Consider the following 62,309-nt stretch of genomic DNA (forward strand, 5'->3'; position numbering starts at 1 on the left):
AATGCTGCTCTTCCAGACACGGCCGTCTGGCTCCTCTGAGTAAGCTCCTCATTTGTGACCAACAGGCTCATCACCTGTCCTAAATCAAAGTGTCTGTGAGGGTTTGGAGGGTTAGATTTAACAGTTGTGAGTTTTAAAATAGCTCTGATTTCTCCTTGTCCCTTCTAGTATTTCCTGGCAGAGAAGAGTGAAAAACATCCAGAGGAAACAAACTGGTTTGTCCCTCCTTTTTTTGTTGTTTGATTTGGTGCCGGGGATCAAACCCAGGTGTTTGTGTTTCTGAGGGCAAGGACTCTAAACCTGAGCCACACCCAGGCCCTCTTTTCCCTGCTTTTTGAGATGGAGTCTCTCGGGGCTGCATTGTCCAGGCTGGCCTCTAACTCCTGAGTTCAAGGAGCCCCCCTCCCCTGAGTCACTGGGACTACAGGTGTGCGCACCCCACCCAGCTCGGTTTCTCCCTCGCTCTGAGCAACTCGCTGACCTGACACAAAGCCACTGAAGCTACAGCGTGCACGGCCAGCTTGCTGGCCTTCCTGCCCGCTCCTTCCTGCCCATCTGCCTTCTTTCCCTTCTTTCTCTCCTCTCTTCCTCCCTTCTTTCCCTCTCTCTTTCCTTCCCTCCCTCCTGTCCTTCCTTCTCTCTCTTTCTGTCTTTTTGCTATATTTTTTAAATTTTTTTAAATTTATTTTTTAATTTTTTTTGTACCAGGGATCGAACTTGGGTCCTTGTGCTTGTGCAGCAGGTGGTGAAACCACTGAGCCAAATCCCCGGGCCTTTTTTGCTATTGACTAAAGCATACCACTGAAGAGAAGGTAAATAATAGGAATAACTAAACCTGAATTTGGCCCTTGGACTACACAAAAGGGCTGAAGCTTGGCAAAATGGGAAAATCTTTGGCACTCTTTGTACCCCTTTTCTTCACCAGGGTTTTTACCTTCATATGAAAACCTGCTTCCGGAATGGTGTTTCTAACTCACACTATAGTGAGGATGACTGATGCAAACTGGTGGGTTGCCTGCCCCAAAAGTATTGCCACCTTCATCATTTTCAAAAGTCAAAGTATCTCACGCATTTTACATTGGATGTTAGACAAGAGACAGAGATGTTCTGAGCCAGGAAGTCCTTCTAAGGGCTGAGGAGTTGCACTTCTCCCAGATACCCAGGGAGGAAAGTAATCAAAACCATTATCTACTTATTTAGTTAGTTCTGGCGATTCTGGAGAGTGCACATGCTAGGCAAACACTCTGTGACCGAGCTCCGTCACCAACCTTGAAATACTATTTTTCATTGACCTTTATTACTTGGAAAAAATAAACATAAAAATGAAGATTCATTTGCAAACAGAGAGGGCCTCCTCCTGGCATTGCCATGGCGAAGCTTTGCCTGAACAGGATGCCGGTCTGCTTGCAGGGTATGGCCCATTGGCTGCACTGAGGCCCTGCGGGAGGTTTCCTGGGGCACAGAAGGTGTATCCTGGGAAACAGGGTCTGCCCACACACAAGTAATGCAAGGCATTGTAAAACATTAAGGCAAAGTGTGTATCCTGCTGGACCCCTAAGGGTCTGAAAGTGCTGGGGACACAGAGATGGGAAAAGGGGTTGACAATGAACCTCTAATCCCAAGAAGGTTGAATCAGGAAGGGTCCAAGATTCAAGAAATAGCCTCTACAGCATGGTGAATGCTCCCCATCCATTGAACAAAGAGAAAGAGCCATTCTATGTGATTGGTCACACATTCTCCCCCCCCCCCATGAAGCCAACACTGTAGGTAAAAAATGGATAAAGGTCTCTGTTTCACACCGAGGGTCCACGATGAGTTGGAGACTCAAATGCATCTCCATACTGCATTCTCTGGACTCTTGACCATGAGACTGGATGGCGGCAGTGAGTGTTGAGGAATGTCACCGGCCAGTGACGGCAACTAGACTTCAGCCACGGTCCCATGGGGTTGGGGGGCAGGGCAGAGGCTGAGCAGGGTGGACCCCAACTGGCACTGCCTGGAAGTGTGTCCTGTGATGAGTATGGCTCAGAATGAGGGCACCAGCAGCCTTGAGTGAAGGATGTGGAGTCTCTGGAAGTGAGGGAGAGGACAGTGACCATGGCGACAGCTCATGCTGTCGGTGCTGATGAATGGCCAGTTCTGGTGACTAATAGGACCGCTTTTATTTGCCAATTTCCTACTAACTTCCAAAGTAATAAGGGCAACCCTGAAATGGCTGGCAGGGTGGAGACTGTCTCACAATTTGCCTTCGGATCTTTGCAACGTGGCTGCTTCTCTTGGGTGGTCCCCCCTGTGACTCTGAGTCCCATCTTCTTCTCAGGTCCCCATAAAGCACCACCGTGTGTTTTCCTACACTGCATGGGTCACACACACAACCATTGCTGCTATTTACAGCATTTTTTTCCATTGAAGGCAGGAAACTATGAGCTTTTCCTTGATTGTTTTACCAAGACATGCCAGAATTCTATGCAGGGGCTCAACACATTTGGGACCAAGGAATCCTTATGACTTCAGAGGCCAGCATCAGCTTCATCTTGAAGGCAACAAAACAAGTTCAGATAGGTTTGTATTTGCTCAAGGTCCAACTCCAGTCAGTTGTTGGAACTGGACCTAAAGACAGTCCCTCCAACCTTGAAGGCTGTTTCATCCCTATTATGTCTTTGGTAACCAATGACTGCCTTGGTGACTAATTTTTTATCTGAGTCTACCTTAAAAAATCCTACTGTGAGGGCCGGGCTGTGGCTCAGTGGTGGTGCACTTGCCTAGATGTGCAAAGCCCTGGTTCCATCCTCATTACTAGAAAATTTTTTTTCAAAGGAAGAAAGAGAGAGCCAGGGATTTAGCTCAGTGGTTCCGGCGCCTGCCTTTTGAGCAAAAGGTCCCAAGTTCGATCCCTGGTATCGAAAAAAAAAAGGAAGAAAGAAAGGAAAAAGAAATCCTGCCAGCACAAAGAATGGCATCATCTGCCTGCTGAGCACCTGTGGTGTTCATATAAGGACATGGCGGCCATCACAGACTCCTCCACGGAGCTCACACGTAGGGTGGCTCCACCGGCCGCTGCTTACCTGTGTGCAAGGACTTCCACGCTGTCCTGCAGGCTGCATCAGCTAATCTAGTCCATCTGTTCATGCTGAAAGGACCTGGGGACAGATAAATAACTCAAAATGAGCTATGTGGCCACAGGGCCACAGGAATTAGGAACACGGGTAGTTCCCTCCTGTGGGAAATGGAATTTGGGGATCTATGGGTTCCCCATGTGGGAAATGGAATTTTGGAAGTCTGGGTTCTCCTTTGTAGAAAATGGAATTTTGAGCTCTACAAGTTTCCTACGGTGAAACAAGTTTCCTATGCGGCCATGAGTTCCCCATGTTGAGAAACAGAATTTCAGGGTCCGTACGTTCCCCACTGGGCACGCCCACCAAGTAGCCTTGTAGGTAATGTGGTTTAGTAGACTGGTGAGCAGCATCTTTCATCTGCCAAGTTTGCCTTGCATAAGCATTTGTTTCATTAATAACTGTCCTCACAGAGTGTCACAGAGTCTTTGGCAAGCGTGCCCTCCTGTGGCTTGGACAGGATGTGTCACTTTGTTATGACTGAGGATGCATTTGTGTTCCTTCCCATGTCGCTTAAAAGATCTGACCTAGCGTACTTGAGGTGAGGACCACGCTTGCAAGTTCTTTACCTCCTTTGGAAGAGAAGCCACACATCTCTGCTTTCAAGAACAGCCCAAGTGGAAAGGAGGTTCCAGGAGGCACTGTCGGTTTCACTCACTAGGCAGAGGCTGTTGGGCAGCTGTGAAGCTGAGAGTTGAACATGCAGCCCAAAAAGGCAGCTTGGCAATTGTGGGACAGGAGAAGGCTCAGTTGAGCACATTTCCTCCTTGTCTCAGGTCCTATTTTCTATTCTACGTGTAGCCGTGGCTGTGCTGGGAGGGAGACCACATAGTGGGTTCACCCTACGTTACCTGGGCCGGGATAAACTGGACTGTCAGGAAAAGAGTCAGTTGTAATCTATTTTGTTAGCAGATTTACATATTCATGTGATATGCAAATATGGGGATGATTGGCCTGTCTTGTTGGGGCAGCTGCTGAACATTGGCTTTCTACCCACAGTCCTGAGTACAGATAAAACATTCATTTCTCAAATTAGGTAATTAACCTACTCCTTAAACGCATACAGAGGAGAACGAGACAAATGTCATCATTTCTAAGCCTTACAGGAACGGAACTCTGTCTCCCTAGGTGCCATCTGTCACTTTGAGCATGGGAGGAGGAGCACCTTTCTCTGCCAGATTTCTTTCCTTCGGGCCATTCCAAGATCCTGGACTTTCCCAGGTACCTCGTTCTCGTCAGGTGAACAGAATAGATACTGAGTTACTGAACCCACACGATTGCTGGACACTGTTCTTCATGTAGCAGTGTTCTCATTTATGCCCCACCATCATTCTGCAGCTGAGCTATTGTGGTTTTAATTTAGGCCATCAGAGTGCAGAGCCTGGGTTCCTCGCCTTTATCGCAGGCTGCCTGTGGTAATCACTTCAGGTGGACCAGATGTTTCCTAACATTTCTTCCTCAGGGCTGAGTCCTTTATTTGAGGTGAGTCTCGACCAAGCCTGAATGCCGATAGAAATGGAGGGCTTCTGGAGAAAGGAGGATAGAGTGGGTGGGCTCTGGGGCCCCAGCCCTCCCTCCACTTCTTCCACCTTGGGAGTCCCCCCATGGGGGCTCCTGGGACCCATTTCTCCCTCATTGGCCTCCCATTTTGGGGCCTTCTCTTCTCTGAAGTAGGTCCCTATTATGAAGTACAACATGTCCTCATTTTTCACAGATCCCATATTTGCTGTTCACCTGCTCACTCAAATTTGTTAGTAGTCCTAATGCCTACTCATGGTGCTTTTGAAGTCATTTGTGAACACCTGCAGGGCAGTGAAACATTTGAGTCAACTGGATGTGCATGCTCCCTGCTGAGGCTGACCAATAAATGGGTGCTTTTTCCCCTATTTAAAGCTATACTTTTTCATTTTTGTTGCTGATTCATTCTTGTTGCTGATTTTTTGGTATGGTATAGGGTATTGAAACCAGGACCTGAGGCCTCTAGGTAAATTCTATCACTGAACCACATCCTAGCCCTATTTATTTATTTAATTTTAAGACAGAGTCTCCCTAAGTCACTAAATTGCCTGGGCTGGGCTTGAGCTGTAGTCCTCCTGCCTCAGCCTCCTGAGTAGCTGGAATTACAGGTGTGTGCTACTCCCTCCCCCAGCCTTTGTTGGAGACTTTACAGTATCAAATGTCGCCAATCAAGTACTTACGATTTAGATCTAGAATGTTCCCCCAAACTCTTACGTGCTCAGAGGCGAGGCTTTTGGAAGGTGGCTGAATTGTGGCAGAGAGGGCTATAGCGGACTTGCTGGTAGGAGGCGGGGCCCGGTAGGAGGTGGGTTACTAAGGGTCCATCTCCCTCGCTGGCTCCTCCCTTCTCTCTGCCTCCTGGCCACCGTGATGTGAGCAGCTTTCCTCAGCCAGACCTTCCACTGTGCTGTTTCTACTTTGGAGCAAATTGCTCAGAAACAAAATAAACTCTCCTTCTTTAAGTTTTGGGTGTTGTGCTCTGGGCTCTTACAGCAAGAAAGTCACTTAGCAGAGCTGAAGTGCTGTCTGCTGTTCCTAGGCATGAGAAGAGAAAGGACCTCTGTTAGGTGAGCCTCGGAAAGGCCTAAATTATAAGGCTATTGGCCGTGAGTTCAACGTTAGTGAGATAAATATATATATGTATATATAAAATGTATGAAATAAGGGGTCGATAAAGAGAAGCACACACACAAAACAAGGTTATGTATTTATTGGTTGAAGAAAGTGTTATGACCCAGCGGCTCATAGGAAGCTGTCACAGTGTGGATCCAGAAGGTCCCCCAGAGACCCATGTGTTAAAGGCTTGGTCGGCAACCCTGGTGCTATTAGGAGCAGATGGAACTTTTTAAAAAGCGGGGCCTTCTGGAAGGAGGTGAGGTCACTGGAAGGGTGGCCTTGAAGGGGATGTTGAGGCCCCTTCTTCTCTCTCACTTTGCTTCCTGGCCATCATGAAGTGAACAGCCTTCGTCTGCCACGTGCCCTCACCATGATGTACTGTGCTACCACAGGCCCAAGTATGGTGGTGAATGACCATGCACTGAAACTCCTGAAGATGTCAGCCAAAATAAAGTTTTTCCCTTCTCCAGCTGACTGTCTCAGGTATTTTGCCACAGTAACAGAAAGCTCACACAGAGCCTAACCTGTATTTCCCTAAGGAGGCTCTTATGCCCCAATGTTTGTGGCAATTTTAGAGAACATAACTACCACAAGTAATGATAATTATCTTATTTTTTTTGAGATCCTCTTATATACCCCAAACTTTCCTAAAATAATATTTAAATCCACCCTAATCCTCATCCCTATAAATTATCATTATGCCCCTCCGGATGGTAAATTTAAGCCCTAAATAATTTGCCAATGCCAATAAGCTAGAAAGAGGTAAATAAAAACAAAAACGAGGCCAAATAGCACGTGGCTCTATTGTTCTTTTTCCTTTTTGCTCACTGCTTTCACTTTGCGAACTAATTCCAGCTTGACATCTTGTAGAGTTTAGCCATATCCACGCCCCCTGTGCCGCTGGATTTCTTTACACTGGCTTCAGCACGGATTTCCCCCAAGTGCTCCCTCCTCCTCACTCAGCGAAGCCTGCTCACCGATGCCATTTCATTTTGTACAAGGTAGCCAGATGCCTGAGTCTCCAGCCATTGCGTCTCTTCTTCCTCTCCCGCTCCCATCTTGCTTCCGGTAGCCATGGCAGTCAAGATTTCCAGATAAAGCAAACATGTCTTCTGTGGAAGAGAGAGGAGAAAACGACAAAAGACAGGGACGCAAGTGGACTTGAAGGAGGGAGAGCACACTCACCGAGCCAGGGAGGGTCCCTGAAGGCGCTGGAGCAAAGGGAGAGTTGGGGTGAGAGCCGCAGAAAGAGATAGCTGAAACCCATCATCGACACCTGCACAATTCTGTGTATTGTTAAAGAGTGTTCATTTCTATGATCTCATTTCCCTATCGTAACCACTCTGAGAAGGTGAAGGGCGCATTCTATTTTCTATCTAATTGATCAGAGAACCGAGGCATGAAATGCTCTAGTGACTCGCCCAAGGCCATGCAGTTTTAATTTGCTCGACATTTGGGTTAGGGTCTTCCTATCACACAGCAAAACTCAGTAATTGTTATCCTAATATTTCAGTTTGTAAGCCAATGTCAAGAAGAGTTCACGAGGACACAGACATATTCTTCTTTTTTAAATACTCGTATACTATGACTGTTGCAATATTTTTACTTAACTGTAGTTTCTTTAGATTTCAATGCTTACGTCAAAGCATTTGATTAAAATATAGCAAAACTAGTATTCCTTTCAAGGGGCTCAAAATATTTCGAGCTATGTGAGTATAGATGAAGGCAGCTTTGCTGCTCCCTCTTCTGGGACTCTTTCTGGGGATATTACTAAAGTCAAGAATTAGATCAGAAGTGAAGAACAGATAGGGATGTTAAAGAGGAGCTTTTGTGTAAAACTGAACTTATTCCCTCCAAGTTTGCAATCTCCATCCTGATGCTAGATCCCCAGGTTTGCATGGTGAGTTCCTCCCGGATATAATGGTCTCCACAATGAGATTTTGATGAAACTGTGATTGACATAGGCAGGTCTGCCTGGCAAAATTTGGTTATAAGTTTAATGATGCACATTAAGCACATTCAATGGCAGCGGCTATAGGCTGGATGAGGGCAGGAGATACAAAAGGAAGATACAATTTATGGTCAGTGAGGGGCTAAGATCCCCCTGATGTGAATCACAGCCACCTCTCTGTACTTGGGGCTCCTACAGCTTCATTTCACATATGCCTCCCACCAATGCGGATTCTCTTTATTGCATGATGCAGATATCTGGGGGAGACTTGGCGGCTCCCCCAGGGGACCAGGGCCTGCCCTGGGCTTTGCACTGGGCTCTTTGCCTCTAAGTGAAGAGCTCCTGTCACTCAGCCACACAGGAGGCCAGGAAATGCCCAAGAGACCATTTAATGCTGGGACACATGCACGTAGGGGTGTGCAGATTTGTGCTTGCATCCTCGAAGTGCAGGGATTCAGAGTGAAGGCAAGGTCCCTGCCGGGCAGCAGGGCGATGATGCTCCTGGAGAAGACAGTGTGAACACTCTAGGTAGTTGAGGAGTTTTCTGAGAGGACAATGACTTTTTAATAGAGAAGTTTACTTGGCTAGTTGACAAAGCAAGCTTTTTTATCTTGGCTAAAAGTAGCTCCTTCTATTATATCCCAGAGCTTCTGGCTGTCCTGGGGGAGACATATGAGCACAACCACAGGCCTGGAATATCCCAAGAGTGCAAGAATAGCCATAACAAGAGCTGACTTCTGCCACTCCAGCCCTTGCAGTTGTTAGGAATGCTTCGCCTCAGAGGCAGGTGGCTTGGAAACCCAGTCAATGTGCAGACAGAAACTCTCACCTCCCGCTCCTGGGCTCAAATCTTTCTTTCACGCTCCAACTCTTACCTCTAAGTCTTTGTCACTAAAACAGATTTCTTGTAGGATTTTCCACCTTCTTGGAGGCCACGGGCCCAGGAGTCCATGATATTCGGAGGCATGGAGAACTTGGACTTGCTGGGGTTCCTCATCATCACGCTAAACTGCAATGTGACCATTGTGGGTGAGTGCTGGGAGAACTGCGAACTCCTGCTTTGCTGTTACAGTTGTTGCTTTGTTTGAATTGAGTCTTACAGGGTCAGAGTGTATCCTCTTTTCAGTTTGCCTGTCTACTCCTAAGGCCAGCGTGTGGCTGGAGGACAGTGAGCTTGGGACAAGCTGTTCTCTAGGAGAACCACGGCTCCGCCATCACTGGACGAAGCCCAGGGTGAGCCTGGTCCCCTCCAGGCTGCCTCGTCACTACCGAGGCCAGTGGGAGAGGGCTTGTGCGAAACCTTCTTGGACTTGTCACCAGGAAAAGAAACAATACAGTCAGAGAGTGAGAAAGTAAGGCCTGGATTATGCCTCCTTCTCATGCATCTGTCTTTGGTTTTGTCCCTGAAACTTAATTTGTAAAGATTAGTAGTTTTTCTTGTGCACTTAACCAAATCCCAATTGTAGTGTAGTTCATAATTTTTATCTTATTTTAGTTTTGCAATGCTGGGGATGGAATCAGGGCCTTGCATATGTAGGCAAGTGCTCAACCACTGAACTAACTACACCTCCAGCCTCCCCTGGTTATTAACAGAATTTATAACAAATATTTCTGCCTTTGAATAGATGAGTCAAACTTCAGAGAGGTGAGTATCAAGGCAAAAGGGATTGAGGAAGGGACTAATAGGTACCTGAGATGTGGTTGGTATTTTTCCTACTCATTATTTTGTAGAGTTTAAACAAAATTGACCTCATCATAAAAGTTCAAGTTGGTGACATTATCATTTAATGATATTCTTTGAACTCAGCTGCCTTCATTTATAATAGGGTTTTGTTTTTCTAATGTTAGGTGATGCTTTCTCTGTCTTGTCACAAAATATATTTACAAGTTATTTTGGCTATGTTTTAAATGTGTTCCAAAGTAGGTGACCCATAAAGTGACAGTGGCTTTGAAATTATTTCGATTTCTTAGGTTCATTCATTCATGTGAAATGGAAGAAAGACAAGCCTTGTTATTTCACAAAATAGGGGAAAAGGAACTCTGAATTATTGAAATTTGTACTTAAAGGAGTTCACTTTCAAGGACAATAGAACAACATTAAACACAAGTCCTGTGACCAAATAGAGACCTTGTGAGTCACTGTCATAAGAAAGGGAGACAGAAACGAGCAGCTTGTATTTTCTCTACACAGGAATATTCTAAAACCTTAAAAAAAAATCTTATTCTCATAAGAAGAGTAAGGTCTTTTTGACATCATTGATTTGCTCAACCAAACTTTCTCTCTGAAAATTTCAATCCAAAAGATACAAACAAATGTCTAAACTAGTGGAGTCAGAGGAAAACGTTTTCAGTATATAATGTTCTTTTTTTATTAGTACATGTTTGTAGTACATAATGATCGCATTTCATCATGGGGAGTTGGTACAATGTTCTTTAAAACTCTGCTCATCTGGAAGCATCTTACAAACAAGTTCAGTGGAGTGACTAGGACATTCTAAGCACTCCTAGGACACTGTTAAATAAATAGCAAATGAACAAGCCAGCTGATACTGTTGCCATGACTAAATACATGCCTACTGATTTCTCTGGTCTCCAGTCTCCACCCAGGAAATATTTTACAACTGTTGCTTAGATAAAATCTGAAGTTGGCTTGATTCCCAATTCTGGAATTGGGCAACACTTCATCCCATGAAATAGTGAGTGCTCCCAGGAGATGGGCTGATGAGGCGGTGACGAGGCCATTCCTGCTTGCTCTTTTTCAGGAAAGATCTGGCTGCTCTTCACGGTACTGCTGAGGATGGGTGTGATCGTTCTGGCAGGGTACCCGATCTACCAGGACGAGCAGGAACGGTTCGTCTGTAACACTCTGCAGCCAGGCTGTGCCAATGTTTGCTATGACATCTTCTCCCCTGTGTCCCAGCTGCGGTTCTGGCTGGTCCAGGGTGTGTTCGTGCTCCTCCCTTATGCTATGTTTAGTGTCTATGTTCTCCACAGAGGCACCCAGCTCGCCATCCGGGGAGCCTGCCAGTCGGACAGGGGTGCCCCAAGTGTGCCGGACTTCTCCTGTGGCTACCTCATCCACCTGTGCTTCCGGACCCCGATGGAGGCTGCCTTCGGGGCCTGGCATTACCTCCTCTTTGGGTTCTTGGTCCCCAAGAGATTCTCTTGCACCCACTCTCCTTGCTCCAGTGTGGTGGATTGCTACGTCTCTCGGCCCACAGAGAAGTCCATCCTGATGCTTTTCGCCTGGACCATGAGTGCTCTCTCCTTCCTCCTCACTGTCGCAGATCTGGTCTGCAGTGTGCAGAGAAGGATTCTTGGGAGGAGCGGCCCCGGGCACGGTGTGAGCAGCACCTGCAGCAGCAAGGAGTGTGGAGCCGGGGCTTCTCCTCCCAGCCACGCTAAGGGGAGCAAGCCTGGAGAGGTGGATGAGGGTGGCAGGTGGGAGGAAGAGGCAGCGCCCTCTCTCCCTGATGGGTGGGGGGGAGGACAGAGTGCCAACAGCCCCAGCGGTCAGTCTGCCGTGTCCGGCCAGGTGGTGCTGCGGGATGAAGACGGGAGTGAGGCGTTGTCCTCAGCCAGTGACAAGGGGCCCATGGCCCACAGGGAGCCTGGGGGCAGATGCCCCGGAGAGGCTGCCCAGGACCCAAGGAGCAAGGGCCTCGCCCGACCAGAGGTGCATCCCTGCGCCTCTCAGAGCCACCTGGCACGCCACTATTCCTCTGGCCTGCTGCACCCTCCCGAGCAGCTGGCCCCCTCTGGCAGCGTCCCCTACCTGAGAACCAAAAAGTCTGAGTGGGTGTGAAGAGAGAGCCACGAGGTGCCCGTGAGTCTGGTTCTGCCGCAGGGCTGCTGTCCCGGGCTCATGGCTCGGCCAAGAAGGTGCAGAGGAGCACAAACTGATGCTCAGCGATGTTCTTGGTAGCAGGCCAGCTGCCAGAAGGACAGACAAACTTCCTGGGAGACATGATACAGATTTGATTTAGATAACACTTTCTGTTGAAAAGGCCCTTGACATAATGCCTGTCTCTAACCTGCAGAGTGCTGGGCCTCAGGAGACTGTTAGATGTGCTACGCCCTCGCTGGATCTGTTGTCTTGAGCTTTACCATGGTATGTGCCTCGTGTAAAGCACGCTGTCTTACATCAATAGAGCTCAATATGCTTGGATTCTTCTGGTGAGTTATTAGGATCTGGCTTAGGTTTTGGCTCTGCTTGATGAGAGGCACTGGTTATGTCATCAGCAGAGACATTAGTTTACCTCTTTAGTAAAATGAACGCTGAATGCATTGCAGTAACACGCTTCTTACTTCGTGGTGTGAAGGAAAAGGTGGCACATGCAGGAGAGTCGTGCTCTTATTGTTCCGGATGTGGAGAGAAGCCCAGGGCTTGCTGAGCCACCCGTGTGTAGCCTAGTGGCGGCCCTCCCCCTGTGGAGGCAGGACTTGTGCTGTTGAACAGTGGCCCAGGATTTGTCACAAGGTCTTGTCCAAGTCCTTTTGCGGCAGTGCGATTATGATTGTCTCGAGAGCCTTATTCTAGTGCAGAGGAGAAGGGCTTTAGGTGGTGTGTTTAGGCCTTCTGTGTGCATACTAGAAACGAAAAGCCACCTCAGGTCTTGGGAAGAGCGCTGCCCGTTTGGAGTCACTCGTTCCAATTTTGGTGCTTCCCCAGTTAGAGTATGACTCTGTGTTGGAGCTTTTCTGCTGCTTGAAATTGAGCAGATGGGAGGACACACCTGACACAGGGCAGGTTAAACCAGCTCACCTCGGGAAAGAGAGGGGGAAAGAGCCACTGAGTGTAGTTCTAGACTTGAGCACTGTTCTCTGGGCCCCAAATACAGACGAGCAGAGGGATGGGATCATTCTGCACCGCACCAAATAATACAAAGGGTGAACCAATGCTCTTGTGATGACAACAGAACTGTTCTAAAGAGAACTTTGCAGTAAAATATCTGCTAGGACAATGCAGCCTGCTAGACGTCTCTGTAGGATGGCAAAGCAACTGGTTAAAATTTAGAAAAAGGAATCACGTAGCTGGACATGGTGGTGCACACCTGTAATCCCCACACTCTGAGGCTGAAGTAGGAGGATCACAAGTTTGAGCCCAGGAATTTAGCAACTTAGTGAGAGCCCATCTCAGAATGAGGAAAAGGGGGAGGGGGGGGAAAGGGGCTGGGGATGTAGTTTAGTGTTAGGCTCTGGGTTCAATTCTTAGTACTAAAAAAAAAATCATCCAAGGTTGGTTTTGGCATAAGACAGTTTGAATTAATGCGCCTATTTTCATGTTCTCTCTCTCTCTCTCTCTCTCTCTCTCTCTCTCTCTTTCTCTCCCTCCCTCCCTGCCTCCCTCCCTGCAACTCTCACTTTTGCTCCTGAAGCCACTTACATTTGTAATCTATGCCCCAAATCTTGGAGCTCTATATTAATGTCTGGCACAGCGGCTGCTCAATAAATGTGATTTTTGAGTCTGAGGTCCCTAAGTATCAGAAGCAAATACTGGTGTCCCTTGCAGCAGATAATTCTGGTGGCTTCTGAGGTTGGGCACAGTCTTATGTGAGAGGCATTCTGAAAATGAGCACCCTGGGACCCAAGCGAGTCAGCGTGAGCCCGGGTAATGCTTTGTGAGGAAAGGAAATCGAATCAGTGAATATTGGTCCCGGGCACCCACGCAGGGCTGGGAAAGGGCCAGGGAGAGCTGGATTCTCTCCCAGCCATGGCCCCGCTGAGCTGGGCTCTTCCCCCTGGTGTCCAGGCTCAGGCGCGGATTTCCAGGTGCGTGATTCTGCGTGGTGGCTGTGGGGAAACTTTGACCTCTCTGCTATTGTCCCACACCCTGGCAGGAGAGAGCTAGAGTCTTGCAGTTTGCTCCATGGAGAACTGGGGAGCTTCCTGAAAGCACTGGGTGCCAAGAGCTCTTCTCTGATGTCTGCTGTTACTTGGCAGCTCACTTCGCTCCCCTGGGCCTCGGTTTCCTCCTCTGAGTGACTGGATGGGTCCACAGTGGTCTGTACATTTTAGGACTCTGATAATGAGATGTGTTAGCTTTAGTAAGGATTAATTTAGTAACCTTTAATAGTGGTAATATTTATATATACACAGCCTTGAACCGAGGGAGTGCTAAGCTAAATCCCTGGCCCTTTTAAAATTTTGTTTTGATACAGGGTCTCACTGAGTTGTGCAGGCTGGTCTCAAACTTGTGAGCCTCTTGTCTCAATCTCCTGATTATCGAGGAAGGGTTTTAATAAGATTGAATGGTAAGAGCAGGAATAACCTGCGTCATAGTCCATTTTCTGTTGCTGTAACAAAATACCTGAAGCTGGGTAACTCATAAAGAAAACAAGTTTTGATTACTATATGTCTAGGTGTAGATTTTTTTTATCATGGCTAATTGGAGTTCTATATGCCTCACTTGTCTGTATGGCCAATTCTCCACCTCTGTCTGGGAAGTTTTCTACTATTACTTCTGTGAACAGGTTTTTTTTATGTCAATTGTATTTTCTCCTGTTTTTTCGTGGACTCCCATCAGTCTTATGTTATTCTTCCTTGCATCATCTAGCAGCTGCTGGATTGATTTCTCATGATCCCTTACTATTTTTAAGAAATCTCTGTTTTCATGGTCCTTAACCACAATCCTGTCTTCTATATCTGATATTCTATCTTCAGATTCCCTTAATCTGCTGTGTATACTTTCAATGGAGTTTTTAATCTCCTGAATATCTGTTTGAATCTGTTTCATGGATTCCATTTCTTTCTTATGTTGGGGGATCATGATTTCTATTTCTTTCTTATGCTGGGCATTCATGGCTTCCAGCGTATTTCTGAGCTCATCTATTTTTTTTTTTATCTATTTCTGTTCTAGAGCCTCTAATTATGTCTTTCACTCTGCTCATCATGTCTGTATTTATCTGAGAGATTATTTCTGCTTTGAATTTTTCTAGAGCCTCATTTATCTGTTTTGTTACTTTCTGTGCTATCAGTTCAGGGTGTCCAGGTAGTTGATTATCAGACTTTTCCACCTTGTTTTCCCCAGAAATTGCCTTTTGTGGGGTGGAAGCCTGAGTTTGTGACTTGCTTAAATGTCTTCTCATTTTTGTTTTTGGTACTGTCAGTTATAAGTCAATGAGTCCCAGTAAGCCAGTCACAGACCCGTGAGATTCAGATAGACTTCCAGCTGCAAGTCCCAAATTGAGCTTCCCGCCCTCCCACAGGGCTGAACTCCGCACAACTCTACTACAGGTTCCAGTTGTCTTTCCCCCGAAAATAGTCCAGGATCAAATGGGAGGTGATGATCCCTCCAACTTACCAAGCACTGTGGTCTGGTGTGCCTTTACTGCAGAGATTCTCTTCATTTTTCCAGTGGGCTTCAGTTTTCATCAGGGAGCCTGAGAGAGGCCCTTTCTCTGTTGTTCACCTCTGCAACTCAGGACAATGGCCTTTATGTCCCCTGTGCCTCTATAGTGTGGAACTGGGTAGCTGCACAGCCAAGAGGCCAGAGGCGGGGCAGGGGGTGGGGGAGCCTGCTGAGGGGGAAGTGTCCTCAGGGTCTCCTGGGTGCAAAGTGGGTGGGGCAGGGCACGACTCATTTTTTTGTTTCCCCAAAGCCAGAAGACCGGAAATATAAAATAAAAGTAGAAATAGGTCCCCAAGTAGCCCCAGGCCTGTCTTTGCCTGACCCTGTGGGGACAACAGGCACGGGACAAGTGGCAGCCAAGTCCTCAAGGCTGGCGGAGGATCAGGTGGGGTTGCTGCCCTGCCCGGCCTCACATCCACTCTCTCCCAGTTACAAGGACCTGCCCCAGGCCCCTGCCACATGCATGCCACTTGCAGAGCAGCACTTAGGTAGAACTCTTGAAGACACTGGCATAGGAAAAGACTTTATGAACAAAACCTCAGTGGCATGGGAACTTGCACAAAGAACCAACAACTGGGATCTCATCTTTTTAAAAAGCTTCTGCACTGCAAGAGAAACCACCAACAGAGCTAAGAGACAACCTACAATGTGGGAAAAAATTTTCAGCAACTGTACCTTAGACAAAGGGCTACTATCTAGAATATATAAAGAACTGAAAAAAATCAAAACCCCAAATTCAAAGACCAATTCAAAAATGGGCATCTGAAATGAACAGACATTTCTCACACAAAGAAGTAAAAGCAGCAAGTAAATATATGAAAAAATGTTCACCATCACGGATTATTCCAGAGATGCAGACGAAAACAACACTGAGATTCCACCTCACCCCAGAAAGAATGGCTGCTATCAAGAAATCAACCAATAACAAATGCTGGCGGGGCTGTGGGGAAAGAGGAACCCTGCTCCACTGTTGGTGGGAGTGCAGATTGGTGCAAACACTGTGGAAGTCAGTATGGAAATACCTCAAAGAACTAGGGCTGGAGGTCCCATTTGACCCAGATATTCCCCTACAGGGTATCTTCCCAAAAGAATTAAAAGAATCATACCACAGCGATACATGTGCACCCATGTTTATAGCGGCACAGTTTGTAATAGCTAAAGCTTGGAAACAGCCCAGGTGCCCATCAACTGGAAACTGGATAAAGAAGCTGTGGGTTTTTTTTTTTTTTTTAAATAAAATGGAGTACTACTCAGCCATAAAGAATGAGAAACTAGAGACATTGATAGCTAAATGGATGCATATTGAGGCCATCCTCTTAAGTGAAATAAATAGGACACACGTGTGTAAATACCGAATAGTTTCTCTAGTGTGAGAAACGGAGAGTGTAATTAAGGATACACACGGATGGAATGGCCTAATAACATATTTCTCAGATTGTGTTTCCATCGCGTGTCATATGTGTGTATTGAAATTTAAATTAGGGAGAAGCTTGGCTTATGTGGAGTCTGCTAACTAACTCGAGTTTTTTTCCAGATCATTGTTTGTTCAGTGTTGGTTTTGGGGATTTTTCTGAAACAAATCACATCCTCTGCTGTCTTGTTGGTGCTTGAGATGCTTTTTTAAGTTATATGGAAAAATGTTTAAATGCTTTCCAGTTTTGGTTGAGTTGTACTGTATTTGAATATTATTGTAGTTTTTTTCTCCTTGGATTGTTCTTCTTTGAATGGTTTTAATTTTTTGTATCTGTGTGTTTGATAATAAAGTTATTTTAAAAATTAAAGAAAGAAAAAGCAAGAAAACAAGTTTTATTCCGTCCGTGTGGTTCTAGAGGCTGGGCAGTCCGAGATGGAGGGCGGGAGCTGGTGAGCTTGCGTTTGCTGCATCGCAGAGGGCACTGCACAGTGAGACAGAGCACGGGCGGTGGCACAAGTCCCTCTTCCTCTTCTTAAGAGCATGCGTGTCACCTTGGAGCTCCACCTCACCACACTGTTTAATCCTCATTCTCCCCCCGGCCCCTCCTCCAAAGACTATTAGCCTGCGAATTGGGGGTTAAGTGTCCAACAATGAATTTTGGGGGGACACATTTCAGCCCTAGCAGCCTGCGTGTCCTAGCTGGGAACCTCGTGGAGAATGGGCATGGGTGGCAGGAGACAATTCGTTGCCTTCACACCATCCTGGGCGATGGCTGAGGAGCACGGACATGGGGACCGCGGGTTTGGCCCCAAGCTGCGAGGAGAGCAGCGCTGGAGGAGACGAGCACACAGGCTACATCCCTCCTTCTCCTCCCTTCGCTGCCACACAAGACACTGCAAAGCGCTGGTTTATTACTTAGGTTTCCAAGCCTCAAAGATCTCTCCAGTCAGTTAAGAGAGAAAGGGGAAAAACATCTTCGACTGCATCCAAAAGGTTAAAAGAAAGCAGAAAATCACATGGCTCTCATTTTCAAGATTTCAAACTCCTTCACCATTAGAGAAAGAAAAGACGGGTTCAGCAGTCTGTGCTCCTCTCACCTGGGCAGCACAGTGCAAGTTCAGCTCCCGGCGGTAGCTCTAACAGCCGAAGTCCAGCTTTCGCCCCCAGCGTAGCAGTTTCCTCCGACACAAAGCAGGCGCTTGTGACTGAACACAACTCTGCTACTCGGAGTGACTCAGGCTCCCTCCAGAATATATAAAGCCAGAGCGAGTGTCAGCCCAGCCAGCCGCGTTTCCCGACTAGATCTCAATTTCCACTGTAAGGGATGCTCAGAAAGGTGGCCGGGAAGCAGGAGGGAAAATTTGGATGAAAATTAGCAGTACTTGTCTCAGCAGAACTTTTTCTGGATACCTGGCCCATAAGAAGCATTTATATGTTCTGGAGACTGGCAGAAGGGTTTCCTAGGAGATGCCAAGCGAGACCTCTGGCTCAGGCCCTTGGATGGGATGTCTGATCTGAGAATGCTGCCGGCATTGTTCGAATTCACACTAAGCATATCTAGTGGCATTTCCTTTGGCACAACAAGAGACAAAGTGAATACAACTGCCTGACTGGGTAGAACCTAAATTGCTTATACTTTGGGACTGTCTTCTTAACAGGTCATGTGCAACAAAAAGGGACTGTAGGTCGTGTGTGTGTGTGTGTGTGTGTGTGTGTGTGTGTGTGTGTTTTCTCTCTTGTCAGTTACAGAGCAATCTCTTCCTTGGAGAACTTTTTGTTTGTTTTTTTTGAGACAGGGTCTCGCTTTGTAGCCCAGGCTGGCCTCAAACTCTCGGCAATCCTCCTGCCTCAGCCTCCTGAGGCCTAGGATCACAGGCATGCACCTCATCGGACTACCCTTGGAGAACTTTCGACCTGATGGCCATCTCTGCTCTTGCCCTTAGAGAGACAAGTTGAAGAGGCACACAGCAGAGCCAGAAGAACTCTAGGACTAAGTCATCTCCTGAGCTGAACCCAGATCAAATGTGTCTCATGGGGAACCTTGGAAATCAAAAGTAAATAGGGGCTGCGGTGTTGCTCATGTGTAAGTCCTGTGTTTGATCCCTAGCACTGAGCAAAAAAAGCCTGGATTTAGTAAAAAAAAAAAAAAAAAAGATTTTCTTCCTGAGTGGAAGGAACAGAGAGGTGCATGACAGAATGCGCCCCACAGCATGGCACGATTGGCCACCCACTTCTCTGGCCATCCTAAGATGAGAGGTTCCTGCCCGTCCCCCACCTGTCCCTGGCTGGTTCCTCTCCCTCAGCCTCTCCAGCAGGCGCTTTTGTCCTTCACACTGGCCCCATACATGTCTGGCAACAGGCCTAGAAAGATGATTTCATATCCCTGGAGCTAAATGATAAACCAGTCTTTATTAGGTGTTGCCCCTGCTTCTAAACTTAATATTTTGTCAGTTTCTTTCTATGAAGCTTTAAAAAATCAGCTTATCACGTGAGCAGCCAGCACAGAGAGGTGAGAGGGACCCCAGCAGCATCACTCAGGGCACCCTCTGTGAACCTATGTCCTCCTGGGCCGATGGGGAGCCCTGCTGTGCTTTGTGGGCTGTTGGGAAACCCCGGGGAGGACACATTCCTGTGTCACCGGAAGGTGGTTCTAGGGCTGTGAAATCACAGGTGGCCTGACGATCCCTGCAAGCAAGTCTGTCCAGGAATTGGTAACAACACATTTCCTAGAGGGGGGAAGAGGGCAAAGACAGAAATGCTCCCAACCCTTGCCCTAAATCCATTCTCACCAGCAGAGGCCTCTCTTGGACCACATTTAAGATGCAATATTTATAAGCACCGAAGTAAAATTTAAATTTATTTTCATGGTATTCTCTCTTGATCATATTTACATGTTGTTGCTTATTCTTTTCAAGCTACTCTTTTTTTGTCTTACTTCTGCCCAGAAAAAGCAGGATTTAAGGATTCTCAGTAGTAGATCTGGGCACTCCATGAAGTTACTTTGGATAGCAGAGTGGGTGGGAATGAAGGGACAACGAACAATTGTGAACAATCTGGTCCCAAGGGCAGGAGATGACTTAACAAGACAATGATTCATCCTCGCAGGGAGGATAGAATTTCCCTAATGAAATATTTGATTTATTTTCTTTATTTTTTCCCACAAACATCTGTCTGGTTTTTCACACGATCAGGATGCAATCAGCAAAGGTCTGGCTTGAGATAAAGGTTTGTGATAAGGGGTGGATAGTGTAAGCCCTACACTGTGGCTGATTGGGAAGCTATGGAGTGGCCGTGCCCATGGAACACAAGTTTCTCCTCCTCCCTTTAACATTCCTACCTCCAACTTTTTGCTAAGTGGCTACAGAATGCCCTCATGGCTGTACTTTGTCAAGTAAGGGATCTACAAAGTGCATAAGATCTTTCTTCACTCTTGGTTTACAAAATAATGTTGTTTTACATTTAAGAATTTTCCCCCTTTTTTTACCCTTTAGAAATTTAAAATGCTTTTGATCTCAGAAATGGTATTTGAGAAGGAATTAAAAGTCTATAAATTGGTCTCCCTCACCTGGGATATTTGATCTAACAAAAGCCTCAGGCATTATCAAAGTTTATTCTAAGTATATCCAGTGCTATTTCCTTCAGAAATGAAAATTCAGTAATTACATAGAGGAAGATTGTGGAAATGACCATTAGAAGTAAATAAAAAAGCCTTATTCTAGAGCAAGTTCATCAACTCTTGCTGTGTGCCCAAGGGATCATCAGAGAGAAGTTAAGACAGAAATTAAGACTCTCAGTCAAGGGACAAGGAAACATTTCCATCTTCTGATTAGCTAAGGACCTTGAGATTTTGGTTTATCTTTATTTTCTCATCTATTCAAAAAAGGTACCATTCTTCCACCTAGAAATGTGATATTTGCTGTTAATGTTGGATTAAGGAAGTTTACTCCTTTAGAAGTAAAATAAGTGTAAATATTAAAGATGAAGGGAGCACAGGGAATGAGGAAAAATAAGAACTAAGATACATCATGTACAGGTACAAGCACCCAATGATAAATGTAAATGTATTGTATACCTAAAATGTACCAATAAAAGAATTTAAGCAAAAAAAAAAAAGATGATTCATTCTATCTGTGTGTTTATGGAGCATATTTTATATATCTGTGCCTGTGTAAGGCATGGGATGATACACAAGAGAATGATTAACCAGATTTGAATATTCCACCCTTAAGTTTCGTGTTCTGTAAATAAACTACCTGCAATGTCTCCTGCAGAAGGCAGAGGAGTGGGGCAGCCCTCATGCCTCAGCTGGGGAACAGGAGGAAGCTGTGCCTTGGTGCTGCTGCCTCACCCTCCTGGGCCTGCTGGCTCCTCTGGGTGTCCTTTCTCAGCACGGCTCCCTTGTAGCCCCTGGTAACCATAGCCCCTCTGTGGTTTGGCTGAGTGTCCCCCAAAGGTTTCTCCACAAACCTTGGTCCCTGGTGGTCCTGGGAGGTGCGGGGCACTGCAGGAGGGGGGCCTGCTGGGGAGTCCTCAGGTCATTGGGTCGCACCCTCATAAGGGACTGTGAGACCCCGCTGTCACGGTCTGTCTGTTTCCTGACTAGAGGTAGGAGCACTGTGCTCTGTCACATGCTTCCACCAAGGTCCTCTCCAGAAGCCTAAAGCCTGACTGCACCTTCAGAACTATGAGCCAAAGTAAGCCTCTTTTGGCTTCCTAAGTGGGCAGAATGGGGCACTTTGTTACAGTACTGTGAAGCTGACTGACACAGCCCCTCACCTAAGCGTGCCCCACAGGAGGCCCTGAACTCACTCCCCTAACGCCAATAATCAGGTGGAATCCGTGGAATATATATAAAATCTGCCAGGGAATGCAGTTCATTTCACACCTAAGGAAAGAAAGGTCCAGGATGGTGACTTGGCTCACTAAGGCAATCTGGCCATTGGGGGCCAAGCTTCTCCTTCCTAGCTGGCTTTGGCTCCATTTGTAGCTCCAAGCTGTCTTTTGAAGGCAGTTAGGTTGACGGATGATGCTTCACAGCAGCCTACTGTGTGTGCTTTCTAGGAGCAAATTAACAAAGGCCCCTGGGTCCCAGTGGAGGAGGCCCTTTTCTTTCTCTCTCTCTCTTTCTTTCTTTCTTTCTTTCTTTCTTTCTTTCTTTCTTTCTTTCTTTCTTTCTTTCTTTCTTTCTTCCTTCCTTCCTCTCTCTCCCTCCCTCCCTCTCTCCTTCCTTCCTTCTTTTTTCTTTCTTATGATCCCTCAGTAACATAATAGAATGTTTATATTCTTAGTATTTTAGGTTTTAAAATTTACTATTGTATTGGGTCTTTAAATTTGGGGGGTCTGAACTTTTAAAGTTCTTTATATATTCTAATAGGTCTACATCTTTGTCTGAGGTACAGCTGCTAAAAACTTTTTCCCACATTGTGGGTTGTCTCTTCACACTGTTGCTGATTTCTCTTGCTGTGGAGAAGCTTTTTAATAAGATGAGATCCCAGTTGTTGATTCTTTGTGCTAGTTCCTGTGCTACTGAGGTTTTGTTCATGAAATCTTTTCCTGCACCGGTGTCTTCAAGATTTCTACCTAACCTAACCTCTCTTCCAGCCAGTTTAGTGTTAATGGGCATCTGAAATGAAGAGACATTTCTCAGACAAAGAAGTAAAAGCAGAAAATAAATATGAAAAGATGTTCAACATCACTGGTCATTTGAGAGGTGCAAATGAAAACAACACTGAGATTCCACCTCATCCCAGAAAGAATGACTGCTATCAAGAAATCAACGAATAACAAATGCTGGCAGGGTTGTGAGGAAAAAAGAACCCTTCTCCATTGTTAGTGGGAGTGTAGACTGGTGCAACCACTGTGGAAATCAGTGTGGAACTCCCTCAAAGAACTAGGACTGGAAGTCCCATTCGACCCAGCTATACCCCTACTGGGTATCTTCCCAAAAGAATTAAAGCAATTATACCCCAAGGATATATGCATGCCCATGTTTATGGCAGCACAGTTTGTAATAGCTAAAGCTTGGAAACAGCCCAATTGTCCATCAACTGGAGACTGCATAAGATGTGTCATTTTTTAAATTTGTTTTTGTTTTTTAAATGGAGTACTACTCAGCCATAAAGAATGAGAAACTAGAGACATTTATAACTAAATGGATGCACATTGAGGCCATACTCTTAAGTGAAATAAATAGGACAGATGTGTAAATACCGAATAGTTTCTCTTGTGTGAGAAACTGAAAGTGTAAATAATAGATAATGTGAAATAGGAAGAAAAGGTCCAAACGGGAAGATGAAGTGAGAGGAGTAGGGGAAAGGAAAGAAGGAAAGGGAATAAATATGAGAAAAGGAAAAAACAGAAACAAAGTCTTTTTAAATAGGGAGGGGTGGAGGGGGTGAAGGGAGGGCAGGGGAATGGGGAAAAAATAAGAATCAAGATACATCATGTAAAGGTACAAATTCCCAATGATGAAGGTCAGCATACTGTGTACCTAAAATGTACCAATAAACAATAAAAAATGTACTGTTGTATTTGCATACTGACATAAGATAGGACAACAGAAAAGTTGTTAGAGTTGACAGAGGGTCACATTATGACCACCAGTGAGGGACTGGCTGGGAGCAGAAGAGAGAAGGGCAGGGTAGGGGCAGATGATGACACCATAGGAATGGAGGGTGTCACCAGGTCATGATTTAGAGACATTGATGGCTGAGGTCTGGGACTTCTGCTATCAGGAACTGGGAAGGGAGCTGACCAGGGACTCACAAGAGAGATCGCCTGATGACCCTCAGCCAGAAGAGGAAGGTGTTTATTCGGTGCCTCTAGGTAGCCCCATAAGTGCCATTTAGCAGAAAAGGAAACCAAGGCTCGCTGGAAATCTGTTCACAGTCACACAGCCGGGAACAGTGGGGGAGGTGTCTAGCTCTGACTCAAAAACCCATATTCCTTCCCAAGCCCCAGCAAGCCCTGCAAGCCTCTGGCTTGGGATGGGAAAAGCGCTCCCATCCTGCAGTCAGCTCTGGGCTCGCACAAGGCTCCTCTGGACTCCTTTGTGGTTCAGGAGCCCCGGCGGATGCTGTGTCACAGAGGTAATATCTTTTGCAGCTGCTGATTTTTACCTAGAAGAGGATTTCCAAGCTGTTTGATGAACTCACTCCACACATCTCTCTTCCTATGAGGTGTTTACAAGTTTGTTTGCCTTGGACCCTTCATAAGATACTCAGTATGCACTCAGTCTGTCAGGTCTGGGTATTGGTAACTTCAGGCCTGTTTTTATACACAATTTAAATATCACAAGTGATGTAAACTAATCTAACGTGCCATTAAAATGGAGATGTGAAATGGTTTTTCTATAATTCACAGAATTTTTCTAGGTGGGAAGTGCCCACCTATCGCTGATATTTGAAATTACCCATGAAAGACTTAGATTTGGAATTCAGTCTTCAAGCTTGGTCGGCTTTTAAAAATCCAAAAGCACTGGGAAGAAAGGCTCCCTGCATGGGTCTGCTGTACTTTGTTGGGCCTGATGGAGTGGAGAAATGATTATGACCACAGGAGGAGGAAATGTAGCAGTGCCTGGACTTTTGGGGGATGGAGAGGAGAAGTATTTGGTGCTTGCCTTTACAGAGGGAAGAAGGGAAAAAAGAAGAAACAGGAGCCACACGATCACGCTTGTGTAGGTGATGCCAGGAGATGAAGCGTGGACCACTGCTGGTGCGTCAGGGGAGCAAGGGCAAATACCAGGCCTGGAGGCAAGAAGGAGAGTTTAAGAGCTTCACGTTTGGTGCTGGGGCTGGGTGTGGGCTGAATGTGTATCTCTGAACACTGAGGACTGTGGGGAATGTTGGCTTGCCTTGTGCGCATGTGGGTCAGACAGGCCTATGGGACAAGTTGATAGCATCAGTAATGCTGTGTTCCCGAGTGGGGCCTGGCTCAGTTTGAGGTAAGGACCCCATGGGGTCTCCTTTGTAGAGGATGGCTGGGTGTTGGAAAACTTATCCTCACGCATAAATCTCCCCCATCAATCCCGCTAATAAACCCGGCAGTGTTTCTAACATCTGAATTTCCTAGTAAGTTGCTGTTCATTAAATTGGAGTTGGGAAGCATATTCAGATATACAATTCAGATGCATATATTAAGAAGGGGGGTGGGAGAGACCAGAGTCTTTGTACTGAGCTACATCCCCAGCACTTTATTTATTGGATCTCACTAAATTGCCTGGGTGGGACTTAAACTTGGTGATCCTCCTGCCTCAGCCTCCCTAACCCTGGGGTTACAGGCATGTGTCACCAGGCCCAGCTTTTATTATGTGTTTTATGCTTCACAGAAATCCTGGTATGGACAACGCATGTACTCTGTTCCCTTTGAGTCTTGATGGGTTTGGTTAGCAAAGAGACTCATTTACGCTTCTGTGTAAATAAAGGATGGCAGGATGGAGCTTAGTACCTGAGAAAGAATATGGAAGTCACCCAAAGGACCCAGAAAGAGCTGGAGGGACTCCAAAGGTATGCTTCTCCCATGGTTCAAATGGGTTCTCATCCCTGGGCTGGCAGGGAGCCCCCAGAAGGCTCATTTGGGTGGAGAGCGGAAAGCAAGTGTGTTAGATTTAGGCTGAGTGGAGATCTCAGGAGTCACAGGAATTGGAAGGTGTGTAGACTTTGCTTTGGTAAAGTCTTGATTATGCTAGGGAAATAACACTGCTGATAATCCAAGTGGAATTAGCACCTTTTGTTTTTAACTTGACACTCCTCACACGAGTTAATGAACAGTTTACAGCAAAGGTAAACCAGTAGCTTCAGGGGCCTCAAAAAGAGTTACTGATGGACTCCAGACCTGCCCTTTCCGTACGGAACCTGGAAACATCTGTTCGCCTTGCACTAATCCTTCTTGAGTTGGCACAACATGATTGTGTTGGAAAGTTTTATGGAATTCACTACATTCATCCTTTAATTAGATTCAACTTGGATTTAAAAGCTTCTGTGTGATTTGGAGAAATCCAGTCTTTGGTCTCAAACTGCTAAATCCTTTGAGAATTTTGCAGTGTAAATTTACAAAATCATAATACAGTGTAAGGTTCTGTTAATCTTAAGAGTATGTGAGTCATTTTAAGCCGAAAGCATTTCAAACTTAGTCATTTCCTTTATATGAAATCCAAATTTCCAGCCTAAAAATTATGAAGTTTTCCAGCATAGAGAATATCAAACTGTATATGGATGAAATATTGCTCATGCGGCCACAGTGTTTTGTTGATTAAAAGTTATTTTTGGTTCCTCTAAGCTTCTCTTATCATAATATTTCCTCTCTGCTCTTTTTCACTTCTTTATTCTCACTGTTTAGTTTTACTTTCCCCATGGTTTGGTTGGTTTCACATGAAGAAATTGTCATAGCTGAGTATGGTTCTCCTGATGCTTCTCTTAGTGTGGTGATTGTAGAGACAGAAGAACTTCATGGTTGTGTGGCAGGAGGTGAATACATGGACTTGTAGAACAGCACACATTTTAAATGATCAGTAGAGAGCTTTTCTTTTGAGCAAGTTAAAGCACTGACACTTGGTCATTATGAACACTTATGGAAGGCACAAATATTTCCCTGAGGAGTGTATTATCCTGGATTTCTTTACTGTTTTGTAAACAGTGATTTAAGATTTACTACTTTGTCTTGATCATGTCACTTGTATTTCAGAAGAACCATATGGAAAGTGCAGGGCAATAATTAATATTTTCATTTCAAGGGTGAAACAAATCAGTTTTAGAAAAGCTAACAAGATCATGGGCCAGTGGGGGACCAGTGCAGGAGCACACTCGGCCTCCATCTAGGTCTTTGTGTATTTCACTTTGCTGTGGTCAGCTGAGAGCAGAGGTAACTGTGGCGGAAAGAGAGGACATGGAGGATATGGGAGCATGGGCCGTTGTGGGAGTTGTTAATGCCACTCCATGATCAGATCCTCTCAGATGTGCTCACTCTGGGCAAAGGTAGGAAGACTTCCCTGCACCATGCAGCCTTGTGTCTGCTTTGGCCAACAACACACGTAGAGGTGCCAGGAGTCATTTCCCAGCAGAAATCTTAAGAACAAGTGCACAACAAATTGATACGTTCGTTGTCTACCAAGGCAGGGATCGTGGAAGCACAGGCCAAGATAAAGCTTTTGTCAACCTGGCCGTTTGAATGCCCAAGGTGACTAGATTCATTGGTGACATGTGCTGGATATGTTTTAAATGTTAAGTTATTTTCTGTTTTGGAATCACAGTAACACTTGGTTCTGGGAATGAATTTGGAAGTATTGCTTCCCTTTTAATTTCATTGAAAAGTTTAAAGAGTAGTGGCAATAGTTCTCTAAATGTCTCGTAGAATTCAGCAGTGAAGTCATCAGGATCTGGGCTTTTCTTTGTTGGTAAATTTTTAATTACATTTTCAATTTCACTGATTATAATTGGGGTGTTTAGAATTTTTATCTTCTTCGTTTAACTTTGGTAATTCATATGTACCTAGAAATCTGTCCATTTCGTCTGTGTTTTCCATTTTATTAGAGTACAGGTTCTTGAAGTAGGTATTGATAATCCTCTGGATTTCTGCTGGATCTGTTGTGACTTCACCTTTTTCATTCCTAATTGTGCGTATTTGAGCCTTTTCTTTCCTTTTTTTTGATAAGGTTGGCTAAGGGTTTATTGATTTTATTTATTCTTTCAAAAAACCAACTCTTTGATTCACTGATTTTTTGTATCATTCTCTTAGTCTCCATTGCATTGATTTCTGCTCTGATCTTTGTAATTTCCTCCCTTGTATGAGCTTTGTCTTTGTCTTGCTCTTCTTTTTCTAGGAGCTTAAGATTCAGCATTAGGTTGTTTATTTGAGCTCGTTCTGTTTTCCTAGTGTGGGCATTCACTGCTATGAATTTCCCGGGTAGAACTGCTTTCATTGTGTCCCATAGATTCCTGTATGTTGTACTGGCATTATCATTTAATTGAAAAAACTGTCTAATTTCTTCTTTAATTTCCTGTGACCCATTGGTTGTCCAGGAGAGTATTATTCAATTTCCATATGTTTGTGAAGTTCTTGCGGTTTCTTATGCTATTGATCTCCAGTTTAATTGTACTATGATCTGATAATATACATGGGATAACTTCAGTTCCTTTGCATTTACTTAAACATGTTCTATGAACTAGTATGTGGTCTATTTTAGAGAATGACCCATGTGCAGCTGAAAAGAATGTATATTTTGATTTTGTGAGGTGGAACACTCTGTAGATTTCTATTAAGCCCATTTGTTCAAAAGCTTGGTTCAGTTCTAATATTTTTGTTGTTGATTTTTTGTCTAGATGACCTGCCTATTTGTGACAGTGGGGTATTGAGGTCCCCCACTACAATTGTATTAGTGCTTACTTGGTTTTTCATGTCCCTTAATATTTGGAACTATTTTTTTTTTTTTTTTGTACCGGGGATTGAACTCAGGACCTTGTGCTTGCTAGGCAGGCGGCAGAACCACTGAGCTAAATCCTCGGCAAAGAATAATAGAACTATTTTTTTTCCTTAATATTTGTTTTGTATAGTTGGGGACATTTGTATTTGGTGCATATATATTTATGATTGTCATCTCTTTCTCTTGGATTGTTCCTTTTACAAGGATGTAGTGACCTTCTTTGTCTCTCTTAATTAGTTTTGGTTTGAAATTTACTTTGTCTGTAAATAGGACAACTACCCCTGCTTTTTTCTGGGTTCCTGTTGCATGAAAAACTGTTTTCCATCCTTTTACTTTCAGTCTATGAGTTCCTTTTTTGAACCAGGTGCATTTCTTGTGTACAGCATATTGTTGGATTTTGCTTCTTAATCCATTCTGCCAGTCTATTTCTTTTGATTGGTGAGTTCAGGCCATTAACATTGATGATTATAACTGATATGTATTGACTTATCATTGTCATGTGATTTTCTGTTGTTGCTCTTTTTAATTTTTTTTCCCTCTCCTTTTAATTTCTTGCCTTGCCTGATGGATTTGCTCTGTTGGGCCTCTTAGAGTTGTGACCGTCATTGTCTTTTTCTAGGATATTTTTTAGAACTGTTTGGAGTGCTGGTTTGGTATTCATGAAGTTTCTCAGGTGTTCTTTGTCATGGAAGTATCTTATTGCCCTACCAATTTTGAAAGATAGTTTTGCAGGATACAACAGTCTAGGTTGGAGGTTGTTTTCTTTTAGGCCTTGAAATACCTCACCCCAGGCTCTCCTTGATTCGAGAGTTTGTGTTGAAAAGTCTGCTGTGATTCTGATGGGCTTTCCTTTGCATGTGATTTATTTCTTTTCTCGAACTGCTTGTAGTATTTTGTTCTTTTGCTGGGTTTCTGGGATCTTGATTATTATATGTCTAGGTGTAGTTTTTTTTTGATCATGGCTAGTTGGAACCCTTTAAGCCTCACTTATCTGTATGTCAAATTCTTTTGCTCTGTTTGGGAAGTTTTCTGTCATTAATTCTGTGAAGTTTTTTTTAATGTCATTTGTATTTTCTCCTGCTGTTTCATGGACTCCTATCAATCTTATATTATTCTTCTTTGTGTCATCAAGGAGCTGCTGTATTTCTAATGGTTCCTTACTAGTTTTAACAGATCTCTTTTCATGGTCACTGACTGTTATCTTGTCTTCTATATCTGATATTCTGTCTTCAGATTGACTCATTCTGCTGTGCATACTTTCAATAGAGTTTTTAATCTCCTGGATATCTGTTTGAGTCTGTTTCATGGATTCTATTTCTTTCCTATGTTGGGTGTTCATGATTTCCATTTCTTTCTTATGCTGGGCATTCATGGCTTCCCATCACGGTCCTGAACTCATCTATTTTGTTTTTATCTGTTTCTGTTTTAGAGTCTCTCATCATGTCTTTCATTCTGCTCACCATCTCTGTAGTTATCTGGGGATTTATTTCTGTTTTGAATTTTTCTAGTGCCTCATTCATCTGTTTTGTTACTCCCTGTGCTATCAGGTCAGGATGTCCAGGTGGTTGATTATCAGATTTTTCCATCTCATTTCCCCCAGAATTTGCCTTTGGTGGGCTGGAAGTCTGGGATTGTGTCTTACTTAAATGTCTTCTTATTTCTACTTTTGTTGTTGGCATTGTGCTTGATTTAGTTCCATGTTGATACTTGGATATTGCTTATTATAGGTATCTTTGTTGCTTGTTTTTAGAACCCTTATGGAATGATTGCTTCTCAGAGGTGTCTTCCAGTTTTAGCTGGTCTTTAGGTTTTGAGTCTCTAATGACTCTGAGGCTGTCTCATTTTCGTTATACCAGGAAGGACAACTGATTGGATCAGTCACAACACCGTAGCCCAAGTGATACAATCAGCAACACCATAGCATCAAGTACATTGAAAATGACAATTTGTGGTAGTTATTAATCTATCACCTTTAACTTTATGAATTAAATAAAAATTGAGGACCAACCCAACATATGTTCATTATGAATAAACTCTTCAATATAGCAACTTTACCCTTCAGGATGGGGAGTTAGAAGGAGTTGGGAAGGGAGGGATAGATAGGTAGAAGGACAGAGGAAGGTTAGCAGTGAGGCCAGAGGACACAGGCGAGAGAAGGAAAAAGAGAATAAAAGAAAAATAAAGAAGAAATCTGAATTAGGGCCAGAACAGGAACACAAAGGGAGATGAATAACAATGTGGGACAGCAAGGGAGTGTGTGTGTGTGTGTGTGTGTGTGTGTGTGTGTGTGTGTGAGAGAGAGAGAGAGAGAGAGAGAGAGAGAGAGAGAGAGAGAAAAGAGAAAAGAAAGAAGAAAGAGAAAACTAAAAACTTGAAAAGAGTAGAAAAAGAAAAAAAATTAAAAATAAGAGCAAAAAAATACTAATAATTTTGAAAATAACAAATAAAAGGGGCTGGGGATTTGGTTCTGGTGTCTGCCTAACAAATAAAAGATAAAAATGAAGGGCCTCCTTCAGGGTATGTCCCTGCTGTCACAACAGAGAAAATGAACAGGAGGCAGATATAAGTCATTGAGTCTCAGCAAGGCAGCAGCAGACCCCTGAGATTCAGGCTGATTTCTGGCTGCAAGGCCCAAGTTGAGCTCCCTGTCCTCCTGTAGGATTGAACTCTGCAAGGTTCTACTGCAGGTTTCAGCTGCCCTTCCCCTGAAGATAGTACAGGTTCTGATGGGAGGTGATGATCCCTCCAACTTACCCAGTATGGTGGTATGGTGTGCCTTTACTGCAGAGATTCTTTTCACTTTTCCAGTGGGCTTCAATTTTCATTGAGGAGCCTGAGAGAGGCCCTCTTTTGGTTGTTCACTTCTGCTCTATCTTCTGGAGCTCAGGAAAATGGCCTTTATGACTCCCTGCACCTGTGGGGTGTGGATCCAGGTACAGGCACAACCAGGAGGCCAGAGGCGGGGTGGGGTGTGGGGCTGGGTTGATGCTGCAGGTGCCTGCTTGGCTCTGCTCCTCACCAGTGGGCCCTGGCTGGGAGGCCTGGAAGGGGGTGGTGTAGTGCAGATGGATGCGGGCGGCTCCACTCTAACTTTAGAATTTTAGTTGCATTAGGTAAGATAGCTTCCAGTTCCTTCTAAAGATGGGACAAGGGACCTGGCAAAGTCCTGCCCAGCTTCGTGCATCAGGCAGGCAGGACTTTCATTCCTAGCCTCGTTACTCTCAGCCGATACGTTCAATATACCGAACAAAAAGAGGACATTTAATTATCTTTCTGATTCATACGTCGAGATTATTGTTCCTCCTCTGCTCACAGGTTAGCTTTTATTTCTGGTTTAACAGACACTGCAAGCTGCAAACTGGGTTCCTTTGGCGCACAGTGCTGCGGTTTGTTTACAGGTGAGAAAGTCAGGTCCTCTGAAACCACTCTGGGCAGTGAAATCAACAAAGCATGCAGTTCTCCCTTTGCACCAGGTGGGGGCACTCCTGACACTGCCTAAATATTATTTACCCCTAGGGGACCCCCCCCCCCCCCCCGGCCAAGCCATTTCCAATGGAAGTCCTCAAGTTGGATGACAATAGTAGCTGGAGCACAGCTGGGCCACTGGTAATTTTTGAAAAACACCCTAAGCACTTCTAACATATGTAGGGGTGAGAAGATGCTGGGTGTTAGATATTTACAACCAAGTATTATGGAGAAATCTGTGAAGATTGTTTTCTTGTTTAATTTAGAGCATGGTTCTCTAGAGTACAAATAAGGTGACATCAATTGGTGTTTCCATCGTCTATGATGAATTGTCTCCATGGTTTGAGAACCACACAAACTTGGTTGCTTAATTGCACTGTATCTTACTTTTCTCATTGCTGAGACAAAATACCCAGCACCCAAAGTTAAAGGAGGAAGAATTTATATTGGCTCAGTTTGTAGAGGGTTCAGTGCATAGTTGGCTGGCTCCAAGGCAGGGTGACTTGGCAGAGGGCATTGCAGAGGAGAAACAGTTCATGGTAGGCAGAAGGCAGCAAAATAGCAAAGAGGAAGCAGCAGACTTCTGTCCCTTTTATCCCTTCCAGGTTACCCACCTTTTGGGTGGTGCCACCCACACCCAGGGTGAGGCAACCCTAATCCCAGCGTCACACACCCTAGATCCAGCCACCTCCACCTATGACCCCATGAGGCTTTGGGGGGACATCTAGATGCACTGTGTCCTAACTTTGTCTGCACTCGCTGGCTGTTCCTTCAGTCTTTCTCTGTCACTTGTCTGTTTGGGTACCACCATCATCATCTACTCCATGTTTCCTGTGATGCTAGGAAATGCTGGTGCCCCTTTGCTCCCTCTGCCTCTGCCTCCCTACACGGACTCACTTTCTCCCCAGTCTTGTCCAGGCTGCCCTGAAAGGCTCCAGCCTCTGCTGGCCAGTATAGATTTTTCCACATCTGGCCCCTCTCCCAGTGTGAACTCAATGAGTAACAGGCTGCTCCATCCCTCCCTCCACCCTGGCAGCTCTGCATGGAGCCAGAACACAACCTCCATGTTCTGGGTGTTTCACATCAGCTGGGAAAATATTCATGTGGTGACTCCTGCATTATTGTGAGTGTGGAGAGCTGCTGTGCCGGCTTTGGGCCTTTCAGCTGGCCGCTTGTGGCCTGGGAGAGCCACCATACCTGGGGGACACGCCAGTAGTATCCCATCTCTGGGCGAACACAGCCCTGAGGGTGCTTGCTCAGCTGTGAGCGTGCAGAGTGGTGGCCATGGGGGTTTACACAGGGAAGCCAGGCAGCAGAAATGACCCATGGGAACCGAGTGACAGGCAGGACTGGTAGCTCTGCTCCTGAGGGCAACCTTAGCAAACACAGCTGTCTCTGGGCCCCGGCTTCCTGGCCTGTAGGAGAAGACTGAGGCCTTGGCCTTCTGTACCTCAGTGAGCACATGGAATGTGGTGTCTTAGATTCCATGTGAGATGGAGGGGCTGCACCCCCCGACACTGCTGCTAGGTAGCAGGGTCCTGGACAGCCCTGGGGTCTCTCATCCTACGGTTCCATGATCCTGGTAGGTGACCTCTAAAGTCCTGTTGATCCTGGCCAATGTCTCCTGCCTGCTTCATCCTCTCAACCACTCAGGTTCACAGGAACAAGATATCCACATCCATGGTTTGGTTATCTTTCAGACCCTGGTCCTAAGTGGATGCTCCCTCTTCTTCCCCACGGCCAACCTTGTCATCTACAGTGGCTTCTACTCCTTAGTGTTTCCTTGAACACCTGGCTGGATCGTGGGGGAACTGCATCCCTCCACCCACTAGCATTCTCTGAAGCACTAAGGAACCCATGCTGGACTCAGCCATCAATGTCCACATGGGAAACTACAAAGTGGTGCTTTTCTTACACACGCCAATGACATCCCACCTCAAAAGAATCTTTATTATCCATTCTCTCGGCCATTAAAAGATACGTTAACATCCATCTCTTTAAATAAAAGTAACTCAGAAGATAATTTTTAAAAAAGATACACCTTTTGATTTCAACACATCTTGAGTCCTAATTTCAGCATAACCATTATGTTGGACTTAATTCAACTGAAGCTAATGAAAGTAATGACTGTGACCCAGGGATTTCTTGTCAGGTCTCAGAAACAACTTTGAGGTCTTCTTCTAAAGAGAAAGAACTCAAAATTATGAACATCAGTGCTCATAGGCTGTGTGGGTGTGTCTGTTCACGGGACGGGACCAGCACTCTGAAACTTAGTACTCTTGAGTGAAGGAAGGAATCTGTGGATCCTGCGGGTTCTAGCACTTTGCTGCACCACGAGAGGGCAGCATAGTACCAAGCTGGAAAGGTGGTAGCTACACAAACTTGGGGTTTGTGTCTCAGCAGAATGTTTGCTCCTACACTTTGAACTGCATCCTGGGGTCTTCCAGGGAGCCTCTTTCCGCGCTTTTCTTTCAGCAAGACGACCTGGCTTCCTTGCCCTGGATATAAGTGTCTCAGACACCTGCAATTCAGTCAGCGCAGGTTAAGAAAGTAATGGGACACTGTTTGCTCCTTAAACTTTTTAATACACATTTCCCCCTTCTGTTTTATGGTACCTTTGAATTGTATTTATTATGAAGCAAAAAGAACGTGTTTCACATAACCCCATAAGTGATTTAATGAGCTTTGGCTTTGCTACTGGTTTTAACCATATTAGATTTTATTTACATTGATCTAGCCACAAGTAACCACACCTATCCCACTCCCAAGTGTTTGACAAAAGTTTCAAAAACTAACATGTTTTATATAGCAATGAAGGACACACCTAATAGCACCAAGAGGTGTGCTAATACTAAACTTAATCATTTGTTGACTGAAAATGGACCTATAGAGACCTTTCTGTCCTTTTCCCACCCCTAAAATCAATTTTGGGTTTTTGATCCCATTTGGTTATTGGTGAATTTTAGATCCAAGTTTTGGCTTTAAAGGCAAAGAACCAGCTGTTGTGTTTAATGGCAGCCTCTGATAGGTGTTTAAACTTTTAGGTGTCTAAACGGATAGGTGCCAGTCTTTTCACTGAAGGCTGTCCTTAGAATGTAAGGAAGGTTTTCTGTTGGCTTCGCAAACTTGCTTAGATTGAACACACCACAGTCAATTTGTAAAGTTATCAAATATGGCATTTTGCAAGACTACATTAAGGAATTAAGAAGGTAAAAAGCTTTCAAGGTAAGCATTTCCCACTGTATCATATGGTTGAAAAATGTCTCATTGATGAGACTGTCACGTTAATTGGTGACTTTCAGCCTTCTTCCATTCCGCATGTGTGGTAGAGACCTCTCCTCAAGCTCTGTGCTGTAACTGAGTGAGCAAGGCTCACCAAGGCTGGGGTGCACACACTGCCACCTGAGTCACCATGTGGATCCTGTGTAGCACGCTCTGGGTACCTAAGTTACAAAGCAGGCTGAATACAGCGGCTGGGCAGGTACAGATCCTACAGGGCCCAATGTTCAAAAACAAAACTGGCGTGATAGCTAATGTAGGTATTCTTACTGCATACTCCAATTTTCAAAACCAATTAACACCAACCATGACTCTGGAAAGGATTTGCGAAACATCACTGCCAGGAAACTCTTCTCAAAAGCCTCCTGCATGAGAGAAATCAGGAGAGAGTCATTTTCATCCTATTAATTTAAAAAAAGATTTTCCTTAAAACTACTAAATATTCTCATTAAGAAAAGTAAAGAGAACAAATGTCTACGAAGAGTGCACACAACCAGCCCCTCCCACCCCACAGTGATCGATGCCCCTGCCCTTAGCTGGGTAGCTGCCCACTTCTTACTGTGACTGACAGCCTAATAAGGAACCCGGGGCTATCTGTTCAGTATGAACCCACAAGCTCACCAATTACTTTTAAATTATTGCTAATCTGCCCCAAAATAACAAGCATAAGGAATAAAAATATCTCAACAAGAAACGTCTGCTGAAGAAGCCTGAACTTCCGGTGCTTTAAAAGGTTCAGTTCAGAAAACTTACCAGAATTTAGTCAATAGAATTTAGGCACTAAGGTTTTTTTTTTTTTTTTAAAAAAAGAAAAACTTGTAGTTTATAATAGTTCATTGGTTCAATTAGGAGCGAAAGAGAAGGGAGTTTTGTAATGCAATTGTCCAGCAAAGGAAAACGCTTTAAATTGGGGGATTATGTGCACAGGCCACCTGTAGGGCATTCAGGGCCCTTTTCTATAATGCCTCAACCCATGCCTAGCTGCCTGCAGGCTGGCTAACAATGCCGGGAAAAGCTGTTTAAAAGGCTGCACGCACTTGTGCCTCTGGTCTTCACTAACTGTTACAAGTCTTCCTCTCCCTCGCTCTCTCTCCTTTTTAAAGTAAAAGTCCCACATCCCTTTAATGGACGAACTTTAAGGCCCCGCGGTGGCCAATTGGTCTGCAGCAAGAGGAGCCGGGCAGCAGGGAAAGAAACTTCAGACTATACAGCACATTTGGAGAGGAGAAAAGATCAAAGTTTTTCAAACTCAAAAGACCAAGTTCCCTACAGATTAACCCTATTCATTTAGCTCCACTTAAAGGAATGATGTGCTGAGCCAGTAGGCAGACAGGTAAAAAGTTCAACAATTGCCAAAGCATTCTTCTGCTAATTCAACAGCCTTCTGCTCAGATAAATTAGCTTAGTCTTGACAGAGGAACAATAGCTTTTTCTCTAGGAAAAGAAGTACATTTGGTATACACAAGCATGGAAGGTTATTAAGATGTTAACCCGTTAGTTTAATCCAGTAAAGAGCGCCTGCCGCACTACCAGATTGTCAAGTGACTTGTACTGCAGACCGATCTGGTTTAGAATATCAACCTCCACTCTCCAACAGTGACCAGTTCCTGAAAAGCCAGGTGCTTTCAAAATCACAGACGCGAGATATGAATGTGGGGGTTTGAAACCTTTAGTGACATCATACGAGATAAATAACAAGGCCTACGTGGAATCTCTATCTTTGCAAAAGTTTCATTTACACACGCTAAAGTGAGTTGTAATCCATGGGTCAGCAAAGAGTTACCATCAAATACCATCACTGGAGAAGGTGCAGAAGCTCAGTTTTGATTTCAGTTCCACAGTGGTATTTACTTTGCTAACAGTTTGAGAACTCGCGGTTAACAGGTAATTTTCTCCATGCCTAAGGTCAGTGTACAGAGTGACAAACCAGAGAATGTCCATTTCCCCTAAGAGTCCTTGGCAAGCCCCGGCAAGGTGACAGCTCAGAGGAGGCGGGGGAGCGGGCAATGTTTAAATCATTTATCAAAAGTCATTTTATTGACAAAATAGAATACTTATATTTGTTCTTACAGGGGTAGCCTCTAAACTTTTTACAAAAAAATTTACACAATGTATATCTTTAGATATATACATATTTTACACATTTTTACAATTTAACAAATAATTATATAAATACATCCTCTAATGTAAGAAACCCGTATTTACTTGGGGTGTATAATTAAGACATATCTTGTTTAGTTAAGGCATCTGCCTGGTCATTAGGAATACCCAAACCGTGCAATGCTGTCCGGTCGCCGTCCTCCCCCTCCGGGATACAGCCGGAGGAAGAGTTCACGGGAGGTGGGGAGGGAGGGAGGCGTTCCTCGGGTGAAGGCTGCAGCTCAGGCTTGCAGTCCGCCAGGAGGAGCTCCGAGTGTCAGTGGAGGCCAGGGGCCGGGAGGCTTCAATGCCAGGTACTTTGTTGGAGCAAGTCATTTAGGTCCCAGCTAATGGATACCATTAAGAGTTCATTATCATGCTAATAGCAATCAACACGGTGACGGTGGGAACCTCCGCCCTTTCAGGGTCCCCGAACCCCGCCCCCCTCCGCTCAGACCTGGGACAATGGCATCTGCTTCGGGTAGGACACCGAGCTGGCCGTGCCGGACCGCCAGGTCAGGCCGGTGCTGACGTCGCTGTACAGCGAGCCTCCGCCGCCCCCGGGCCCCGCGCCGCCCCCCGGCCCCGAGCCCCCCGAGCTCCCCGCGCCGCCCTTGCTGGCCCAGCAGCAGCGCGTGCACAGCGCGCGCCAAGACTCCAGCGTCTTGCCTGACCACACCCACACGCCCGACGTGATGCCCACCACCAGGCACATGAAGTACTTGAGCATGAAGACCGCGTAGTCCGGCCGGCGCGCCTGATCCGGCTGCAGGTCGCGCAGGCAGGGGCAGTTGTGCGCCGCCTCCCAGCGCGCGCGGTTGTGCTGCTCGTAGAAGAGGCAGGCGACCACGACGGCGGCGGGTACGGTGTAGAGCACGGTGAAGAGCCCCAGGCGGATCATGAGCTTCTCCAGCTTGTGCGTCTTGGTGGGGCCGCCCTGCTGCTTAATGACGGAGCGGATGCGGAAGAGCGACACGAAGCCGGCCAGCAGGAACATGGTGCCGATGAAGAGGTAGATGACCAGCGGCGCCAGCACGAAGCCCCGCAGGTTGTCCAGGCTCTGGTTGCCCACGTAGCAGATGCCGGCCACCGGGTCGCCGTCCACCGAGCTGAGCGCCAGCACGGCGATGGACTTGACGCTGGGCACCAGCCAGGCGGCCAGGTGGAAGTACTGCGAATAGCCGGCGATGGCCTCGTTGCCCCACTTCATGCCGGCCGCTAGGAACCAGGTGAGCGATAGGATGACCCACCAGATGGAGCTGGCCATGCCGAAGAAGTAGACCAGCAGGAAGACCACCGTGCACAGCGCGGGGCCCGTGGTCTCGTAGCGCACGTGCTGCCCTACGGCGCCCAGCTCCTCATACTCGCCGCGCGCGCCTGCGCCCCCCGCGCCGCCCGCCGGGCCCCCCGCGCCTGCGCCCGCGCCCCCCGCGCCCGCGCCCCCGCCGCTGCAGGCCACCTTCTCGTGGCCCGCCACCAGGCGCACTAGGTAGCCGACAGACACGAAGAGGTAGCAGGCCGAGAGGAAGATGATGGGCCGTTCAGGGTACTTGAAGCGCTCCATGTCGATGAGGAAGGTGGACACGGTGGCGAAGGTGGACACGAAGCAGAGCACCGACCACAGGCCAATCCAGAAGACGGTGAAGGCGCGCTCATCCTGGCTGAAGAAGGGGTTGTGGCAGGGCAGCGCACAGTTGGCGATCTGACCAGTCCTGACGCGGTTGTAGAGCGGGTGGCGCTCGCTGGACACGCTGACCATGGGCGCGCGGCACTGGCACCCGGGCTCGCAGGGGGCCTTAGCGCCGCCGCGCGTCCCCGTGCCCCGGCCCGCGCCTCCCGCGCCCCCGCCGTCCGCGCCGCCCCGATGCGGGGCCCGGGCGCCCGGGGCCCGGCCTTGCCCGCTGCCCGTGGCCGGCTGCTCGGCGGGCGGCGGCGGCGGGCCGGGCGCGGCCGTGGCGGGGTCGCTGCGGTTGTAGTCCATGCACAGCGTGTCGGGGCTGCCCTGCTCCGGCAGTCGGTCGCAGCGCATGCGGTCGGGCCAGGCGAAGCCGTACTGGCGCATGAGCGGCGCGCAGCCGGCCTTGGCGCGCTCGCACACGGCGCGGCAGGGCGGCAGCGGCTTCTTGTAGTCCTCCAGGCAGATGGGCGTGTACATGGAGCACAGGAAGAACTTGAGGTCCGGCGAGCACTGGATCTCCACGAGCGGCCAGAACTGGTGCACCTCCAGGCCCGCCTCGTCCTGCGTGTCGTGGTTGAACTGGTTGGGCATGTAGGTGTAGTTGTAGCCGACGCCGCGGCACAGCGGCACGGTGATCTCCTGGCACGCCAGCTCCTTGGCCGAGGCGGCCGCCGCGCCGCGGGAGCGCTGCAGCAGCGCGAGGGCGGCCAGCAGCGAGGTCACCTCCAGCAGCGAGCTCCACTCCATGCTGCGCGCGCGGGGGTCCCGGCGGGAAGGGCGGGTGGGTGGGGGCCCGCGCCCTAGGCTCGCGCTCAGCCCCGGCTCATCGCCCGCGAGCCCGGCCCCCGCCCGCCGCGGACCGACCCCGACTCCGCCGCCGCTGCCGCGAGTTTCCTTCGGGCTGCGGCGCCTCAGCCCTCGCGGGCCAGCTCAGCACCTGGGAGGAGGCTCATGCCCACCCCGAGGCCGCGCCGCCTCTGCCGAGTTGGGGGCCTCTTCCTCCGGGCCTGTCCGCCGGCCGTGGCGCACGGTACAGCCCCTTCTCGCAAGCGCCCGGGAACAAATCCAGACTCGGAGGCGCGGACCCCGGTGCCCGGTAGCACTGCTGGAACTGTACCCCGCGCCCAACTTCTCGGCTGCAGCCCGCGAGGGGCCCGGCCGGCTCATGAATATTTATACACCTGGGCCCGGGCTCCGCCCCCGTCCCGGCGCGCCAATCACCGGGCGACCTGCTTATGAATATTTATACACCCGGGACCGGGGCACCGCCCCGGCACAGGATCGCCAATCACCGGCGGCGGGGCGGAGCCCTCGCGCCCTGGGCGCCTGGGTCCTTAAGGAAGTCCGCGCGGCCCCGGGAGCCTGCCGTACTCCGGGAGTTTGATCATTTGGGACGGAGTGTGAGACCGTGGGCCCCACGAGCCCCAGGGCGCCCGAGATCTGGTCCCGTTTCCCCGAGTCTGCGCTCGGGGACTAGAACGGGGTTGTATCCTAGCTTGCGCCTCACCAGTCCGTCTCAAACCAGCCAAGACCCCGCCTCCTGCTGGCCACGAGTGGGGGACCTGTTGGCGGGCCTCGGGCCGAGGGGAGGGGAGACTGGTCGGGGGGGCTGGCAAGGACTCCAGGGGGATCCCCTGCGGTGTGGGAACGAGGAGCTCCGGGGTCCCTTCTGGCCTCACTGCTGACCGGGGAGCTCCGGTTTCCTTTCCTAGAAAGTGGGGCGGTCACAGCTCTGGACTCTGGATAAGTGGGGGAAAGCAAACGTACACCGCCGCTGGACCCAGTGCTTTCCTTCAGAAGAGAATTCCATACTTCCTTTGAAAACAAAACGAAAACTTGTAAACGGGACTGGGAGGGCACTTTCGGGCGCAGTCCTCGGCCCAAAGTCCCCGGCGGACCAGAGCCCCCTTTCCTCCCGGGAGGCGACGCCGCGCCGGGGTGCACTGATGCGTCCGGAGGTGGCCGGAGCCGCGCGCGTCCCCGGGGCGCCCCAGCCACGCGCGCGCCCCGCTTCCGCCTGGGGAAGGGGGGTGGCGGAGGCCCGGCGGCCTGGCAGGTTCATTTACGCTTGTTAGGACGTCCCGGGGGGTTGTCTTTCTCCCAGAACGGAGTGTTTATTTTTTAATTGATGTGCTGTTTCATTTAGCGCTTGTATGGAACTCATGCTGGGGCTGTAATTACTGTAATCTCGGGAACAAGCGTTTCCGTGAGCCAGGAGGGTGGCACCAGCCTCCCCCTCTCCCTCCTCTGTCCCCCCCCCCCCCCGCTCTAGCCCCTCCGCCCTCCTTTCTCTCACTCTCTTTTTCTCTTTCGGTTCCCTGATTTTTGCTCTTTGTCACGATTCACGCCAGGAACAAGTAGAAGCAGAGAACACAAGCTGCCAGGGCGTGGGGACAGAGAGGTCAGTTCAGGGGTTTTGCTGCCCTTAGCAGCGGCTGTTTAAAAACAACTCTTGTAGCAAAACAAAATTAGCCAGCAGGTCGGCCGGCTGCGGGAGCTGGTGGGCTCTGTCTTCCGCCTCCGTCCGCGTCCTGTCCGACCGGGAGCAGCCTCCTCCCGAGCCGCTCCGTGGGCGCAGAGCAGACAACTCCGCCGCAGCTCCGCGCTACTTCTGTGTTTTCGCCCTTCGTTCCAGGCCAGGGCCCCGCGTCCTAGTCACACCCGACATCCTGGCTTTTTATTTTTAAATGGCAACCTAGTTAGGACCTCTTTATACTGAAAGCAACACTTCTGACTTTTGTTTTGGAAAAACTTAACTCCATAGGAACCCGAAATTCAAAGCTGCGGAAATATTAGCCAAATCGGGAGAAAACACACCCTTAGGAAATGCGGATTCGACCTTGACTTTTTTTTTTTTTTAAATCAATCTTCCTCTGTATCGGAATTTCCCTTTGTGGTGTGCTGGAGGCAGCGTCACCGATCTCTTCAGGGGGAACCTTGCTCTGGTGGGCTAATCCCCGGCCCACTCAGCTGCACCTGGGAGTCGAGGGTTCACGACAGCCCCGTGACGCAGACTCCCCCGTGCGACCCACACCCCCCGCGCCCCCCACCCCATTCCCTCAGGCCGGAGACCACGAGGGGAGGAGCGAGTTTCCAAAAGCAACACCTCCGGCCAGTTTCTACTGCCTGTCTCCAGCAGGAAAATGGCAAATAGTGAAGTTTAGAATTACACTATATAAATTTACTAGAATTAGGCAGAGACAAGCTGACATTTGAAAATTGATGCTGAAAATAGTTGATTTTGGCATTGTGGTTTCATTTTTTTTCTTTTGAGACAAGATGAAAAGTTTGATGATGTGGAACTTGGAAATTTTTGGTAAGCTTGCATGAAAAAACAGGCAGACAAAAAGTTCAGACATTTAAATATCAGGCTATTTGCAGGACATTACTGATTTGTGATATTAAAACCACTTACATAAAAATCATGAGGGATTTACTCTTGAGAAAATGTAGCAAACATTTTTAAATTAGACAGCTCTACTTGACAGTCTTTCAGAAAAGAGAATTATAAAACCAATCAGTGTCAATGATAGGTCAGCTAAAAGAAACCATACCATTAGTCTATGTTGCCAGATAAATAATGACGTTTTCTTTGTATTTAGTAAAGCAGTTATATTTTAGGGGGGAATAGTTTTAGTGGCATAAATAACAGGAAAGCTACAGAGATTTCTGAAGACTTGTTACTGAATGGCATATAAGCATAATACTGTTTGTATTAGCTTTCCAATACTATCATAGCAAATACATGAGATAATTAATTTATAAAGAGGAAAGGTTGGTTTTGGCTGGCAGGCTTAGAGTTCCTGTCCATGTTGGTTTGCCTCATTGCTTGTGGTCCTGTGGTGAGACAGCTTAGCATAGTGGGGAGTGCGTAGTAGAGCAAAGCTTATTGCCTCACTGCTGGAACACAAGAAAGAGAAATGGCTGGGGTCCTACATCCCCTTTCAGGGCACGTCCCAATGACCTAACTTCCTTCCACCAGGCTCTGCCTCTTAAAGGTTCCACCACCTCCAGATAGCATCACAGGATGGGGACCATCCTTTAAACAGACCTCCAGGGAATGCTGTAGACCCAAATGACAGCACAGTTGAAGGCATGGATCCATGTCAGAGAAAGGAAGGTTTTGCTGGGCACTGAATACCAAGTTAGACAGGAGACTATCAATACAGCTAGCATCTGTCTGAAATTTAGGAAATGTTGAGAAAATTATGTGGTTTTTTTGTACCAGGGATCGAACTCAGGACCTTGTGCTTTCGAGGCAGGCGCAGCACCACTGAGCTAAATGTCTGGCCCCAACCTGAGAATCTTGATACATGAGAGGACGTAACATATACTAATCAAATTATATGCTTCAAAGATGATGACATGGGGAACTATTTGTAACTCATTAAATGCCTCAGTATTATATTAAACAGTGGTATTTCTAAAAGCTTGTTTTTCTTTCAGGTAAATAGTGAAATACTGTTATAGAGACTATACTATATTATTATTATTATTTTTTGGTACCGGGCATCAAACTCAGGTCCTTACGCTTGCACAGCAGGTGATGAAACCACTGAGCTAAATACCCGGCCCAATATTATAGAGAGCATTGCAGTATCAGATAATGTTGGGGTATCTTGGCATTTTTAAAATCTGTCTTTCACAGGATGATGTCTTCAATCCATAAATGGAAGAAGATTTAGGGGTTAACTGGTCTTCTATTTCTAGTAGAATTAATACGAGTGCTGTAGTCTGGATCTTGAATATCCCAACAACCCATGTGTTGAAGGCTTGGTTTCCAGCCCCTAGCACTATTGGAAGGTGCTGGAACTGAGAGGGTATGGGAACTGGTGGAAGGATGTCAAGTCATTGGGGGCATGCTTAGAACGGGAAAGGAGGGCCTCTGTACTTCCTTTTCCTCTCTCTGTGCTCTCTGGCTGTGGTAGGTCGAGCAGCTTTTCTTTAACACACACTCTCCACCATGATACGCTGCCTCACTGCAGGCCCAAAGCAACAGAGCCAGATAATCATGGACCCAGAACCTCTGAAACTGTAAGTGAAGATAAATGTTTCTTCTTTTAGACTTGATTGTCTCTAATTGTTATAGTAACAGAAAGCTGACTAACAGTGGTTGAGATTATTTTCATCTTATTCCATACTAACAGTGAACTCTGTTAAAGATCTTCCTCCTCTACTTTCTGGCCCATCAAGAGAAGGATCCTGTAGGAGGGACATACATGGCTCTGTCTGCTGAAACAAGGCCAGCATGCAAGTGAGTGGAAATAATGAGGTACCTACCATGTGCCACTGTTTTGAAATCAGATGCTCGTGTTATAGCAGGCGCCATTTTGGAAAATGGAAACTGCATTGTCACCAGGTAACTTTATTTTAAAATGTGTCCTAAAAACCAGTCATTGTGTTTTTTTTTCTCATTTACATTGGAATAGTGACACTCTTAGGGATGCATTATGCATTAGTTTAGGAGATTTGGGATGCAATAAAGACCTTCAAGTAAAACTGGCTTAGCCAAGAGGACACCTTGTTTCATGAAAACTAGAAACAAGAAATTCACCTTTGGTTCCTTTTGCCACTCACAGGTCAGCTTGCAGCCCCTTGCTTCCTTGGTGGGTCCATGGTGCTTTTTTGTTATGGAACCATCATGTACAGAGGAACAGCAGCCAAGGCAAGAGAACAGAATCCCCCACCCCTTTTAGAAAAGAAGGCCTCTCCTGAAGGCCCTTGGTTAACTGCCCCTCAGAGCGCACTGGCCTGAACCTCCCCTGTGGCCTCCCTGAACTGTAAGAGACGCTGGAAAAGTGAAGATCTGATAAGTAGCTTGAGACATGGGGCTCTGGTGACAAGGAAGGGAGCATGGGGACAACCCACAGTTTGGCTATATATTACTGTGTGCAAGAAATGAACTTGCAAGCAATATCATTGGTTAGCGTGCCCAATCTTTAAGCATTATTTTGTTCTGGGTTAGGAATTAAGTGTAATCTCAATCCAAGAAAATCTTCTTTGCCCTTGGTACTGAGGATGCAACCCAAGAAGCACAGGCTACATCCTCTGCTCCACCTCACTTTTAAATTTTATTTTGAGACAGGGTCTTGCTAAATTGCTCAGGTTGGCCTTGAACTTGTGACCCTCCTGCCTCAGGCTCGAGAGTTGCTGAGGTTATAGGAATGTGTCCCTGGCAGATCCAAGAAAATCTTGGTATTTACATATTTTTCCTTTTGAAGTTTATACAGTAGAGTTTACTGTACAGGTAGTGAGAAAGAAACGTCACTTTCCTATGTGTTTTATTTATAAGGTGTATAAACTGTGTACTGTAGTCTAATTCCTTAGTTCCTTTTCTTTAAGCTTTCTCCCATTCTTCTTTTTGAAGCTTCAATAAAAACATAGCCACTTCTAGAATTTTAGTTTGATTTTTTCTTTTTATGTCCCCTATTATGTAAGTTTTTGTATTTATAAAATTAAATATAATGCAGGAGAAGCTGTATTGAATCCCACCTCTAAACTGCATGTGAAAGAACCTTTAAATCTGAATAAATATTGATTCAGGAAAAGTTTACTTCTGGTAGCAATGATCCATTTCAAATGGAGTAATAAATAAATTTGAATAATAAACTTTTATATCAGTAATACAAGTAATACATAATAGGTCACTAAGGACATGCAGATAACAATGGCACTTCTATTTTATTCAGGTAAAAAGGTATAATTTCTTCCGGAGGTGACTATGCTGGACTGTATTTCCCAGGATGAGTCTTGCATGTCTAGAAGCAAGTTTACTTCTATAGTGTAACCTTATAGTTTATTCTATACAAGTATTATTTGTTATATACATTTCATGGGGTTTATAAAAATATACATTATATTACAATACTTTATAAAGATAAAATAAGAAAAATTGATGCATTAACATGTTGAGTTATTGAGATAATATCACAACATAATTATGACTCTTGGCATACTTCCTTGAAACCTAGTCCAGTAGGGTGTAGTTTGAAAAATTCTTGTCTGAATTGCATTCATAATATGCTGCAAATATAAAGAAGAAGCAGGATATAAAACTATATAACTGGTGTGGGTCCTGCTATACTAATAAATACTTATAGAAAAACAGACTAGAAAGATATTTCTAAATCTTTAAAATAGTATCCATCATTGTGTTTGCAGGAATACATTAAGCAGGAATAATTTTTCTTGCTTTTTAAAAATAATGGTATAGTTTTATACTTAGGAAAATAATCTTGAAACAATCCGGGACTTAGTACTCATTCTGCTATTTTGTGCATTTTCTTCTTATATATATCAAAATTGCCAAAGACCAAAGACTGTCTTAGATACCTTTTCCTCACTAGGTATGGTCAAGTGTTATTTAACTGATTCACAGGTCGACTCCTTGTCCTTACCTTGGGTGATTTCTCTAATCCCAGCTCCCCAGGGCTGTGGTTTTGAAAAAGATGAGGAAGTGGAAAGGAGGAGGAATGTTTGTTATTGGAGTTGGCGGCCGTAGAATTGGTCTTAGTAGAACTCTCTGTGGTGTCAACTCTGAGTATTCACGGCACAAGATCCAGTTCTGCCTGGGGCTGCCTGGCCCATGGCCCATGACATTAGGCCATCCCCATATTGACATAACAAACTGCATGAGCACTTCCTTCAGCTGTTACAGGCAAGGTAAAAGTGACCGAAGAAGACTTTTGGTGATGTAGAGAAGAGGTCAGCCTTGGGGAATCCAGCACTGTTCTGCATTACCCATGTGGATAAGTAACATACGTACAACCTCTTGTACTTAAAGTGTGGCATGGCTAATGGAAGGGTCCCATGTGGGGTGTGAGAGTTAGGGGAGGTCAAAGATGAAAGGCACCAATCACAATGCCTGGACTATGATAGGTGAATTGAGGGACACTATAGTTTACTCTTAATGCACAGAATGATAGGAAATGGATCTCTGGCCGTAAAAACTACCACTGGATGAAGTTATCATGATTTTTTTCCTCTTTTTTTAGTGGCAGGGATTCTCTTTTATGACTCATTCATAAATTCAATGTTTATTTAGCAGAAACTCTTCTGATTACTATTGTTGCATAACAATGACCCAAGACTTGGTGGTTTAACACAGTGATTTTATTTTGGGGGTCAAGAATTTCAGACAGGCTGGTCTAGGCAGATCTTGCCTGGCACCTTCCCTGCATTGCAGTGAAATGTCCACAGTATTGTCCTTGAGGATTGATGCAGCCACACCATGAAGGCAGCACACTCATGCAGAGCATCCTCCTGTGTCCTTTCTCATAGACAGCAGGAGGTGAATGGATTGCTAGTGCAGTCAGGCAGTCCTCAGAGTGAGCCAGATGAAGAGCAGGACCCTTTCATGACAGCCTTGGGTTCACTCAGTAGATGTGACACTGCTGTACGCTCTGTTTGCTGAAGCCATCTCAGCCTGCTCGGATTTGAGGGAGGTAGCATGAAACTACCTCAAAACAGAAGGGATGTCAAATATTTTGGGGGCTATATTTTAAAACTGCCTCACCAACCACATGTCAGGCTCTTGAGTTAAGTGTTAGATGGACCAGATAGTGTGTCTTTTTCACGGAACTCAATTGGGATGCTCACAGATACATAGTTACAATGCTGTCCAGTAGACATTTACAAAGCACAGAGAAAATCTATTAGGCAATAAGTAAGCTTTCTTCAAGAGCTAGGGAAGGGATTTGTTAGCTTGAGACCAGGAGGGTTCCAGGCTGTGCACAGAACACTTAGACAAAATTGCCTTTACATTTGCTGTTCATGAAACATCAAGAAATTTCCTTGAGCAGAAACATTTTTATTTGTAGCCTACCAGTCGATACAATTTGTAACCTGAATATGTTACATTTGGAGCTGCTGAGTTGAGGGTCAGGGACCCGGTTTTCAGCCTTTCCTAACACAAATAGACTGCAGAGGCCCAGAGAGTTCTCACCTCACGTTTCCCTGGGTCTGGGGGCTGAATCTACAGCTGTACAGGTTGCCAAGAGCGAAGTGCTCCCCCTCTTTCTGTCTGTCCGCCTCAGTGTGTTGTTTTAGTTCCCTCATGGTTCCACGGTGACTGATGAAAACTCATGTCTTCACAGGCTGATGCCAGGGAGGAAGTGGGGTGTTGTCCCGTGCTTCCTGTTAAGTGTCACAAAGGCTTTTCTGGACCTGACTTCCTCTCACTTTTCATGGGTCAGCATTGAGTGACATCAGTGAGCCCTGGCCTGGGCTGAGCAAACTTGAACAAAATCAAGCTTTGCCGAAAGACCAGGTTAGTGGACTGGCTTTCCGTAGGTGACCAGGGTGTCTACTCAAACCTTAAGGCCTCTAATGCCTTGGAGAGGAGCCCAACATCTCTCTTGGGATCTAACTTCTGCTCTTCGTGGTCAGATGCTTAACAAAAACTCATCTGCCCTAGCTTGCGTTATGAGAACAAGGCCTTTCTCTTCTTTTCCCCATAACCTCACGCAGGTGGAGTCTATTAATAAGATGACAGCTGTTTCTTTTACCTGAGCAGTGTGTTTTGCTGAAGAACATAGTCCTGCTTTAGAAATTCTGTTGGCTGTTGGCCTCTAGGCCCGGCCAGGGTGGAGAACAACCTGGGTGGTTTGTAGTGTTTGCTCATGTTCCTGTCTCCCTGCAAGCTCCCGGAGGGGTAATTACTTGCAGGAACACCTTCCTAAACAGCCAGGAAGCGGAGCTGTGAAGGAGTGCCAGAGATGAAAATTTATTCCTCACCTGTGTGTTTTCCAGAGTCTCATAGGGTTGAGGAATAAATAGCTTCCAATCACCTGCCGAGAACATAGAATCCAGGGGAAGCATATGGTGTTTTAGTCTGTGGATAAATCCAATTCCCTACAGCTAATGTCCTCCAAACAAACCAATTTCTAAAGAACGATGCCCCGTGAGGGGACTGAGATTCATTTGTTCTTTATCTTTCCTCTAGCACTTCGTCTCTTTAGTCCATTTTGCTTTCTGAGCCTTATTCCTATTTTTTTTTTTTTTTTTGCATCATTCTCTGTTCTCAGGAAAATATTTGTGGCACAATAACTGGGCATCCTGTTCTGCATTTGGCAGTTGCCTTTCTTCTGTAGGTGCTAGTTTGGGAGAATTTGTGGGGTCTCAATGGCCTGCTTTTAATAGAATGGGAAACCTGGTCCTGTTGGCACAGGATTCTGTCAGGAGATTCCTCTGTCCTACCCAAGGTGAACGGTCTTACCTAAGTGGCCTTTTATAATTACACAATGATTTGCTCTCACCCTTATTTGAGGGTCCCTGGCTCAGTGAGCACCAGGCACAGGTGGGGAGGATCTTTTCTCCAGGTGTGTCAGCTTTAGGATATTCTGGTACTTTGGGAGCTAAAAAGGGAGGATTCGTGGTTTTAGTTACTGCTCTGTCACCCTGTTGATTATTAATCATTTTGTTCTCCACTGAGATCCATCTGGTATCTGGATTCCTGTTACCAAAAAATACATCTACCTCTCTATCTACTGTGACATTGTCTCTCTGTTTGGAGATCTCTTTGCTCTTGTCCTCTAGTCTTAAAAGAAATAGAATAGAAAGACCTTCTGCTTTATCTGTCAAAAATTTGAAAAGATTCATTTTCTATTCAAGTTTGGTTACCTGATAGTAATAAAATACCAAGGTTTCCGCTGGAAGGTAATCTATTGAAATTATACATCCTGATGTTTTTATTAGAGTGCAAAGTGTAGGTATAACTAAATAGTGACACCGAACATATAATTTGTAATTGCAGAGTGAGACATGTGAGCCTTATTCCTAAAGCCCTCAAGTGAGCAATAAAAACTGTACCTAGAAAAATGTTCAAAGGTTGGATTCTATGCTAATAGTTATGATAGGGAATAGACACTTTGTTTAAGAATGAGAGCCACCGGAATAAGGATGGAAAGTGGTTTGATCTGTGTTACATTGTTAATGTGCTGGAGATAGTGAGAGAGACGACCAGACTGCCAAGATTGGAGTCGAACAACTCTAGGGACCAAGCACAGCTGGTCAGTGCCGGGCTATGGGCTCAACTCCTGTTAGTATTTAGGATGTTTCAGCAACTACTGACAGTTATCTGACTCCAACTGGCTCGTGCGAGGTGGAAATTGTTATTTCACATAACAGGAACAAACAGAGAAGATTCACATGTTGGTTGATACAGATTTTCAAAAGTATCAAGGATTCAGATTTTATCTCTCTGCTCTGCCCCATTACAGGGTGTTGATAACGATGACCTCAAGTTACAGGATAGCTGCAGGATTCCTGCCATTTCCCAGCTGCCTTTTGGCAGATTTTATTGACCAAGAATGGCCGAATCCCCATCCTAAGCCAGTCATTAGCAAGAGGAATGAGAGTACCAGAAATGGTTTAGAGACATCAGGTTCTACCGTCACAGAGGTGGAAATTAGTTCTCATTTTTCAGAGTTACCTGGTCTTGTGGAGGAGAGAGAATACCTGGATAAAGGTGGGGGTTTTTAAGAAAGGAAGAGGGAACCAGTGTTGGATGCTGGGAAGGCAAGCAATGTTCTGCCACTTGTCTCTGTTCACCTCTACCTCTGTCTCCATCTCTGGGTATTTCTATGGTCTAAGCCTCAGAGCAAAGGCACAAAATATATTCGGATGTCATGGTTCACAGAGGAGACTTTTCCCACCCCATGTATGATACCACGGTGCTTTTAAACAGCACAATCCTTGCTTGCAAACAGAATCTTGCTCCAAACCCCAATGCCTGAACACACAGGATATCTACGTTTAAATTTCAGTTATGAAAAGGACTTTCACATTATGAGATTAATTTTAGAAAACCTAGAAAAGCTATCTGCATGGTCACAAATGTGTGATGATATCAATTATGAATGACATCTGTGTCCTCATTTGCACATCTGAATTCAGAAAGAGACCAGGGCTGGCTTGTACCTTTCTTGACTGGTGTCTTGTAAGAAGCTTAGCCAGGTGCTCAGGAATGACATCAGCAGCTCTACGTGGAGCTTCCTGTAAATGCTGATCCCCCAGCACAATTCACTGGGTTGAGGGTTTCATTGTGTGCATTGATCCTGGGGAGCCCCAGTCCACATTTCTATAAGAATCATCTCCACTGGCTTAGCTCTTCTGGCCACTGCTGCCCTCTGGGGTTCTCCCTGGCTTCTCCTGTGGCTTCAGCTGTGTATCTGGAAGAGGCATTGGCTGGGCCCCTCTGCTCTTAGCATGCTGCTAGTCCTCTGGAAAGTTCTGTTCTCTCAGAGATAAGCCTGCCTCTCCCCAGTGCTGCCAGTGACTGAGGTCAAGCTGGAAGCACTCACCAGCACATAGATAAAACCATACTTTCTAGTAATAGTTGTGTTGGTTAAAAAGATTTTATAAAAAGTTGCCATCAGCTGCCTTATATCTTGTTTTTCAATTCAAGATGTCCTAAAGTTACTCCTAAAGTTACCTCTACCCTGCCACAAACATGGTGTTTTTCTTTTATTAAAAAATTATATTTGGGCATATTTCAAACATATAAAAATTATATAGAAAATACAACAAACAAGTCAACAATATTTAATGTGTTAATATTTTGACATTTGCCTCAGATTTGTCTTCTGTTAAATAAACAAAAATTTACAAGTATGACTAAAGTCCCATACCCATCCCTGTCTCTCCCCAGAAGTATACATTGTCCTAAAGACTGTGTGAATGGGAACCTTAACTGGTTTTGAAGTTTTATGCATAAATATACATATAAATTATCTGGTTTGGGTTTTTTTTTTTGTGTATGTGCAGTGCTGGAGATAGAACTCAGGGCCTTGTGCATGTTAGGTGAGTGTTCTACCACTGAGCCGCACTCCTGGAACTTTAAAATGTTTTGCAAATGGTATTATAGTTATTCTTTTACACATAGGTTTATAGATAGCATTTGCATCACGTTGGAACTTCTTACAGTAGTCTGCTGTATGAATAAGCCACATTCTAATCTGCCCTACCACTGATGAACGGATCGGTGTCTCTAGTAGGCTTAGTGTCTGCAGTGAAAATCTTGGGGCCTAACCTGGTGTGCGTGTGTTCTGCAGTTGCTCCGAAACAGCTAAGTAGAAGTGGAATGGGTGATGTGCAGAGTGTGCTCACCTTCAGACTGGCAGAGTATTGCCATGTTGCTCTTCAGAGCGGTTGAATGGAGTCCACGCCCCTAGAAAGTGTGTGGCAGTTTGTGATTTCCTCCAGCCTCATTCACATGGAGATTAGGTCCTACCCATCTTGTGGGTTTACCAAGGAAGCTCATTGCTTTGCTCTACAGTTCTCATTTCTTAGATTACTTTTCCCCCAAGTTACTTTGTTTTTCTTTATTTTTTTCCCCCTGTCCTTTTGCCTTTGATGTTTTAATTTGGGGAAGTTCTAAAAATATCTTGAATAGTCAGTGTTCTTGCTAAAGAAATGTTTTTCTGAGTCCATGGCTATGATTTTATTGTATTATATCTTTGGTTAAAAAAAAATCTTTAAAAATGGTTCAAATTTATGAATCATTTTCTTTTTTGGTCTCATTTAAGAAATTCTCCTCTAACATGTTATAAATGTATTTTGCCATTTTTTTCTAAAATTTTTGAAGGTTTTGTCTTAGTTACTTTTCTCGTTGCTGAGACAAAATACCTGACTCCCAGGTTTATTTGGCTTGCAGTTTGTAGAGGTTTCACTCCATAGTTGGCTGGTTCCAAGGCAGAGTGGCACGTGACAGACAGGCATCACAGAGGAGAAACAGTTTATGGTGGACACAAGGTAGCAAAAACAACAAGGCACCTTAACAGCGTCTTTCTGTCCCTTTTATACCCTATCTAGGCTACCAGGATTAGGGTGGTGCTAAACCAATCAGTGGACTGATTTAGTGATTACACACCCTTAATCCCAGCATCACACACTCTAGATTCAGCCACCTCAGAAAAAGCCCCACCTAAGACTGCATGAAGCTTTGTGGGGATAACTAGATACAAGCCAGAACAGGTTTCTTTGTCCCATTCTTTCAGTTTTTACTCTATGTCCAATATATTTTTGTGATTTGTTTGAAGTGGGGATCTAATTCTATTGCCTTCCATGTGTACTTTGTTTCCTTTTCGGGCTCTCATTTGTAATGAATAGTCTATTGTTTTCTCTTCATTTGTAATGTCACCTCTCATACATACTCCGACCTTATATGTGTCCAGGTTTGTTGTTAGGTTCTAGTAAGTTACATTGACCCACTTTCTCTTTCTGCATTCCTAACACATATTTTAATTACTAAGGTTTTATAATTCCTGGTAGATGAGGTGAGAACACCTTGATCTTCCTCTTTAAAATGATCTGTTATCCATTTTGCCCCCAAGAATTCCAGACCCATGTCATCCCAAGGTCTGTGCAAACCCTGTTATATCCAGGGTTTTGGTTCCCCATTATTCCTAAATTTCACCTTTTGAAAGTCTTATTTAAATTGTTTGCTCAGAAGTTGGTCCTCTTTATTAGCCTTTTCAAGGAGTCTATTTTTGGTTTTGTTGAATCTAATTATTATTATAGTTTCTTTTGTGAACCATGAATTATTTAGGAGTGTTTTTAAATTCTAATTTTCATCAGACATGTTCTGAAGACGGTGTTTGAGAGTTTCTTTGTGGCTCAGTCCATTGAAGATCTTTGTAAATGTTCTGCATGGAGTTGAAAAGAATGCGATTTCTGTAACTTTTGTGTACAGGGTATATATAATTATTGAGTAATGGAAATTAAAATCTCCTACTGAAATTGTGGGTTTCTAGGTTATTTCCAGTAAATCTGTTTGTGTTTATTTTATTTGTTTTGAGGCTATGTTCTAGGCACTCTAAGTTCAAAATTATTGTCTTTTTGGTGAATTCATCCTTTCTTTCCTTATTAGGAGATAATCCTTTTTATCTCTAAGAATCCCTCATACCTACCCTCTTTAAAGTTGATTTTGTTGATAGTTATATGTTTCTATGAGCTTTTGCTGTTGTTATTGTTAGTATTTTTCAGAGACCCTTCTGTCCCATCCTTTTATTTTCAATCTTTCTGTGTTCTTAGGTTTAAAGTGAGTTTCAGGTTAGTAAAATGTAACTAGGTTTTCAAAATGCAATCTGCAAATCTCTGTATTTTATTTGAGAATTCTGGTTTCTTTATATTTATCATGATTACTGTACACTATATTTTATCAAATTTTAGATACCAATAATTGTAAGATGCCAGCCTTTTTAGGTTCCACTAAGAAAAAAGTTACAATTAAATGATAATATAGTGATCACTTTGAACTTACTAAAGGTATCCTGTAGAGTTAAATATTTTAAAAATTATATGTTCATCTTATACACATATATGAGTGAAATGAATTGATACAGTTTTCTTAAACAACTTTATTGAACTAAAATTTACATACCACATAATTTATAAACTTAAAATGTAGGATTCAGTAGGTTTTAGCATACTGACAGAGTTGTACAATTGTAACTACAATCAAACTTAGGTCATTTTTGTTATCTCAAATTAAAACACTACCTACTAGCTGTCATCTCCTAATTCCTCCACACTAAATCTAGGCAACCACTGAGCTACTGAGTGCAGCTTGGGAATGCTGTTACACTTCTCACTCCCTCTTCACAGCTGCACTATGGTTTTCAGGATTTCCTTCTGAGATGTTAACACTCTTGGGCAAGTTTTGAAGCTGGCACTTTGGATGTTTGCATATGCATGGTCACTAAAATCCATGTCACAATTGCTGTGTGGCCAACTGTGATTGTTATACATCATGAATTGAGCTATGCATTCTGATATCAGAGATGTTAAAATGTGAACAACTATAACAGTGATGAATATTTTTGTGCTTTATTTACATATAAAAGTATAAAAACATTTTATTTTACTTTATTTTGCTTTCTTTTGACATACCTTTTTTTTTCTGGAATATTTTTGTCTCCTTTCCTGCCTTTTATTGGATTGATTAGCTTTCTTCAGTCTTCCTTACTGGATCAGAAGTTGCATGTTTCATTCTAGAGTGTTTCATGTTCATGTTTGACTTGACAGAGTCTAGGCCATATCCCTATTTGCTTCTTTAATAATTCACTAAATCAATGGTTTTGACTCTCTCCTCATCTTATATTATTGCTTTCTGATACTATAGTGCCGGCTTATTTTTAACACAAATTGGTTATCCTCAATTATCATCATCATCATCATCATCATCATCATCATCATCATCAAGATTTTTTATGACCAATACTCATTCAGGTTTATTCATACTTGCAACAATGATCTTCCTTAATGTTTTTCATTTTATCTCATTTCTTCCTCCTAGGTTCAGTTTCCTTCTTCCTGAGATATATCCTTTAGCTGGAAATGTCTGGTTTATCTGTTTTATGCCTCCACCCCTTTTCTGTGGTACTGGGTTTGAACCCAGGGCCTTACCCATGCTAGACAAGTGCTCTATCACTAAGCTACATCCCCGCTCTTTTTATTTTATTTTGAGACAGGGTCTTGCTATTTTGAGACAAGTCGAGACTGCCTTGTATTTGAAATCTTTCTGCCTTAGCCTCCTGGAATTATAGGTCTGTGCCACTGTGCCTGGCCATGCCCTTAGTTCAAAACAGCAGCTTAAATGCTTATAGACATTTTGCCTGGGGTGAAAGGGGGAGAAGAAAGTGAAAAGACGAATAGTGTAAATCGAGTTGTAAACCTGCCCATATCCCTGGTTTTTGAAATAAACTCCACCTGCCTCGCAAGCTCAAGGTCCCAAGTTTGATCCCCGGTACCAAAAATAAATAAATAAATAAATAAATAAAAATAAAATAAACTCATCATTGCTGTTTCCTGTGCAGGTCCGCAGGAGGGATTTTTCTCATTCCCTGCATGGTTGGGGTGTGATCCAACCTTAGCCTCCTGACCCGTGCAATGGCCCACTTCAGTGCCTCCCTCCCTACTTGGCCCCCAGCTTTCAGGCTCCTTTACTGCCAGCTGGTGGAGATTCCTCTGCCTCTTGAGTTCAGATCCACACCACTTTGGACTCTTAGGTGTTCAGTGGATTCTAGGACTGCTTTTGCTTTGGCCCTTCTGCCTCTCTGTGGCCTCTCTGAGAACAAGGCATTGTCCTTTTCGCAATGTGTTTTATAACTAGTTAAACATTTAAAATAGTTAAATCTATGTCAATATTTAAAGTAGTTAAGACAATACTGAAAAATGAGATTCTAGTGTTTCCATTTTTCAGTTTAGGTTTCTCGGAAACCTTACACATCTGTAGAGTATGGTTTTTAACTGGATGTTCTGTTGTGTACCTGGAATCCACAGTTAATGACCACTCAGGCCTGAGACTGTGGCCCAGCATGAGGCAGGGCCTCAGTGGTAGCTTTTCCAGCCCTTTGCTGATGCATCGAGTGCCCCTCCAACCCCTGCCCAGAACAGAGCCTATGCTGTCCCCTCTCAGGATAGCTGACTTGTATGCCAGTATTTTTCCCCATGCTGCTGATTTGTGTTTTCAGATAGGCTGGGCTAAATAAAGTGGTCAGGAAAGAACAACCATTATGGGTTTTTTTTTTATTGGCTTGTTGCATTTCTTTTTTCTTTCAGGTAAAATGCAATTACTTGAAAACTTTCCGTGGTATGATATTGCAGAAACAAAAACCCTAACAACTTGTGTCTTAGTTACTTTTTCTGTTGCTGGGAAAAATACCCAACATGCACAAGTTAAGGGAGGAAAGGTTTATTGTAGCTCACAGTCTGTAGAGGTTTCAGTCCATACTTAGCTGGCTCCAAGGCAGGGTGGCATGGCAGAGGTGCATTGCAGAGGAGAAATAGTTTATAGCAGAGCAGGCAGGAGGCAGTGGCAAGCAAGTAAGTAAGCAGCAGCAGCAGCAATCCTGCCTTCTCTCTCTCCCTTTATATTCCATCTGGGCCACAAGCCTATTGATTTGTGCCACCCACACCCAGGGTGGGGCTTCCATTATCCATTCCCTCCCTTAATCCCAATCACACCCTTAACCCAGCATCACACACCCTAGATCCAATCAGCTCCCAAAAGTCCCACCTACAAGGGACTTTGAGGGGACATCCTGGATGCAGGCCATAACAGTTTGTTGCTATGACTATGAAAGGGCATAGTCAATTTAACTCTCTCTCCTTTAATGAGCCTTTGCTGTGTAAGAGACCACTCCAGAAGCAATAAATACTATAAAACAATATGTACTTTCTTTTTTGTGAATTAGCTGTGCAACTCTTTGGATCTGGGGCAGCTCTGGGGTGTGTGGTCCAGGGTGGTTTTATTCACCTGTCTGGGCAGCCAGTAGGCTGCTTGGCTGGGGTGGGTCTTGGCTGGAATATCAGTTCCACAAAGGCTCTCAGCCTTCAGCAAAGACATCAGCCTTCCAAAGAGCAGCAAGGAGAGACAAGGTGTGCACAGGCCCTCACCGAGCCTCTGCCTGTGGAATGCTTGTCTGTGTCCCATGGCCTGAAGCAAGGCCAGAAGTCTGCGTTTCTTGATGGGAGGAAATGAAGGGCACATGGCTAAGAGGATGCACGGAGGGATGGAGATCATGGTTTTGGCCATTGTTGTCACCTACCATAGTGTTAAAAAAATACATTCTGTTTGGAGTTTGTGCTAGTGGTTCACCTGCACATGTGACATGTTAAAATGTGTCCGTCAGTCTTCCTTTGACAATATACGAACATGGGAAGCTATTATAACGAACATTAGTTGAGGTCTGGTAACAACAACAAAAACTTTGTGCTGTTGAATACCACTGATTATTTATGCAGAATGAGATAGGTCCACGTGTATGTTCTTTACATATTTTAAAATGAAAAACCACTTGCTGAACCGCACATTCCTTGTGCCTTCCAAGACACGCACAACATTAAATTTCTTCGTGTATATCATGTCATCCGTGTGCATGACACAGTGTTCAGAAGTATGCACACCAGACTGATTACAGGGCTATACTGTGCAGGGGGTGGATTGGGGGATGGTGCATGGGAAATTTTGTTTCATTTTGGGTGTCATTTGTACTTTTTACAAAAATGAATGCATTCAGGTATTGTTTGCTTAAAAATAAATAAAACAAACTTCAAACAAGGAATGACTTAGAACCATTCAGTCCTGCCATTCAAGCAGTGGGAGATGTGGCGTTGCCCTTGTGTATGGGGTCGTTCTCTCCTTTGCTCACTTTTATGCTGCATTCACCGTGCTGCTTGATGGCACTTTCAGTTATAACCTATATCCAAGTAAGGGTGAGCTTCTGGAATTTATGCTCTTAAAAACAAGAGATGCATGGAGGGAGGAGGCAGGGAAGGAAAAGAGATAAAAAAGGAATTAAGATGTATTATGAACATGTACCAATTCCCCACAAGAAATGTAAACATTATATACTACCAACACGTACTAATAAAAATGTACAAAATAAATTCGACATTTAGCATCATTACTATGGTGTACAAAGGCCCAGCCAACATAATTCCTGCCTGTGTAATTTAGGTTTTGCCTACAAATACCGTGCAAAATGTTATGGTATAAGTTTTCCTTAATAATTTCAACATGGCCTGAAGTTAGTTGTTAATTGGTTTTTTGTGAGGCATCCAAAAGCTACTGAATTATAATTTTGAGGCTGACAAGTATATATTAAATTGTTGCCATTTCCTGTCCATACCAGCCAAAATCTTTATTTTTTAAATTTCCTGATATTTCCACAGTGTAGTATAAAAGTTAGTGCACTATCTGAAGGGACTGTTTATATCAACAAATTGTTGATATTTGATTTTGTAGGGAAGGTATAATGGCAGCCAAAACACCAAAGTTATCTCTTTGACATGCCCATAGAACTTACAGAGAGCAGGGCAAAAAAATGCTTTTTTATTGACCAATTAGAATAGAAATAGAAGTGATGAATAAAAACCTTTAGGGATTATAACTACATATTTAAGAAACTGCTGGACATTAGTTATAATTATATTATTTTCCCTTATTGATTTTTTGTATCTGTGCCTAAAACATGCTTATACAAAGTATTGATTTGTTATTGCAAAAGAAAAATTTAAAACTGCTATGGCAAAATGCAAAGTTTTATTTAAAAACTTCTGAAACAGGAAAATGCCCTTTTTCATGTACCCACTTTTAAAAATTTTGAGCTTTTGTCTCCTATTCTGTTTTTCAATGTATTTATATACACACAGTTTTGTTGTAGATCAGACACATTATTCATTGGATCTGTAAGAAGGACCAATTTCCCTCAAGGGTAAAGTAGATTTTAGGTGGAAGGACTGTCCCCCTCTGTGGAAATATCGGCATCTTAGTTTTTTAGTTTGATGTCGTAGAACCACTAGTAGTACCTGATTTTTGACGCATCTATGAACTATGAGATCATAAAGTCTTTCTCTAGGATCCCATACATATCAGTGTGGGTGTGGGTGGTTTTCATAGGCTTCTGGACTCAGGGGTGTGTGTGTGTGTGTGTGTGTGTGTGGTGTGTTTCCTATTCAGGTTGTAATTTTTAGAGATGTATGTGTCCTGTGTAGGTGTTATTGTACTAACTGGGTGAAACCATATTGCAACCAATGCAGAGGTAAGACATTTTACTAACACTAAACTTTTCTTCAAACTTAGTGGACGATGCAGTATGCCAGAGAAACTAGTTGGTTAAAAGTCAGAAAACTATGAAATCATTTCAGAAATAGATTATAAGTTGACTATTCCTTATTGGCACCAGAAGAAAGCACAACATTTGGTCTGAGAAAGAGCATTCTGCACAAGTGCAGTCAAGAAAGTAGAATTTTTCAGACTGTTTCCCATACGTCAGTGAAATAATAATGTATATGCAACACTTTCTTTGTTAATAAATTCATTTATTGTAAAATATTTGGATGTTATAAGGAGACTTCTATAAATATTTAGCTTTGAGTTCACCCAGTTTTCCCGAAAGTGAATGTCATTTGTTCTGTAGACACATTGTTGGTCTAAATAAATGAGCATAGTTTAAGTCCACTCTGTTACTAAAAGTTTGCAATTAATAGTGACATATTAGTTTCTGAGAAGGTATTTATTCTAAAGGAGTCCAATTTCTATTCAGGAAAGATAATTTATTGGCTTCATTTTGGTAGCTATTGGCTTCATATTTAGAAGGCTATTTTGCCTTATTATAATAAAAGAGGATAGACTTATAGGTGGAGGAAGTATTGATTCTGACTTCTCTGAAGGCCTTTCATTATCTTGTATACTGTTTTATTGACACACTGTGATTTATGTGTGATAGCATGCAGCTCTAATTCTGCTCACTTCTATTTGCCCCCTCCTGGGTTTATTTACATGCAGCATTGCTGCTAATTAGCTCTGGGGAGGGGAGGCAGATTTCTATATGTCCTCTTGGTTGTGGCTCCGGAAGAGCTGGTCCCCATACCTGGGAAGAGCTTCCTCTTTCTCACATTACTTCAGTAAACAGAGCCAGCCCTTCAGTGACCAACTGCTGCACTCTCGGCTTCTGGTGAGGAACTAAGCAATTTGCCAAATTAATTTTCTCCCCTTCAAGGTAGTTCTCGGTGGGCAATGCCTACATATATACACTCTCTACTGGAGGACTTATTTAAAACATGCTTTCCTAGGTGGAAAAGTTGAAGATGAAAAAGCATCATTTTTCCTGCCCCATGTGACTGATTTTTATAGTTCATTAAAAATTGTTCCTGTGGGGACATTATTATGGAAATGCCTCCGGAGATCTTTGGCTAATTTTGAATTCATGGAACACAAGATATATTGACTTGTTTACCTTCAAGAGGTTTGCTCTGGTCACCTGATTGTAACAAGGAAGACAAAAGGCATTTCCAGAAGTTCCAGGCTTTGTGGCTAATGTGTCCTCAGACCCTAGGGATCCTTGCTGTTGGGACCAACAGAGGCACTTCTAGCTGATTCTCGTTTCCCCAAGTAAGGCCATGATGATGTCACCAGAAGTCACCCTGGAAGAGGTGACATTCTGAGTCCAGCTCCCTGGGCAGGTCAACACATGCACATACATCTCTCCCAGGTGACGCAGTGATTTTTACAGACTTCTTTCCCTATACAACATCAATAAATATGGAATCGAAGGTTTCCAATCTCACTTCTGATGAAGCAATATGCGGTCTAACTTCAGTTAATTATTAGGTTCTTAGTGTTGAAAGACAAAGATATGCTAATCTTATTAAAAGATGTCTGGTTAAATTTAGCTGTAAATCCATTCAGGGACTACTGCTCTATCCATTGTTCCATGTCATAGTCTGCAAAGAAAACCAACCACTGTGCAGCACACAGACTTAGTAATTTAGAAAGGTGAAAAGTTTAATTACAAGTCTATTTTCTGGGGAAAAAGTAAAACAAGGCTGAATTCTTAATTTTTTGTTTGTTTAGATGAAACCAACTGGCTTCACATTGCTTACATTTATATTGTGCTGAGAGTAAGAAAATCTTTTAACATCTCCATTCCACTTGAATTGAAGCTGTTTTTAATATATACAAGTGAAATAAAGAGCTATAAGTAGAGGTAAAGTTTACCACTATTTAGATGGTCTCGACCAATTTTTAATGTTCAGATAATTAAAGAGGATAGCATTTTGAATTTGTGGCTAAAGACTCAACTAAGGATTTAGACACCAAGGGTTTTAATCCTGATATTTTTGTTTATATCAACAATGTACTCATCACTAAGCCTCTCAATATCTCAGTTTCCCTATATGGAATCTGGGACTGAACAATGATGTATTTTAAAAAGAGCTTTAATGTTTTTTCTTATAGAATAAATTGCTATCCTTTGTAGGATATTTAGAAACATCCATATATGGCGCGTAAAGTTTAGTTAAATATTTATTTATACATACAGTATCAACCACAATCCAACCCCTCAGATACAGAGATTCCATTTGATTAGATTCTGGAAGCCACTTAGCCATCCACCTGTGTGTATCTGCATGTGTGTAAATGCCCAAGCAACTATTAACAAAGACCAGCTCACACAATACCATATGTATCCAATTACTGCATGATGACGATCTTCTCAGATTATTACATATTCTTTGTAATCGTGGTAATACTTTTATTTTTAGAAAAACACGAACTTTATGGAGCCAAATGATATTGTTAGGCTCTTTTTGTGTCAGTCATTGCAACATTGCAGTGAAATCTCTATGATTTCCTTAGCCTGCTTTAAATTGATTGTGATAAACGTGTTTTAAAGATACATGCATACATCTCATCATGACACTGTAATAAAGATTTTCAATAAAACTAAGATATCTAGCTGTTTTCTTATTTTAAAATTATGATGTTTTGGATCTGTTTAACATGTAATCATTCAACGGTTTACATTGATTGCTGAAAAGCCTGTTTGTTCCCAGTGACTGATTAGCAGCATAACTGAAAGTAAGAAGGTCTTAGTCCTCAGTAACGATCACCTGTAGAAGTGGCTTAAGTCTCAGATTTTTTTCCTCTAAATTTTATTATGGGAGAAAGATTTTGGAATCATGCATACTAAGTATTATGCCTCATTTACAAGCCTGCTTTGAGGAATGAGGTCTCATTGATAAAAGGAACAAGAGGTAAAAGTGGCTGTCATGTGTACAGTCTCTGAGAGTCATTCATTTCCCTTCTCCCTCTGGTCATTTATGTGAGATAGTTTTGACTGGATGGATTGGTTCTCATGTAAATGTTTTGGGCAAAGATGGAAGATTGGTTTATTGGTAACAACACGGATGCATGTATGGGTACAGCTGTTGTCCTATGAGCTCAGCCACGTGCTCAGCACCACTGAAGTGTCCCATGCCAGGCCCTGGGTCAAGGCCCAGGCTGGAGAATATGTCCTGCCCTGGGCACTGCCATGAGTTGGGGGCCTCCTGGAGCTGGAGGAAGGTCCATGGGTGTCCC

At 44.6% G+C, this 62,309-nt stretch overlaps 3 protein-coding genes across 3 annotated transcripts; 2 read left to right on the forward strand and 1 right to left on the reverse strand.

Moving 5' to 3' along the window:
• The first annotated feature begins 8,459 nt into the window (after window positions 1-8,459).
• On the forward strand, window positions 8,460-12,800 carry Gjd4 (gap junction protein delta 4). The gene is made up of 2 exons (XM_004861894.3): window positions 8,460-8,727; window positions 10,461-12,800. The coding sequence occupies exons 1-2, from the start codon at window positions 8,649-8,651 to the stop codon at window positions 11,501-11,503; spliced, it is 1,122 nt and encodes a 373-aa protein (XP_004861951.2). The 5' UTR covers window positions 8,460-8,648; the 3' UTR covers window positions 11,504-12,800.
• A 21,108-nt stretch (window positions 12,801-33,908) lies between these two features.
• On the reverse strand, window positions 33,909-39,600 carry Fzd8 (frizzled class receptor 8). Its single transcript, XM_087206939.1, has one exon. The coding sequence runs from the start codon at window positions 39,185-39,187 to the stop codon at window positions 37,214-37,216; it is 1,974 nt and encodes a 657-aa protein (XP_087063065.1). The 5' UTR covers window positions 39,188-39,600; the 3' UTR covers window positions 33,909-37,213.
• LOC110345248 (uncharacterized) lies at window positions 39,186-54,245 on the forward strand. The gene is made up of 2 exons (XM_087206815.1): window positions 39,186-43,474; window positions 43,588-54,245. The coding sequence occupies exon 1, from the start codon at window positions 39,186-39,188 to the stop codon at window positions 39,822-39,824; it is 639 nt and encodes a 212-aa protein (XP_087062941.1). The 3' UTR covers window positions 39,825-43,474; window positions 43,588-54,245.
• The last annotated feature ends 8,064 nt before the right edge of the window (window positions 54,246-62,309 follow it).

Source organism: Heterocephalus glaber, unplaced genomic scaffold (genome assembly GCF_053883595.1).
Source record: "Heterocephalus glaber isolate CG9 unplaced genomic scaffold, H.glaber_assembly_v1.0 deba00000738, whole genome shotgun sequence".
NCBI classification, from domain to species: domain Eukaryota; kingdom Metazoa; phylum Chordata; class Mammalia; order Rodentia; family Bathyergidae; genus Heterocephalus; species Heterocephalus glaber.

Bases quoted from the DNA above. Each gene is read 5' to 3' on its own strand.
- Gjd4 (XM_004861894.3), top strand. From the start codon at position 8,649: ATGATATTCGGAGGCATGGAGAACTTGGACTTGCTGGGGTTCCTCATC. The intron at 8,728-10,460 runs GTGAGTGCTGGG...GCTCTTTTTCAG, and splicing joins CTGCAATGTGACCATTGTGG to GAAAGATCTGGCTGCTCTTC.
- LOC110345248 (XM_087206815.1), top strand. From the start codon at position 39,186: ATGCTGCGCGCGCGGGGGTCCCGGCGGGAAGGGCGGGTGGGTGGGGGC.
- Fzd8 (XM_087206939.1), bottom strand. From the start codon at position 39,187: ATGGAGTGGAGCTCGCTGCTGGAGGTGACCTCGCTGCTGGCCGCCCTC.